The 72,089-nt window shown below is 36.4% G+C and overlaps 4 protein-coding genes and 1 pseudogene across 5 annotated transcripts; 2 read left to right on the plus strand and 3 right to left on the minus strand.

Moving 5' to 3' along the window:
• Positions 1-4,766: 4,766 nt before the first annotated feature.
• On the plus strand, positions 4,767-6,677 carry CAK1AT (CDK-activating kinase 1AT). The gene is made up of 2 exons (XM_079061245.1): positions 4,767-5,385; positions 5,691-6,677. The coding sequence occupies exons 1-2, from the start codon at positions 4,891-4,893 to the stop codon at positions 6,591-6,593; spliced, it is 1,398 nt and encodes a 465-aa protein (XP_078917371.1). The 5' UTR covers positions 4,767-4,890; the 3' UTR covers positions 6,594-6,677.
• An 875-nt stretch (positions 6,678-7,552) lies between these two features.
• LOC145125841 (Major facilitator superfamily protein) lies at positions 7,553-12,378 on the minus strand. 2 transcript variants are annotated; one of them, XM_079061243.1, is made up of 14 exons: positions 12,192-12,378; positions 11,737-11,884; positions 11,400-11,517; positions 11,217-11,284; positions 10,988-11,120; positions 10,689-10,788; positions 10,483-10,595; positions 10,312-10,405; positions 10,085-10,238; positions 9,394-9,537; positions 9,242-9,315; positions 8,435-8,523; positions 7,993-8,107; positions 7,553-7,906 (listed from the first exon to the last, which is right to left on the minus strand). In XM_079061243.1, the coding sequence occupies exons 2-14, from the start codon at positions 11,825-11,827 to the stop codon at positions 7,712-7,714; spliced, it is 1,488 nt and encodes a 495-aa protein (XP_078917369.1). In that variant the 5' UTR covers positions 11,828-11,884; positions 12,192-12,378; the 3' UTR covers positions 7,553-7,711. The 2 variants fall into 2 exon arrangements, with proteins under 2 accessions (XP_078917369.1, XP_078917370.1); XM_079061244.1 differs by having other exon boundaries at positions 12,173-12,378.
• Positions 12,379-21,725: 9,347 nt separating this feature from the next.
• On the plus strand, positions 21,726-27,005 carry LOC145126070 (protein tesmin/TSO1-like CXC 5). Its single transcript, XM_079061475.1, has 8 exons — positions 21,726-22,415; positions 23,149-23,256; positions 24,225-24,402; positions 24,681-25,028; positions 25,344-25,447; positions 25,833-25,927; positions 26,108-26,485; positions 26,623-27,005. Exons 1-8 carry the CDS (start codon positions 22,114-22,116, stop codon positions 26,841-26,843), a joined length of 1,734 nt encoding a protein of 577 aa, XP_078917601.1. The 5' UTR covers positions 21,726-22,113; the 3' UTR covers positions 26,844-27,005.
• Positions 27,006-27,502: 497 nt separating this feature from the next.
• On the minus strand, positions 27,503-32,254 carry LOC145124760 (peroxisomal fatty acid beta-oxidation multifunctional protein AIM1-like). Its single transcript, XM_079060220.1, has 18 exons — positions 32,024-32,254; positions 31,671-31,742; positions 31,412-31,474; positions 31,276-31,332; positions 31,128-31,195; positions 30,958-31,039; positions 30,792-30,847; positions 30,153-30,455; positions 29,937-30,023; positions 29,676-29,850; positions 29,447-29,568; positions 29,193-29,356; positions 28,837-29,091; positions 28,623-28,744; positions 28,434-28,555; positions 28,219-28,367; positions 27,998-28,136; positions 27,503-27,891 (listed from the first exon to the last, which is right to left on the minus strand). The coding sequence occupies exons 1-18, from the start codon at positions 32,115-32,117 to the stop codon at positions 27,853-27,855; spliced, it is 2,169 nt and encodes a 722-aa protein (XP_078916346.1). The 5' UTR covers positions 32,118-32,254; the 3' UTR covers positions 27,503-27,852.
• A 24,158-nt stretch (positions 32,255-56,412) lies between these two features.
• On the minus strand, positions 56,413-68,648 carry LOC145126866 (fructose-1,6-bisphosphatase, chloroplastic-like; annotated as a pseudogene).
• Between the last annotated feature and the right edge of the window lie 3,441 nt (positions 68,649-72,089).

Genomic DNA, 72,089 nt, shown 5'->3' on the forward strand with positions numbered 1-72,089 from the left:
GGTGCGCCGGTAAACGGTTCACCCATGGCCAAGACAGCTTTCCTTTTCGCCTGCATACGCCGAGCGTCAGCGATAATACCCTCTTTGCTATCCTCGCTACTCTCCATGGAAGAGGAGAGGGTACTTCCCAAAGGCATGACAGTAGAAATAGGGCGAACACGGAAGGGATTCGTCTCCGACGCCGACTCACCCGTAGGAGAAGTAGAAGGAGCAGCAGTCAAAGCAAGCTGGACCAACCGGCGAGGCGGAGGGAGCCGGTCAACTAGATCCACCTCGCGATACTCCAACTTGCCCCGGTAGCGTTTCCATAAAACCTCATCCATAGACAAAGGGGATTCAGCACCTGGGAAGGACAGAACGCGAATTATCAGTCACCTAAAAAGAAAAAAAGAGGGAGAAGGAAAGGAGGAAAGAAGAAAGCCAAACAGAACACTTACCGTCAACGTTGCAAAAGAACGCCGCCATTTTGCCACGAAGCCTCCAAGAGGGACTCATCCCTACACCGGAAAGGAGGGCTTCAGATTAGTCCTCAGGGGATACTTGGACACTCTTCAAGTAATCAGCAACGCCCTGATTGTGGGGGAAAAGCTTGGGGATGGTATCAGCAAAAGTATTTGCACAATATCGACCGCTCCCAACCAGTTCTTGATTCACCCATAGCCACTTATCCTACCAGTTCTTGGGGGTTCGTCCGTCGGGAACTAGAGCATGTCCTCCTCGCCGGACTGAAAAGGTGCATTTATCTCCAGTGACGCAAAATCTGAAGAAGTACACAAAAACGAAATAATCGGGAAGATAGCTATTGACCCTACAAATCATCTCGAATGCTACCACTTTGTTAACAGCATTTGGGGTCAGCATCTGCAAGCTACAACCATCCTTCTGGAGAACTTCTTCCTGAAAGTCCGTCAAAGGGAAGCGAATGCCAGCATCTAGGGTTTTCAAATAAACCCCGATTTTGCCAGAAAGGGGGATGAGATGCTAGAACCCGGAGAAGGAAATTCCACGCCCTCCACAGAAGATAAACCATATGAAATTTCAAGCTGGCGGTATTCAGCGACGGAGGGAAGGATACCAGGAAGACTCGCCATAGAGGAGGAGAAAAAAGAAAAACATAGAGAAAGGAAGACGAAGGAGGATAAGGGAAGAGTGAATGCAAAAAGGAAACCCTATAAGCGTTTTATAAAGGAACGGAAAGGGCGGGGCATTTAAAATGTCTGACACGATGACGTAACTGCCAACCATCATGCGCAGTCACGTCGCCATTAAGAGCGGAACAGCGGGTAAAGAAAAAGCAACACGTGTAAGCTAATTAAGCCCGGAACGCCGTAACTAGCGCTGCAACGCTACGGCTACCGGACTGGGGGACTTGATGACGTGCCTAAGACGGCACAACAGAATCGCGCCTAGCCAGAGCGCCGAGCGTTCCAGCCGGGCTAAGCCCAGCGGGCTCAGCGCCCGCCAGCGCCTCTGGGGACAGAATGCCCAGGCGAGGAGCTCGCGCCCGCCAAAGAACGCTCCCAGCTCCAAGACAAAAAAGACAATCAGGGGACAAACAGTGGATCAGGCCATTACCGCCAGAGCCAATAAGAGCGCTCTAACGATTGAGGATGCACGATCCTCCAATCAGCGCCTCTGATCTTGTCTCCCCAAAAAGCGATCCTGTCAAGTACGGACTGGGCAAGAGCGCTAGGTATAAAAGGATGCACTCTCGGACTCACAAGGTAAGCTCTTCTCTCTAAAGGAAGACACCAAAAACCCTAGATACCTTCTAACTTGACCGTCGGAGCGTTCTTCCGGGAGCACCCTCCCGGGAAACGGCTAACGGCCTCTCTTTCTTGTGATCTTGCAGAGGCAACGAGAAACCCGGTTCACCAGTGTTAATCCGGCGGAAGCACAGGTCGCATCATTAATTATTTTACCTATTGTTTCATTTTTTCATGTTTTGACTTCCTGAATAATAAGATTATTCGAACGTTCCACAGTCGCTCATACTTTGGGAGTAGGTATGAAAGAAGATTGTCATGAATTGGTTTGTAGATTGTCTAAAATGTATTAGACATAGCAAAGGTTTGCTGCAACGTTCATGAGTGCTTATGAACTGGATTTGAGCATTGGATTAGACCCGCGCTTGCTGGAATCACTTCATGGAATTTATCTCGAGTGATCGCAAGACAATAATATCATATGGTCTTAAAACCTAGATATATGGTTTATTATTTGCAAGTTGGTTATGCATTGATAATGCGTAAACGCATCAGTAACTTGATGTTATAAAACGCATTGTTGTGCATGATTTGATGAGTGAATGGTAAATGCATATAAGTCGAAGTTTATCTATTCCTTTTATCCTAAGAGGGTAAAAGCGATATTTGGGCCCCTCGATGATTTGGTTTGACTTATGTGTCGGGCCCGGTCAGGACTGAATTGATGTGTTCAATTAAGTTCTATGTCAGAAGAATCAGAGATCGAGAAACAAACTGCTGGACAATAAGTATGACTATGTTCGATGTAATTGTCCGCACGATATCTAGAACGGAGGACTATACGATCCCTTATCTAAAGGACAGGTTACTGATAAGATCAGAGTTCGACAGCGTCTTTGAGAGCTACGATTGCTAATCGGATTGTACTTACGCTATAGTTACTAGACTTATACAAGTGGGAGACTGTTGGATTAGTGTCTAAGCTCGTAACTATATTTGGTAAGTATTTGACCCGGTTGTGCATGGTCCTTTTGGGTTGCCTTCACCAAAGCAACTAGATAGGATGATTTATGAAAAGAGAGGTTATTGTGGTTTATTAATATATTATATGAATAATATATTAAAGGAGAAATCATATAGTTTAATTAATATTAGACAAGAATTAATTAAGAATTAATTATGTGGCTAAAAGACATTAATTAAATAAAGGGGACTAGAACTGTCAGTTGTGTGATAGTTGAATATTGGGCTGAGAAGCCTTATGGACTAAGGCATGGACGAAATTAAGATGGAGGCCATCTTGAATTCGTCCAAGGAGGCCTTATTCCAGAAGGTTCCTTGGACTGCTTAAGACCTAAGCTGTCCATTAGGGTTTTCACTGAAACCCTAGCAGCACAAGTATAAATAGACCCCTAGGGCATCAGAATTCGGTTACCAGAAACCCTAGAGAGTTCCATAGCCAAAATTAGTGCATCCCTCCTCTCTCTCTAATATCATCTTCTTCGTTGTGGTGTTTGTAAGCCATTAGAGGAGTGACATTTGTGACTCTAAGCTCCAAGAGAAGAAGATTCAAGTCATTGTTGAAGAGGTAATCATCTAAATCTGATCTTATATGATATTTTCGAAATATGTATGCTACATCTAGGGTTTATAAGTTTTGGATGAATTGCATGTACAATAGAGAAACCTAGATCCAAGCTTTAGGGTTTGCATGAACACATAGAATGTTCTTTTGTATAAAACCCATAAAAAATAACACATTAAAATAATAAAAAATATATTAAATACTTTATATATATATATATATATATATATATATATATATATATATATATATATATATATATATATATAACAGTAAAAAATACATTTATACATTTAAAACACATAAAAATACGTAAACATATACATATAAAAACTTAAAAAATACATAAATACATAAAAATAGATATAAATACGTAAAAAAATACGTTTATACATTATATACACGTTTTGACGAAATCTTCAAAAAAATTTCATTATTTTGGAAAAATTAACGATTTGGTCTAATGACCAGCTGAACAAGTCAAAAATTGCTAAAGTGTATAAAATAGTCGGTTTCTTGGATTTTTCTAATCAAAAAGTTAAAATATCTGAACTTTTATTTTTAAAAAATAAAATTTAGAATTTTATCAAAAAACTTCACAAAATATTACTATACTATATTCAGGGACGGTTCTATTTGGGTGCCCGTAGTGACATCGGCAACCCCTGCTTTTTCTGTACGCAGTGTAAATTTTTTGATATTGTTCGATTTTTTTTTTTTTTCTACTTACCGGCAACACCTACTACGGACCGGCAACACCTACTACCAAATCTTGCGTCCGTCCCTGACTATATTTATATTATTAGACATGGTCACTAATAATAGTATATTTTATATGTTTTAAGATTTTGTCATAACACTTTTTATAGTTTGCCAATTTTAGTCCATATTTTATATGTTTCAAGATTTTGTTTTAAGATTTTGCCAAAATACTTTTTATAGTTTGCCAATTTTAGTCCATATTTTATATCTTTCAAGATTTTGTCACAATACTTTGTATAGCTTGACAATTTAGTCCCTAACGTGTTGTAATTTGAGATTGACCCATATCTTTTAATATTTGCCACTTTAAGTCCCATTAATTTGTATGTTTCAACATTTTGACACAATATTTTATATAGTTTGACAATTTTAATCCCTGGTATTTTGTAATTAATGATTGACCACATATCTATTAATATTTGTCACTTTAAGTCCCTTTGACCATTTTAGCCTTCTTTTTTTCTCTTTTTTCATCTTACTATTTATATTTCATTAAGAATTTGCTACACATGTTTTAATATTTCTCATTTTCAGTCTCTTTGACCATTTTTTACCTTCATTTTGTCCATTTTCCATCAATCGATTTGTGTTTCTATTTTGGGCTTCATTTTTTCCTATCGTCATTCTTTAGGAATAAAACAAAACGCATCTAATTGCCACACCACGGGCACACCCACTAGTTATTATAAAGATTTTCCAAAGTATATATTACGTTAACCTTAAATAAAACTTCGAGATCCTCACGTGCAGATCACATATCCATCGTCTTCCTCGCACCGAAGGGAAATCGGGAGTACAAAATTTCAAAACCCTAAAAATGAACAATCTGAAAATATAATGGATCCAGCTCCGCCGTCAACCACCAAGAGCTGGAGCATACATACCCGCCGGGAGATCACCTCCAAGTATGAGATTCAAAACCGAATCGGATCTGGTGCCTACTCCGACGTCTACAAAGCTCGCCGTCTCTCCGACGATCTTACAGTCGCATTAAAGGAAGTTCACGATTACCAATCCGCTTTCCGAGAGATCGATGCGCTTCAAACTCTACAACATTCTCCGAATGTTGTCGAGTTGCACGAGTACTTCTGGAGCGAAGACGAAGATGCAGTGCTTGTTCTCGAATACCTTCCGACGGATTTGGCGTCGGTGATCCGCACCGCGAAGAAGGAATGGAATGGGTTGAGCGTCGGAGAGATCAAGCGATGGATTATTCAGATTCTATTGGCGGTTGATGCTTGTCATCGGAGTTCCATTATTCATCGTGATTTGAAGCCATCAAATTTGTTAATTTCCGCCACCGGTGTACTCAAGTTAGCTGATTTCGGCCAGGTGATTATCTTAAGTTCACTGTTTCATAATCCTATAACTGTTCCTGTAAAGAGAAAACAGATCTATAATTTCTTACAACATTGTATGAGAAATCCTTAGAGATTCTTCCATTCTCAAATAGGAAACACTCATCTTTTTCAGCTGATTGATTGAATAATATCATTGTAGTAGGCATGTGAATCACCTACAAATACCTTAAAACTGCAATGAGCATTACATTTTTCTAATTCAAAACAATAGATTCTTCTTTCTCCAAACTTTTCTGAATCCAAAACTCAAGAACATCTTGCATTAATTTCTTACAGGCAAGGATCCGTCTAGCACCCGGATTCCTTTCAGTTCACGACAACACACAGCCACAAGTCCAAGAATCGTCTCTCTTCCAACAACAAGAAACAATCACCCAAGAAACTCGTCCAAATCTCATGGAACCACCACCTCTAAGAACCATAGAAGAATACCCAAAAGACCCCATTGATGAACTCCAACTCGATAAAGAAACAAACTTCCCAGATGTAGACACATCATGTCTCGCCACATTCACCACTAGTGACATAGAAGACGACTTCCTCAAAAGCAACTACTCATACAACGAAACTGGAAATGACGAATCCGCCCTTCTAACATCATGTGTCGGGACCCGTTGGTTCAGGGCACCCGAGCTTCTATTCGGGTCAACAAATTACAGTGCAGAAATCGATTTATGGTCTCTCGGGTGTATAATCGCAGAGCTTTTCACTCTACAACCGATTTTTCCAGGCACTTCAGATATCGATCAATTAAGTCGAATTTTTACAGTTTTAGGCAACTTAAATGAAGAAATATGGCCCGGGTGTACACAATTACCTGATTATAAAATAATTTCATTTGGGAAAGTGGAAAACCCAAGTGGGTTAGCTTCATGTCTTGTGAATAGATCACAAGATGAGATTTCACTTGTGGAGAAGTTACTTTGTTTTGACCCGGCGGGTCGGGCTGCAGCCATGGAGCTGCTTCATGATAAGTATTTGAATGAAGAACCGGTTCCGGTTCCTTTGGGTGAATTGCGGGTTCCCGGGTCGAACCGTGGTGGAGATGATGATGGGTCGAGTGAATCTGGGGAATGGGGTGGGGGTGGACCCATGGGTTCGGATTCGGATTTTGATGATTTTGGTGGGTTTGATGTTACTAAAGGAAGTGGTGGAGACTATTCGATAAGGTTCGAGTGATTTTGTTATGTTTATGTGTTATTATTTTTTGTAAATGTAAGTTAAACATGAATGAGATAATAAAGTTAAACATGTTAATGTTTACTACTTTTGTTTGTAATTAAAATTTGATGTACATAAATTGGTTCCAATAGAAAAACTCAACCTCACATGTTCGGTTTTGGTTGTTGCTCTAACTCAAGTACTCAGATTGTATACGGTATCAAAAAGGAGTTTAGGAAAAGAATGTTTGAAATATATGTCACCAAAATAAAATAAGTTGATAAGTAGCTTTTTAGTGGTAGGGTAGGTATATTCTGTTTAAACATGTAAAATGACGAAAAAGGAAAGGAGTAGAAGGGCGGATTTGTATGTGCATCATTATCATGAAAAACGAAGAACCAGAACTAGGCTACTAAATCACAATAAACTATTAAGCAAGTTACATAAGATATTTTTTAAGGGAAAATGATTTAAAAGGGTAAGATATTTTTTGTTTTGTATACTTTAGTCACAAAATTTAGTGTTTTGTCTACATTTGCTCATTAAACTTGTTTTTTTTTCCATATCTTACCCCCTGTTTTTTTTTTTTTTTTTTTTTTCTTGAATTAGTTAAAAGGAGGAAGTTTTGAAGTAAAGATCATAGCTTTGGAAAATGACATGAACATGTACAAGATAAACTTTCCTTCAATCTTTGGTTCAAAACCCCATGGCTTCCTTTTCATCATTCTTCATCCTATTCAACTTCACATAAAGATCAGATAAGGTTGTATGATACCATTCATTTGGAAGTTTGGGATCAATGCATTCCCAAAACAAAAAAAACAGTTTCTCTTTGATCCTAGGTAAGGATTAACAAACAAAATGGTGCATGTTATCTTCTCTCCAAGATGTCCTAATTTGAGAAGGTAAAGCCACAATCACAACAATATTGAAAGCGCACCTAGTATATACTGCTAGCCACAAGCACAGACAATACCTTCAAGAAGAGTTCATATTATATCATATCATAAAATACAAACATACATAGTCTAGTCGTGTTATTTTACTTTACACACATCACATCATATTTGATCTCCTCTGCTATCAACTATTAGCATCACGGGTTTACATTTACTCTAACAACATAAACCAATCAATCAGATTTCACTATACTCTTGTGGCAAAAGCGCAATCTCAATTTCTTGAAGTGTTTTTCCTTTTGTTTCCATAACATTCCTTTTCACGAAGGCCACTCCCACCAAACAAAAAGTACCCAACATCGAGTATAGCAGTTGTGCACCCATCAACTCCAACAAACGTAGGAATAATAATCCCACCATAAAATTGAACACCTAGTAGACAAACATATTAGTTAAATTAAAAAAAAAAAAAAAAAAAGGAAGAGGATGAAGGGTGTAAAGTGTAATATTATTATTACCCAATGCACTGACATGCAAAAGGCCATTGCTTTTGCTCTTATACGGTTTGGGAAGATTTCTGACAGGAGGAGACCTGGAACGGGACCCGCTCCAATTGCAAATGAAAACACAAACCTACATACAGAAATAGCAATATACTTTCATTTATCTGTTTATCATAGCATTCTACTTCCATTTTTTTTTCCTATTACAATTTAGTTTTTAATTTTATCAGTTTCAATATTTTCTTATTAGAGAATCCACAATGGTTAACCTCTTGTAAACCTTATTTATTTTCCCCATCAAATTTTCACTAACTTTATTCAACTGAAACATATCTTTATAAATCTTCTCCGATGTATTAAGCTTTTTTTTTTTAAATAAATAAAACTTATCCTCACCTATTTGATACAACTATTTATGAAATTTTAAAAGGAAAAAAATAAAAATATTGGATCTTACAATAGCATGCCACTGACAGAGAGGTATAGAGCTCCAGATGTGGATGCAAACAGGCCTGCTGCAATTACTTGAAGGACTGTAGATATAGCCTAAAATAACAAAAACCATCAATACAAAAAAAAAAAAAAAAAAAAAAACATCATTTCAGAATCACATATTTCTGATACGAATTATTATCCAAGGGTGTTGGGGTAAAAATTTTGTGATTTTTGGGGGATTAGTTTTATATTGTTAGTTATTATTTATCAATTATAATTAGTTTCCTACAATTATAGTGGCTTGGTAATCAAGCTATTGAATTAGGGTTAGTTTAGGAATCCTTGAGTATATATAGATCATTAGGGTGAGGAGAATTAATCAAGTCTTTTGATTTTGGGAAAGCCGGTTTACGTGAATCGTGAGTAATAAAAAAATTATATTTGATTTGTATCAATTTCACGAAGAAATTACTACATTTAGTTAACAAAAAAAAACTTTGCAGGTCCTAAAAGCAATAACTATAGGAGAGAAATAGAATGTTGATGATATTGGCTTTATTATAGGATCCACCTTTCATTTCTTCCTATCAAAACATTATACTTTTAAAAATCCTATCCAGTTATAGCAATGTCATCCATATAAAAACAAATTTTCAATGCTATAATTTGGTAGATTTTTCTAAGTACAATGTCTCAATGAGAAAAAAAAAACAAAAGTAAAATGCTATAATAGATAGAAATACAAGTAGGATGCTAATTGTTAGTAATAGATAACATAAATATCAACTATCTCAATTATGCATAAAACAACTAGGCATGTGAAAATTACCATGCCAAAGAAGCTCCAAAGAAGGAGAACCTTCCTCCCAAGTTTATCCATGAGAAGCAAGGCAATGACAGATCCTGAATGAGTATAAATATCACAAGTTAGGAAAAAATGTTGATAATTAAATGGTGAAACAGAGTTGATAAATACAATACCCAAAAGGTTGACAATCCCCACAAAGGCATTAGCTAGGTTTGATGAAACTCCCGCACTTCTGAATACAGTTGAAGAGAAATAAAACACGGCATTTATTCCAGATAGCTGTTGTAAAGCAAACAGGGTTGACCCAATAAAAACAACTGCAAAAGGACCAAATAAATAACAAAGCTTTTTTTTTTTTTTTGCACCCAACCAAAACCCAGAAATCCACGGAAATCAACTCCAATTTGTTACACAGGACATGACATGACAGCTTTTACATCATTAGACTGGGATTGATGTGAATGAGACAAAAAATTGTACCAAAAAGGTTGAACAAGGCGAGACAAAGACTCGCACTCAAATCTCTCGTTTATGAAAAAAGACATAAATGCCCTCCTCATCCTCATCCTTGAAAATAGCCCTACAAAGCTTGTCCAGTTCTGTCCCATGTAACAAACGCGTTTGTGATACACAACATGAATGGAACTGAACAAGCTTTCTAGGGCTATTTTCAATGATGAGGATGAGGAGGGCATTTATGTCTTTTTTCACAAACGAGAGATTTGAGAGCCAGTCTTTGTCTCACATTGTTCAACTTTTTTGGTACAATTTTTAGTCCCATTCACATCAATCCCAGTCTAATGATGTAAAAGCTGACATGTCATGTCATGTGTAACAAAAGGGGCATTATAATCAACAAGTTACCTCTAAAATAGCGCCCATAAAACAGTTCTGAAATCCCAACAGTGTCATTCTCGTCCCCTCTGTCCGACTTCAAGAGCTCTGCCATTGCTGATCTGACATTTGCTGCTCCTACAAGTTTCTGGAACTCCACCTCTGCTTCAGCATTTCTTCCTCTCTATAAAGGATTGGAGTAAAATTACTCATATGCCCTTGTTTTATCAAAAATAGAAATGAAGACGAAAACAGACCTTGTAAAGCCAATGTGGACTTTCTGCACAGAATATCATAGCAAGAGCAAGTATTGTGGATGGAATTGTAGATAACCAAAAGCAGATACGCCACCTGGACATACATTCAAACAATGAATCTAAATCTAAAATGTTAATTACAGTTTCAGAGGTAAACAGTGCTTTTGTTACCAGCCTGAGATGCTCTTTACAGGAATCCCGATTAAAAGAGCTCCCATCAACCCTAAACATGTTGAAATTTGAATGAAGCTTCCATAAGTACCACGCACAGCAGGAGGTGAAACCTGCTAGAAATTATTATTTTAAAAAAAATGATAAGTGATAATGAATTTCCATATGCACAATTCATATCTGAACAAGAAGTAGGGTTTTTTGACCTCTGTGATATAGAGAGATGCAACAGGTGGACCAATACCCAATCCAATTCCAACAATAAACCTCCCAATTAGCATCCCTGTCAATGTGTTTGTTGTTGCACTGGAAAATATATATAAATTAGTATCTTTATAAAAATTCTACAGTACACACATAGATGAAACAAAACAAATAAGGTGGTCTATCTTTGACTTAATGGACTTAATGGGCTGGACAGATATATATAGAATTGTTTCTTTAATAACAGAAGGGTAAAATTGTCATTTACTCACATTCAGACAGTTGATTTAAAATATATTACCTACAAGAAGCACCGATGATCATAGGCAAAGCACACAACTGAAAAGCCCTTCGGCGCCCAAATCCATCAGCAATCCAACCACTGAACAGAGACCCAATAAAGGCACCACCAAGACACGTACTAACCACCAGACCTTCATTTACAATGCACCAAAACTCATAAGATATAATTTATGATGCAGATAACAGAAGAAGAAAAAGATGAATCTTTGGTGAAAATGAAAAGACACCTTCAGCTAAGCTATCCCCACTGAAACCAAGATCATGAGAAATGCTTTCAAGCGGTTCATTCACTACCCTACACATAAAATAACATGGTTTACATTGTTACAGAGTGGATTAAATGTAGTTTATAATTTTGCTTTTGAGGGGAAGGTCAATGGAAACAAGAGATGTATAGATTAAGAACAAACCCGAGATGGTAACCAAATAAGAATGAGACTAAGGATGCCACAAGTACATGAGGTAGAGAATGTCTTGGAGATGGATCTGTAGATTCTTGGAAATTATCAATATCATCCTGCAAAAGTTCTATTCAAGCAAACAAGATTTTTCAGAATATTATAAACCCCAAAAATGTTGCAAGAGTGAAGTATATTATAGAGTAAATTGACATAATAAAAAACATGAATTGTTTGTAACACCTATATTGACCAAACTTTTTGCATCTCTAAACTTCATCAACAGAAGAGCAAGCATAAATATCTAAGCTGAAAAAATATGATGAATAAATAATAATCAGATATTTACCAGAACCATCTTCTAGTTCAACTGAATTTGTATAGTCCTTAGACGGCGTGCGTTTATACATCGAGGCAGAACTGTGTGGATGCACCCGCATACCAGAACCTGTCCAGACTTGATTCCAGATTGCAGGATTTGGAGAACCCTAAGATCACTGTCGTCAAAAACATGTAAACAAAACGTCATTTACATATCTACCAGATAAAACAGAGCATCATATATAAAAAAATTAAGCTTCACAATATTTCAAAAGCTGTGGTCTAGGTCTTTACTGTGTAAAATGATCCTTTGTAAACATCAAGATACTTTACTTGTTGTTTCTAGACTGTCATCTACACACTAATTACTAAGCTCGATAACCTCAACACGCAGTAGATCTAACACACTAGAACATAAAACCTATAATCAAATACGTTATACGTGCAAATGTGGAGCAGTTTACCAAGATCGAAGCTGCTAACCTAACGATTTGTTCGGGTTCTTCGTATAATCGAAAGTAAACTGAAGTTTGAAAAAGTGATCAGGAATTCGACGAGCTCCTTCAGTAAATTTCGGAACAACAGATTGTATTATTGCTTCAGACGTACGCGTATGAAGGCGGTTACGAGTGGTTGTGGCTTTAATACGCCGAACACTTGTTGCTGCGCAACGTTGCATTGTTATCCACACCGTTCGATAGTTTTAAGAGGACCAAAAATAAAAATTAGTTTATTTACAAAATATGCACTATTAAAAAAAAAGTTTGGACCTAACTGAAATTGTGCCATATAGTTTCTTTGGATTGGTATTTGGTATTTTCAGTTTTTGGGACTATCAAGTTCGGTATCTTTGGGTAAAAACTGTAATCGAATCAGAATTTATATTTTTATTTTTATGTTTTTCTCTATCTTATCTTAGCTACTTCAAAAATAAAACAATTGGGATACTTGAAAACTTAAATTTTCAAAGACTTCTGTCTTTTTTTTTTCTTTTTTCTAACTAGACATGTATAAAAAATTTCAACTTTTATCACTTATAACCCTCTCATATAAACTTGGATTGTGCTGATTTTTTTTTGCTATGACTTCATCTTAGAATCAAGAACCTCTTGTTTTGTTGTACTTAAGTTTGAGTTTTATAGCATCAAACATAGGTTGTTGCACACAAAAAAATCAATATTAGAAATGATATTGGTACCAAAATGTCGCTATCGGCACTAGAACCAAACCAATATCATGTATTATATTTTGGTTCCGTACTCGGTTCCTACAAAATCTAATTTTCAATATTAATATTTTCAGATTCGATGTTACATGCCAAGCCCACCCCTCAATGATACCCCATATCACAAGTTCGCAAAACACCCCTCAATTTACTAGAAAAGATGCAAATATATAATAGAAACTATATTATAATATTAAGGTAGTGGGGAGTTATTAATAAATGTATGTATTTATAGATGGTTATAACATTAAAAACAATGAATATCATTTTCTGATTTGAATATTATCAATTGGTTTTAAGTATTTCTTTAATTACATTTAAACGATTAAAATTCTTATCTATTTAAATTTAGATGTTTATAAAATGGAACCGAAAACCAAGAAACCAATGAAACCAAAACTATCGATTTTGAGTTTTGATTTCAAAAACCAAAAAAATCAATTTTCAGTTTTTGTTTTGGGTTCATAAACCGGCCCATTAAACCGAACTCACCGAAACCCAAAAACATACCTATAATATATATTTTTGATTATCTAATATTTGATATATACTTTAAAAATTAAGAACTAAAATATAGAACATATCCCAGTAAGTAAATGTTAGGAGCGCTACTAAGCCAATCATGTTCAACATTAAAGAACAATGGGGTTCCATTTTCTAAACCCAATTGGTGATAGAATGGATTATTCATTGTCTTATATGCTAGCATCGAGTTTTTTATTTTACCAATGTGGGATTGGGTTTACACCCCAACAATCTTCCCCTCAAACCCAAGTTCCGCTCTTGGCATCACCTCAACGATTGTTCATCAGATCCAATCATTTTTCATATCGCCGATACTCTCGGGACACGCTCACCTGACCTGGGTCATCAGGAAGACTTTTGATACAAGGCTTCAGGATCAACTTCGTTGGACCGGGGATTGCGCCACCTGCACCGACAACATCATCCGGGCTACGACCGTAACTCTGATACCACTTGTTAGGATCGTTACTAGCCCAACCATGCTCAACATTGAAGAACAATGAGGTTCCATTTTCTAAAATCAATTGGTGATATAAGGGATTACCCATTGTCTTATATGCTAACATCTAGTTTCTTATTTTACCAATGTGAGATTAGGTTTGCTCCCCAACAATGAGGATTAAAGATTGGTGTTGTGATGGTGTTTTCATGTTTTGGTTGTAATGGATTGTTTATGTTTTACTTTGATGGTGTTCTTATATTTTTGTTGTAAAGTTCTAAATTTAGCAGTTTTTATATTTTCTTAAACTATTTAGTTGATTTTGATGTTTTTGATTGGTTTTAAATTGTTGGAACGATGGAAAAGAATCTAATGTATTTTGTTTATATTTGTTGGGAAATAGGTTAAAACTCAAAACCCATTAACATATGAGTTGAACCCGATAAACCGAACTCATTCATAAACGGAACCTAATGGGTTCTAAAAACTAAAAACCGAAATCAATGGGTTTGGTTTGGTTTTGTCCCAAAATCTACCCATGCCCACCCCTACTTTAAGTGTTATAAGTATTGTTCAATTAATTAGTGTTTTATAATTATGTTATTGTAGCATATTAAAATGTCAACTTTTAACGGGAAAAAAATTCATGATTCCTGTTGGGATCCTCGTTTCGCTTTGGAGACAAGGATGATGATGCATTTATACTTCCTAGTGGGGATGACGACGAGGACTCAAATAGGGATGAGGACTAAGATCTCTGATGTCCACACTCCTCTTTGTTATGGGGGTGTTATGATTATGGCTATAAACGAACTGAACATTCAGCGAACCGTTCAGCGGGAACCGATGACTAAGTCAGAAGTCGAGTAGAGATTAATTCTCTATGATTCGTAAAATATATTTGATATTGTGAACCTGTATCCCCATTCGGTGAAGAAAATTCGTTAATTGATGAACACTTCAATAAAACAAATAACTGATTTTCACCATCAAAGGTAACCTCTAATTAATAATGATTCAATTGTTCAAATATTTTTTCATGATCTTTAGTTTGACACGTCGACGTGATTGGGAAATGCGGGTTCATTTTGAATTTGAGAATCTACGGTTTCCATGTTCAATTTCATGAATCAACAAATGAGTTAACCCAACTTGTTAGATCTTTACGTACAAATAAATCTCTTTGGAAACTGGGTGAAAAAAAAAGCTCTAATCTTGGGTGTGGTTTCTAAGCGTGGTGAAGAATTGATTATACATTTAGGTTCTTAGGTTGTTAATTGATTAGGTATGATTTGTTGAAAAAATATTATGAATTTAAGTATGTTTGATATTGAATAGGATTAAAGTCACTTGTGGTTTATCATTATGCAAAGGTTTTTTTGTTGACAATGCTTTTCCAAATCTTAGTTCAGCCATAATTTATCAATTTTATTTTCCCCAAAGTTAAGAAAATTAAAATAGTAGATATTTTTAAAATGTCAATTAGCCTTTTAAATGTCTTTATTCATTCATATTATAATTATAATAATTTGTCATTCCAATGTAATTCATTTATGATTATGCTGTAATTCATTTGTGTTATTGTAATGCCTTGTTTCGAATTGTTCCCATGTTGGGGATAGTGATTAGGGATTGGGTATTAGCAAGCTTCAGACCCGTGGGTAATTGAGATTCAGACTCAGTTGGGGTTGGATAAGGTAATTCGAATGGTTCGGGTATTCGATTTGTGTTTTGGAATCAAAGGGCATTTCGGTAATTTGTTAGCTCGGGCTTTTATGGGAAGTGGATGTTCGGTCGGGAACCTTATGGAAAGTATGAGTTGATGATAGTGTACAGCGTCTCGATACCTTTTCATGGATATAAGGAAGGTCGAGATCGGAATTGTATCGAGAAAGTTATGGCATTCGTGATGGATTCTTGATACCTTTTCATTTTAGCCCTTGAAGTATCTCTTTTTGGCAAATGAGGAACTTCCGTACATTGGGCGTACATATGCGTACGCTTGGCATATGCTTGAGCATGCATCGCAGAGCTGAGGCTCGTACGCGGGGCGTACGAGGCCAGAGACCAAAAACCCTAATTTCATGACTTGCACCATATTTAAACAACCTTATATCATTTTGACCAAACCCTAATCATCATCCATAGACTCATTTCGTACTAAAACCCCAATTTTGCAAGGAGGTGTGAGATTTTAGCTTAAAGGTGTGTTTGGTGGCCTTTCTAGAGGGTGTGCAAGAAGAAGAAGGTGGTGTTCAAGTTTTGATTAAGGAGCTTTTGGATCCTGCATCTGGAGCCTCTTGGAGAACTTTTGAAGATAAAAAGGTTGCATCTTGTCTATCCTCATTGCTTGTTGAGTTAGGGTTTTCTAGAGTCCACTTTTGAGTCCATAAATCATCTCTTGTGAGTTTGGGAAACTCCACAGATTAGGAAGGCTAGATATAAGACTCTTGGACCTGTTTATTGTATACAAATGCAATCTTGATGTATTCTATGGCTTCATGCATGAGTTAAGACCTTTGGAAAGGTCTTAACGAGTTAGAGTGAGTTGTTGGGATCTTATATATCATGCAAAGGCATAAAGTTGCCAACTTTATGCCTTGTGATCATTAAATCGACCAAGATATGGAATTTGAGTGAAGATTTTGCATGCATTAAGCACTTGATGGATTATGTGCATGAGCGGTTTGTACGATGCACGTACAACCCATTTGCCCAGTACGCTAAGCGTATAGAAGAGGTACACTGGGCGTACGCTCTTAGGAAGATTTGGGCCTTGGCGGACTTTTGACCTTTGGGCCCTAATGGTTTTGGGCATGGACTTACTGGTGTTTGGGCCTGAAATTATCTTTGGGCCAATGTTGGTATGTTTGGGCCTATTGGGCCTTGTGGTGTCATTTCGGGTTTTGGGTTATCGTTGGGCTTGTATTGCTTGGGGTTTTTGTTGGTCCAATTGTGATTATATGTTTTAGATTAGGTAAAAGTTTTTAGGGTTTAGGGTAAAGCCCATGTAAGGGTTGGGCTTTAGATGACTTTTTGGTTTGTGGGCCTTTATGATGAGGAGTTTGGACCTTAGTCTTGGCCTAACCTAAGGTGAGGGGTAAATGGTCTTTTTACCCCATATATGGATTATTGGATTAGGTTTGGAACCCGAATGTTAAATTGGGTATTATTTGTTTGATAGCGCGGGGACTTTAGCGGATCTGCAGTCAGAGAGTATCCGTGAGATTCAGCTGTCCGAGGTGAGTATTGTCACCATATCCATGAGTCGAAGGCACCAATGTCGGCGCATTACTTGTTATGTGGAATGCTAGTTGTCTCTATGATACTTGAATGAAAGACCATGGGGGAGCCCATGGCAGTTGGATATTAGACCTTGGGGGGGGGGGGGATACCATGACATTCCAGGTAAAGACCATGGGGGAGCCCATGACACTTGAATATCAGACCTTAGGGGGAGCCCATGGCATTACAGGTAAAGACCATGAAGGAGCCCATGACACTTGGATATTAGACCATAGGGGGGAGCCCATGACATTCCAGGTAAAGACCATAGGGGAGCCCATGACAACTATATGTATGTCGCATGATATTCTGTGGTTGTATGTTATATGGTATTTTGGGGAACTCACTAAACTTTGTGCTTACGGTTTTCAGTTTATATTTCAGGTATTACGGTTTCCAATTGGAAGAGCTCGGGATGATTGCAGAGCACACAGCACATGTTTCTGTATTCTGTGAATCACTCTGATATAATGATGTTTTTGTTAATCTTGATTACCTTGGTTTTATGGGAAAGATTTGTAATAACGATTTATTAATCTAAAAACAAAAAAATTTATGGCGTGATTTTCGGGACGTTACAAGTTGGTATCAGAGCCTTAGTTTGAAGGATTCAGACATACTATCGGGTGTGTCTAAACTCAAACTGAGGATTTGTAAAGTTTTCAAAATAAAAGTATTTTCAAGAAAAGAATTTTCTAAAATAAGAGAAGGGTGTGGTGCATGCAATCAGCCGAGCTAAAGTAAGTTTTCCAAGAATACCCATACAAGTTATCTGTTATGATTTGATTTATGAATCTGTAAATTGCATGCTAGTTAGGGCTAAGAATCTGCACAGTTCTTGCATGGTAGAATGCTAGGAGTGCGGTTACATACAACTATCGATTTCTTTATGTATATACAAGATTTCATTTTATTGATTGGTTTTAAGTTCTATTTATATATGGATATGGTTTTTATATTTTATTGTAATTTTGTATAGATTGATCAAATAAAGGGGGGTGTTTGGAATTTTTTAGGTATCACTACTTGTTACACTCGTGAATTTTAGCAACCAAAAAGGAATATCGGTTTATGTTAAAAGAGTTCACTCCAAGTCAAAAGATTCAACATAAGAAAAAGAAAAATCCATGTTACAAGGAGAACCAAAATAAATATATATTTATAAATAGAACTAAATATGAATGTATGAAATTATGAATAGAACTAAATGTAGTTTTATTCATTTATTAATAAAATTGGATATATATATATATATATATATATATATATATATATATATATATATATATATATATGAGTAAATTACACGAATGGTCCCTATGGTTTGGGGTAATTTGCGCGTTTGGTCCCTAACTTTTTTTTTTATCTCGGAAGGTCCCTACTGTTTGTTTTTGTTACGCGTTTGGTCACTACTGTTTATTTTTGTTACTCGCTTGGTCCCTGTCTTACCTAAAAAGACTATTCTTTAAATAGGAAAAAATGATGGGGTAGGTAAAGTAAGATGATGATGGTGGGGTTGAGGGTGTGTTTATTTAAATAAGTTAAAAAATCAAGGGAAAAATAGTATTTTTAGGTAAGACAGAGACCAAACGCGTAACAAAAACAAACAGTAGGGACTTTCCGAGTTAAAAAAATAAGTTAGGGACCATTCATGTAATTTAATATATATATATATATATATATATATATATATATATATATATATATATATATCAAAATGTTAATTGTTTAATCATTCATGATTATGTTAATTAAATTTTTTTTGGAAAACGGCATATATATATATATATATATATATATATATATATATATATATATATATATATATATATTAAAAAGCACGCCTACATCAAGATGATGCAGATAGTATATTACAACGAGAATAAAACTATATTTAATTAGATGAAATAAAATTCTCAACAATATCATTTTTGTATACACTTTCATTAATTAATGAATACAACAGAAAATTACTTTTATTATCTATGAAAATATCTTTAAAAACAAAATCAATAAAACTATATTTATTTTGTTCATTTATGAAAATGAGTGTATAATTAATTAGTTTTATAAAAATGTTTTTTTCAATCTTTCGACAACAAATAATAAAAAATATTAATTGATTCCATATTTTTACATAACTATCAATAAGAATCCCTAAAATCAACCACCAAGGTTGATAAAAAATCAACCACCAAGGTTGTGGAAATAAGAACCTAATCTGAATTAATAATCTTTAGCCATAAAAGATTCTCAATCCAAAGAGATGGGGTATAAAATGGTGTATTTAGAACAAGAAAATGAAGATTTAACAACATCTCTCAAAGAATTCTAGGAATCTGAGATTGTAAAAAGTGGACCTACTGCCTCATTGAAGAAACTTCAAAGGAGATATCAAGATTTGGAACAAATACACAATTACATCATATTTGAGGGTTAGATTTAAATAAAATGGATTAATGTTTGCACAGTACTCTGTCTTCTTCCCTGATTGCAATCAAATTCGAAGGGTACCTGTGCCCCCAAAAAAATTCAAAGGGGATCGTTCGGGTGTTCAATCGAAGGAATAATACAAATAAACGAAATTTTGAGGGTGAAGATGTTTTACCGGAGCCGATAAACCTCTGGTACCGACTTTTTGTTTTATAATCCGCAACATCTTTCTTCTTTAACACCAAAAGCTTCAAAAGATTAAAACTGAGAACAATGAAAATTGAACAAATTAAAACCGAGAACAATGAAAATTGAAGCAATATTCGTCAGTACATCCTTTAAGCTAAATTCAGCGAAGAAATCTTAAATCGAAAAAGAAGGTACCTTGCCTTTTCCTATACACCACCGGCTGTAAAGGTGAATCAATGGCGAGCCAAAGGTGACGAATGAAAAAGCGGAAGAAGATGGAGGTTGCCGGAGAAGCCCCCATCCGCTCACTTCTTTCCACCATCGACGAGCAACAGACCCTTTTCCCTCACACCTTTCCCTTTCTTCCCCATCAACAATCGCTTCTGCCTACCTCCTCCCAAACCTTCTTCTGACCTCCTCCTCTTCTCACCTCACAGTCGGACAAGAGGGAATAAAATCTTTGCTTCTTCCCTTCGTTGCTTCAGTCTCGTCGACCTCGGAGAAGCTTCCTTAGCCTGCAATCGATCGACATCCATTAGACCTTGCAGCCTTGACGGCTGTATATAAGAAAATAAATTAGGTTAAGAGTGAAGGCTAGCATGATTATAGAGACTATTTGTGGAAGCTATATATCAAATTACTAAAATACCCTTGATTGTTTATTTAATTATTTAAATTTTTATTTAATTTTGATTGGCCCACATTTATGTATACGATAACACAATACTTAGTTTAAACAAATGAACCTAGCTATATATATATATATATATATATATATATATATATATATATATATATATATATATATATATATTCATAAATTTATTTTCATTTAAAAAAAAATCGTAGATTTCATATACTTATAAAGTTTGAAAATCTAAAATTCATTGTTTTCTTTAATAACGAGTTAAATGCCTAACTTAACATCATATCTTTATATCTTAGTTATTTACGAAATCTTTTATATTACAAAATATCAATTATTTATATATTTTAGATTTTTATACAAGTACTAAACTCAATAAATAAAATTCCGCATGTACATTACCCGATAGCCGCAAGGTCAACTTGTATCTTGTGAGATTTGATTAAACATTATATGTCTTTTAAGTCATTCCGTTATAAATGGCCGAAGTAAAAAAAAAAACATATTTCAAATTCCACAAAAGTACCTAGAAATGGATTGAGAAACGAACCAACACACATGGTTAATGGATAAATTTGACTGAGAATAAAAATCTAAAAGATCAAATGAAAAAATAAAAAGATGTAAATGGCTTTTTTTTTTTTTTTTTTTTAAACAAAGATTAAGTTTAATAGTATATTAAAAGCAAATATATAAATTTTTTAATACAATTAAAAAAGTTATGGATTTTTTTTGAAAAAATTAAAATATAAAGAAGTTTACCATAAACGGATAAACCTGTTAAAAGGATAAAAAATGTAACTTTTTTTTTAAATTTTTTTTTAAATAAAACAAAGTTTAAGTTTCATGTGAGAAAATCAAATATATAAATTAATTTTAAGTAGTTAACCATAAAAACTATATCAATGTAGTTATTTGACTAGATTCTGATTATTAACAAGGTAGATTCCATTGATCTTTAATAACATCTACACCAATAATATTATAGTAAAAAAAAAATTAAATTAGGTATTACAGTATTTATTATCTTTTGGTTGAGTTTTTTTTATACAAATTTCATTTAATTATTGTTTATAAGTTTCTTTCCCGTGGACCAAGCCCAGCAAGAAAGAGAAATATTTCCATTAGCATCTTTTCGATCAAACGGTCCAAATCACTTTTAGGTTCTGTTATTAATTACAGCCGTGGGATACAACTTTCAATCTTAACCATACGATCAAAATACCAAGACTTGATATACCGTCGATTATTTAAAAAAATTGAATTTCAAAAGCTCAAGAGAGGGAGGAACAAAGCAAAGAAAGCAAGTCTATATTTTTCGCTCCTGTATTTCTCTCTCCCCAATCTTTCTCGTCTCAATCACATCTAAAGATTGTTGTTTTCCATCGTAGAGTTGCTGGGTTTAACCGATTTTATTCGTGGGATGTGGTGCTGATTTGGGGTTAATCTTTTGATGATGTTTTAGTTGCGAATCTGAGCTGTTGGAGTGGGAGCGATAAGTTTATTGATTTTGTCATCGTATTGTTTCTGGGTTTCCGTTTTTTATTCGAATGGTTGTTGATTTTTGTTTGAATTTGGGGAATTTGGTGAATTTTTGTATATTTTCATAGTTCTGTAAAGGTTCTTGATAAAGAAAGTGAAATCTCAAATTGGAGAGATAATAATGGAGAAGGGTGAAGGCGGGGGGGATTCAAATTTCCCTCCGAAAACGAATCAATCGGAGGCGGCGGAGGTATCGACGGCAACACCGATGGATATCCCGGCTGCAAAAAAGCTCGCACGGCAGCTGGATTTTAACAGCATCGGTGGTAGTGTACCCCCGGCGGCGTCGTTGGCGAGGACTCAAGTGGTTTTGCCGGAGCACCCTCAACGGCCGGTTGTGGTGCATGTTCAACACCCAGCGCCACCGCCGCCGCCACCACAACCAAAACAGTCGCTGCTGCAACAACAACCTTTAAGGCCTTTGTGAGTATTCTTCAATATGCTAGATTATAAAGTATTAAATTCCAATTGATTTGTGTTTGATTTCATAACATTGATGGGTTTTTGTATTAATCAAAATCAGACATCTGCAGAACTTCACAATTCCAACTTTATTAGTGCTCCATGTTTTAGTTAGATATCACGTATTAATAATCTGAATCTGGATTTTGAAGCCTCTTTAATCCCTTTTTGTTTGGTTTCTTGTGATACCATGGCTATTCTATCACATGATAACAGAACTCCATACTTCATTAGAAAACAGTTATATGGCGATTCTGTTTTGCCTTGTACCTTTTGTTTGATTTCTTGTTATAAAAATACCAAATTATAAATCATGTATCATTAAATACATCATACATGACAGGTGTTTCGATGTGCATTTACAATCTGATAACGTGATGATCAATATTTAGAATCAAATAATCATCTGTAATAGAACATGTGGGATAAGTTAATCACACTTATGATTGTGTTGATGTGATTAGTAAAGAAGTAATGGATACAGTAAGGGTATACATTGGATGCGTATTTTGAATCTGATTATATGATAATATGATATCAAATAATTAGAATTAGATAATCAACTATAGTAAACCATGGTATAAGGAAATAATATTTGGTAGTGCTTCTTTTGATTTAAGAAATAATAATCACTTTTGATTGTGTTGAAAGTTCATTTATTAATGGTGGAAAACTATATATTTCTTTATGCCAGAAAACCAGAATCTCCAAAGGCTCGAGCAAGACAAAATGTTGAAGGAAAAGATGGTACTCCAAAGAAGCCAAAACAGTGTAATTGTAAGCACTCAAGGTGCTTGAAATTGTAAGTACCATTCTTCAATTCAATATTCATTTTATAAAAAAGTAATTTAACGTTAGAGTATAAGAGTACTAGACCAAGTAAAAGTAAAAAACAGAGCTGAAGCATGTATTTACTTTATATATTTAATGCAAGAATTATGAGAAAGCTTCTCTCGTGTAATGTTATTCCATTTTTGCTTATATAGCTTACGCACACGTGTGTGTATATAAATTTTAATTGTCTGACTTCTGTTCTGTTCTTGAATTATAGTTGTGTTTCTTTTCTTTTTTCCCATTAAGTGTTGTATCATATGTATGGATGTATATAGTTTACAAAATCTATGAGGAAATGACAACACATTTGGGGAAATGGAAGGAAAAAATAAACAAGAGCAAATTTGTAACAAGTTTGGACTTCATTAAGTAAAAAACAATCATATTTTTGACTAAGGGGTTGTTTCATTTTTTCCTATTAAGTTCTGTTTGGTAAGGTGGCTGAATGGGTGATGATATTTGATATCTGTTTGAATAGAGTGTTGTATACATAAGGTTTGTTTCTTTTCTAGACTGAATGAACTGTCTGAATGAGACTAAATGAACATTTGACCTTTTTCATTCTAAAAAACCAAATTTCACCAATTTTAACGTGAGAGAAGTTAGGATGAAAAAAAAGAAGGGCTAATAGGTTAAGGGTTAGTGTCTTAATACATTAAGCCAAGTTTTTTGGCTTAATCAGCTAAGTCATTTTGTCCAGATTAAGTCAAAAAGAAAGAACCATGTATATAGCTGGCAAGATTAAGTGCTTTGTTGATCAAGTAAAAAAGAAACACCCCCTAAATGGACTTAAGGAGGACATGACTTGATCTTGTAAACTATTCATGTTTTTTTGTTTTTAAAACTTCACAGAGAAAGAAAGGGAAATGAGTGTTTCCTCATGAAGTCTTAACCTTTTTACAAATCAGCCTGATTTTGTGTGATTTTGGTGGGCAGATATTGTGAATGCTTTGCAATGGGAATATATTGTGATGGGTGCAACTGTGTCAACTGTCATAACAATGTTGAAAATGAGCCTGCAAGAAGAGATGCTGTTGAAACCACTTTGGAACGAAATCCAGATGCATTTAGACCTAAAATTGCAAGTAGTCCTCATGGAAACCGTAATAGAAGGGTGAGTCATCTTCAATTCCATTGCTTTTTTTTTTTTTTTATTACGTTTTTCAAAAGTTGTGATAGTTTTAGTAACATTTTTCATACACCACCATTTGTTGCACCAAAATGGTGTAAAGGAATACTACAACACCAAATTTGGTGTTTTACTTTCACTTTACATCATTTCGTTGTTAAATTTTCATGCGTACAGTTTGGTTCTTCAAGTTTGAGTTTATACATTTCTAGTAAAATGTTTGTTCTAATAATATAGTATCTATCAATCACAAATTTATGCAGGAAGAGGCGGGAGGAAAACATAATAAAGGATGCAATTGCAAGAAATCAGGATGCTTGAAGAAATACTGTGAGTGCTTTCAAGCAAACATTCTTTGCTCTGAGAACTGTAGATGCATGGATTGCAAGAATTTTGAAGGAAGTGAAGAAAGGCAAGCTCTTTTTCATGGAGACTCTGTTAATAACATGGTCTATCTTCAACAGGCGGCAAATGCCGCCATCACCGGAGCTATCGGGACCTCCGGTTACGGTTCACCGCCAGTGTCCCGGAAAAGAAAGGGGCCGGAAGTTTTATATGGTGGACATGCAGCAAAAGATTCAGTGTTTCATAGGGTTGCACACTTTCATGAGGTAATTTAATGATATTCTTGTTTTAGGTGGTGTTTGTTAAATGGGAGGTAGTTTTGACTTTTGACTTTTGACTTTTGAGGATGAGAAGGGTATTTACGTCTTTTGCAAAGACGGAAGTTTTATATGGTGGACAAAATATTTCAAATTTTGTTCCAATCACATGTGCCTTTAGTCCAATGCAAGCCAAATGCAGTACAACCTGTTCTGTTTTGTCCTGTTTTATTCTGTCTGACAAATGGGGTCTTTATAGATGGTTGAAAATAGTTGACTTTGGGTTCATATTATTTGACTTTTTTTTTATTGATATGCAACCAGACAAATCATGTCAAAGATTCCACTCCTTCATCTTCATGTCCTTCTGCTCCTGGTGCTCGTGTAGCTAACAATGCACCTGTGGGCCCTTCCAAATATACATACAGGTGTGTACTTTCTTTCACCAATGTTGCATAAGATAATGGAAACAAGTAACTTTTGTTACATTATATGGTAAAAATTGTAACTTTTTTACATGGAATGGTTGAAGAAAGTATCTTTGCATGAATTAGTGAAACAAGGGAAGTATCTTGTTGCATTTCACCCTTTTTATAGACTACAATGTGCTAAGTATAATTACAAAACTCTATTACTTTTTGAATAAATCGATTTAGGAGGTTGTATGCATAGCGACTTTCGACCCTTTTAAATCTTTTTTTGTCTATATCTTATAAGTTTACCCATTTGACCAATAAAATCTATAACCCAAATTGATTATTTAATATTTATATCCTTTTTTTTGGAAAGCTAATTAGTTCATCTTGGTTGAAGGTCTCTATTAGCAGATCTTATTCGATCAGATGATATGAAGGAGCTATGTGCTGTATTGGTGGTGTATGCAAGTGAAGCTGCTCGTGTGCTTTCAGGTATATTTCAAGAATTAGAATCAGATCATAATACAAAAATATTTGAGTATAATTAGGTCATTTGGATGACATTGCTATAATTAGGTAGACTTTTCATAGTAGATTGTTGTAACATAAAGAAATGAAAGTATGATTATAATTTAATAACAAAAAAAGTATGTTGCAATTTGTTATACTCAGATGAGACAAATGCAAAGGAAAAGACAAGAAACATTAACAGAGAAAGCTCCCTAACATCATCAATAACAGATCTACAACAAAGCCCAAAGGAAGGTGATGCTCAGAAAGCCATGGCTGATGAATCTTCAAGTGAGAGGCCAATGTCTCCAGGAACCCTAGCCTTGATGTGTGATGAACATGATTCAGTGTTCATGAATTCTGATTCTGATGGATTTCTGGATCATGATCATGCGGATAATAATAATAATAATCAAAAAAATCATGGTCGATTGCCAAATGGACAAATCATTACTCAAACTTATGTTGAGCAAGAAAAGACAGTGTTGACAACCTTTAGAGATTGTCTTAATAAACTCATCACTTTAGGTGAACTAAAAGGCAAGTTTCTTCCTTTTTATATTTCAAATTTGCAATGCTTAAGGGTATATAAGTCATTTTACTCTACCCTTTGATGATGAGATAAGTTTTTGGTTGTGTGTTTTGATTCTGATTCTAACTTTGTTTTGACATTGCAGAAACACAATGTTCTTCATTGGCAAGAAGCGATTATGGAGGTCAAAGTCAAATGGAAGCAGTTGAAAGCTCAACAACAAATGCTCATTGGAATCCTTCCATTAATGGTTTCTCAAGGCCAACACAACTTCCTCAACATAATGATAACCAAAATAATATGAAACCCCCATTTCATCTTGAAAATGGAGATTTGAAACTAAAACATGAAAAAGATATGCAATAAGAAGGATGCTTGTGGCATTTTTGTATTATTATTATTATTATTATTATTATTATTATTATTAGGCCATTCATTTTTTATTAGATGCAACAGCTAGTTATGCTTTGTGTGTCATTGTTGAAATAACCGGTTGCTTTATTGATTTATTTTAGTCTTTTAGAGTTTTGAGTATTTTGTGCTTTCTTGTTTTTATCATTTAGAATTCGAGTTCAATTCTTGTTTGGCTATTGGGCATTTTGTCAAAGGTCAAAATGGTGATATTTACACCTAACCCCTATTTAATCAACCATATTTCATTTTACATCCTAATTATAGTTAAACTTTAAATATTTGTTATTCATTAACAAATATTAAATACTATTTTTTAATGTTTGATATTAAATATTTAATTCTTATTTACTGTAAAATATTTTTGGTATTTTTACAAATATATACATAAGAATTTATCATCATTCATATTTTTGAAAAAAAAAAACCCGAAATGTTATATTTTTAGTTTTTGGTGTGCAATATTTCATAAAAAGAAATTGACATTCGTGTGTATAGATTAATTAATTATAGAGAAATAGCTTTTCAAAAGGGTCAATAATCAAAGAGATTTTAAGTTAATAAGTCTTTGTTTGATAAAGTTAGTGTAAAGCTGATGTGGCAAAACAAAAAACTATATATGAGGTCGATGATATATTAAACACAAGTCTTCAACAATCCTTGGAGAATCTGATATATTAAACACAAGGAAAGCAACTTTAATTGGTTTTTATTCTTGTTGCCTCAAAATACACTAAACACAACCTTTATTATCTAAACCTATTTAACCCTTATTCAAAATTAATATACTCCACATCATATAACACTAACCCAACTTTCCATCTCTGTCTTTATATCAATCTTCAACAAAATCGATGCCAACAAACAACCATTTTGTTATTAAGGTGTTGAAAAAAAGACCACTTTCATGCCATACTTAGCTTCATATAACTCAATCCATGAACATATGGTTGTATACCCTTGCTTACATACGTGCTCTAGAACCCGTATTTATAGGTGCACTCTGCAAAAGAACACCCATATATAGCTTATGTCCCATTAAGTCCATTAAGTAAAAAAGATTGTGATTCATGAATCAAAGAAGATTGAGGATAAAAAAGTAAACTCACCAATGGGACACCATTCATGGCTCTTTCTTCCAAGAATCTTGATGGTTTATAAAAGTTGCCATATTTTTCAGACCATTTTTTCAGACTTGTATATATGTGTTTACTCCCAACAACATCTGCCCAAAAAACAATGCCACCACTGCAACACATTGTGAAAATGTAAATGCAAAATACATTTTTATCTAAAATCGAAAATAGCTATTTTTCAATTATAAACATACCGATATGAAGGAAAACTCATCCCAAGAACAGATGCAATGTCAAGATCGGATGCTTTCACAACAATTTTTTCCTCTAAAACACGACATGCTTCATTCACCACAGGAAACAGCACCATCTCTACTATTTCTTCATCAGTCATGGCTACAGTCTACACAGATAAACCACAAAATGACAAAATTGCCCTTAGTATGTCCCAAGGGTACAAATGGGTTACCTTTCCTTGTGGCTTAAGATTGGCTACCCTTCTTGACTCTTCTATAACTGGTAACACCATATTATCAGGTTTTGGTTTACTACCTTTTTCATACACATAATACCCTTTTCCATTGTTTTTACCTGAAAAAGCCATGTCATTTAAACACATGATTGAAAGACAACACGAAAATGAAAACTAGTAAATTACCATTTCGCCCATTTTTGATAAGAAGGTCAACTACAGGAGAGATGAAAGTTCGATCAGGAAAAGCAGTGGCGAATTCTTTAGCTACAGCAACTGCTAAATCATATCCTGTCAAGTCTTCAAGCCTAGAATTTTTTTAACAATCACCGGTTTGGAAAATTACCGTTTTGCCCTTTTCTAAACTATTTGAATTTATGATTAAGAAACAGAAACTTACTGGAATGGCCCCATTGGAAGCCCAAAATTCTTGATCAATCTGTCGATTCTAAATAAATCTACTCCTAAAAGAAGCAAAATGTGTGCACTTTGTTTGTATGGAAAAAAGGTTCGATTAACAGCAAAACCAGTACAATTTGAAACAACAACAGGAACTTTTTTTATAATTTTTGAAATTGTCATAAGATCAAGAATCACTTGGGGAGAAGTCTTTTCTGTTTGAATGATCTCCAGTAGTGGCATTACATGTGCAGGACTGTTATCAGTAAGATAAATATTAGTTGCAACTTTTTTTTATTATTATTAAATTTTAAATCTTGATCTGTTAATCTTCAAAATGTATAAAAAAAAACATACCTGAAGAAATGTGCACCCACAATTCGATCTTGACATGTAAGTGTTTGACCAATTAAATTGAGGTCAATGGTAGATGTGTTGGTTGCTAAAATGCAATGAGGTGGACATATTTTCTCAATTTCATTAAATATTTTTTTCTTTAATTCAACATTCTCAATAACTGCCTGCCATTCAAAGTAACAAATCAAACAATTAAACACAACAATCTTTATATTTTATAGTAATCTTTATACATAAATAGAAAAAGAACATACCTCTATCACCATATCCACATCCTTGAAATCTGAGTAGTCCATTACCCCTTTAATCATCAACAAGGCTTTGTCAGCTTTTGACTGAGTCAACTTTTTCTTTGCAACCAAAACTCGGACATTTGCTACAAGAAAATTAATACCAATAAGTTTTTGAATCACAATATTTATAAAACAGAGTTCATTAGAGTCATAAAGACTCCAAAAAAAGTTCATTTGAGAAAATGAGTACCTTCTATCATTTTTATCCCTTTTAGAAGAAACTCGGGGTTGACTTCTTTGAGAATAACATAAATATTATTAATAATAAAAGCTGTAGCTATTCCAGAGCCCATTAAACCTCCACCTATGATAGCAACTTTCTTCACAGCTCTTGGCTTGAGCCCAATATCAGTAACATTAGGCACCTATAAGTGATTAAAACTAAGTTGAAAATGTAGAAAATATTCAGAAGTTTAAAAATGTTGGTATTAGTTTATATCAAATATGTTACCTTTGAGGTTGCACGTTGTGCAAAGAACACATGAACAAGACCTTTTGATGTGTCTGAAACAACAAGCTTGTTGAAGACTTTGGCCTCCTGAGGGATAAAATTTTGTATATTTGAGAAATATTAATAATGACAAGATAAAAGAATCTTTTGGAACAACACTAATGTTATTAACATTTGAAATGATTATTTTGAGAACAAAAATTGTCATACTTATACCTTCAAAACACCATGATATCCTCCATGAATAATACCTTCCATAATTACATCAATACATGCTATGTGTTGAGGCATATTAGGCCATGTTATTTTGGCTTGTTCTCTTGCAATTGTAAGTATCTTATGTGCTTCAGATAAGGAACCGATTTTGTCTACAAGGTGAAGGGAGCGGGCCCACGGTTTAAGGTTGTTTGCAATGTCTAATGCCCATTGCCTTGAGACTTTAAGCAACTCTTGAGGTGACACAATAGCATCAATGAGCCCTAGCTTATGCCCTTCTTGAGAGACTATTGATTTAGATGTCTGCAAAATAACGTTTAAAAGATATTTGAGAAAAATGATGACACTTGGAGAAACGGAAGGAAAGAATAGACAAGGGCGAATTTGTAAATAGGTAGGACTTAAGGGGGACTTTCTCTATTTAGTTGTTCTTTCTAGATTAAGTAAAAGTGTCTTATATGGATAAAGTGATTGAGTGGGTAATGATATATGTCTGGATAGTGTCAGGGGTTGTTTCTTTTTGGACGAAATAAACTGTCTGAATATGAGTAAATGACAATTTTACCCTTCTAGTTAGAAACATAAATAATAATACGAGTTTTTCCATGTTTACACTTGTTGCAAGGGAGAGGAACTCACCAACATCATATCAAGTGCCTTTGGCAACCCCAAAAGTCTAGGAAGTCGTTGGGTACCTTAAAAAGTATTTTGTTTTTTTTATTAAGAACAACCATTAAACAAAAACATATTTATTAAACTTAAATGAAAAAAAGTTTTAAAAGTAGACAAATTACTAAACTTATACCTCCAGCCCCTGGGATAATTCCTAGAGACAATTCGGGTAAACCAAGTTGGGCATTTGGAGTTGCAATTCGTGCATGGCATCCCTGTTCAAAACAACAAGATGAAAATGATTTTAAAGAACTTAAATTTAAATAAAAATAAAAAAATTCTTTGATTCCCAAAATCACAAACCATGGCAACTTCTAACCCTGCCCCAAGTGCAAGTCCTTCAATGGCAACAACTATAGGTTTCTTTGCATCTAAGTTTACAGAAGAACATAAGTTAATAAAAAAACGGATCTTTGATAACATTTATGAACGAGGAGTTGTATGATAAGACCTTCTATTCTGTTGACCACAAGGTCAACGGATAAATCAGGTAGAAGAGATAACTTTCCTGCAAGTCCAAACAATGCTTGATTTTCAAAAAAACATGTTTGAATTTTGCAAATAGAATACAAATAATGAAGGTGTACCAGTTTGTTGAACTTTTCTGAACACATTGATGTCAAATCCACCAGAAAACTTCCTATTCTTGCCTATATAATATAAGAGAAACCAGACATACATGAAAAGATAAGAAGAAGATATCATATCAGTTTTGACTTCTACTATTGAATTGTAATCTCGTTAAAGCAAAACATCAAACAGTTTGTAGGCATTCCAATTCATAGAAAATTACATCAAAACAACAGTCAAATTTAATCAAAGGAAAAGGCTTGTTCAACGAATTACCAGTCAAAACGATAGCTTTTACATCATCTCTGCTCATAGCTTGTTCAATTTTCTCCTTCAACCAAGCAATAACTACACAGGACAACCGATAAACGCAGCAAACAATTAATCATTGAAATCACATGTAAGGTGGAAAGACAAAACTAACAAAACCCCAGTTTACCAAAGGCATCAAAGAACATACAACTCACAAACAAACAAATAATCAATAGTTTTAATGGGAGTTAGTTAAAGAGCAGTGATGCAATAAGAAAGATTAAACCCACGAAGATAACAATAAACTGATCATTTTGCTCGTGATTTGAATGGGGGCAAAAGAAAAACGAAAGAAACGGTATTGAATTAAAGCTCACTTGAGACGGCAAAGGCATTGACAGGTGGATTGGAGATGGTGATCACAGCAACACCATCAGAACCCACCACCATTTTCACTTCAAGCTCTGCCATCTTTGTTAAGATTCCTCGAGCAGTGGGTCAAAGGGAAGTCAATGGAGGAGAAGACTACGATCAAAACTCAAAACTCAACAGTAATTTATAATGGAAGAATGCAGTGACTCAGTGAGTGGAAGTTGGAAGGCCAATTTGGTCGATATTTGCTTTTTAGAGGTAAGAGCAACCTCTATAGATTAATAACGTTATATTTTATTAATTTAATAAAATATTATTATATCGATAAATTAATAAATTATTAATTTAAGAGTTGGCTTATATTCGTAAAAAAAAATATTGCAAGTGACAACAACTCTTCACAAATTGTATTCCAATATTAGAATTTAGTGCTTCAACTCTTAAATATAATCGAGAGATTTAAAGATAAACTCAATATAGATTTTTGAAATTCATAAAAAAAACAAGTATAACTATAGAATCCTTTTTACAAGAAAATTCTAGAATTTTAGAATATTTTAATAATTATTAATTTATAGTTTCGCTGGTCCTAATATATTTACATTGGGATTTCAAAAAATTATTAATTTATTATTTTATCGATTGAGTCTAATTTTGTACAGCTCCCAAGTTGGAACCCGACAAATTATTAAATTTATCGAGGTTATTAATTTATCGAGTATTAAATTATAGAGGTTCTATTGTAGTTACAAAATGCCTTGTTATTTATTTAAAAATAACTTAATTATATGGAAATAATCATGATGTCCAAGTGGTTTTTTTTCTTTTATTTAAAAAAAAAATATATTTTTTAAATATAATATAGAGCAACATATACTCTGTTTTTAGTTTTTATATTTTTTTGTTTTACCTATTTTTTGTTTTATTTTATTTTTTAAAAAATGTTTTTAAATAAAATTTAGAGCAATATATTCGAAGTTTCTTATGTTTTTTTGTTTTGTTTTTATTTTTTGATTTATTTTGTACTTTTTGATTTTTTTGAACTAAATATCGGTTCTAGTTTTATGTTTAACAATTATAAAATTTCAAATCATAAATATATTAAGCATCATACTATTTTTGTAATATATCATTTTGGATCATAAAAATTTCGATAATATCATTTTGAAATTTGGATCATATCATTTTGAATAATAGTATTTTGGATTATATATTTTTTAATCATATAATTTTGGTTCATATTATATTCAATTAAATAAAGTTTTCGTTTAGAACAATATTTAGATTATTATATTTTTTTAGTCATTTAATTTTGAATCATAAAAATATAATAAATAAGGATAATAAAATATTTGGATCAAAATATTTTTAGATCATAACAAATTAAGAATCTTAAACATATTTAATCATAACCTTTTTAAATCATAAATATTTTGAATAATATTTTGTTCAGTATTAGTATCTTTTTTAAACTTGTAATCTTTTAAAATAAAGTTTGGTATCTAAACAACCTTATTTTCAAAATTTTCTTTTCAAATATATATATATATATATATATATATATATATATATATATATATATATATATATATATATATATATATATATATATAATAGAACGTAGTTGTGTCAGGTCCGTAACAACCCTCGGGTCCGTATCAACCCCGAATCCATAATGACTCCATATAACATGTAACTATGTTGGATCCGTAACAACCCCGAGTCCAAAATGACTCCATATAATAGCATGTAGCTGTGTCGGGTCCGTAACAACCCCTGGGTCTATTTCACCCCATATACATAAGCATACATGCATATGAGCATAAGTCGCAAGGCAACAAGCACATACAAGCATATCAACAAGTGTCACAAAGACAACTATCATCCTACAAACATAATCCAGTAGGTCGGTATTGGTGCCTTCGACCCACGAGTACAGTGAAGAGACTCACATGAACTACTCAACAGAAGCCCAACAACTACCTCAGTATCAAAACAGCCAACCCGAGCTTTCTAAATCCAAAACGAAACCAACCCTTAAACAAATACTCAATTCTACCCAAGTTTGACCAAAAGTCAAACAGATCAAAAAGTCAACGGGCAAAGTTAAGGTCAAAATTTCCAATAGCAGCCCTCCATGTCGTTGCCTTCCCTGGCCACGTTGTGGGCACTAAATGCCAAAACAGTCGTTGCCCCAGTTACCACGTCGTGGCAGCCAAAGGCCACGCCGTAGGGACTGGTCTGAACAGCTCAAACGAGCTTAATCCATTTTCTTTCGATTTTAAGAGCTTCAAACCTTAGATCTGATTCCTTCCAAGGTTTTAATGGAAAAAGTTTCTAGCTTTATCCATTATGAAGGTCCAAACCACCAAGATCTAGAATTTAAGTCTCAAAGGGACCCAAAATGCATCTTTCCCAACTTAATCCATTAAATCTAAGTCTTCCACTTCCATATATGAATCAACAAGATGTATAGAGGGATAAAGTTTCTAACTTTATCCATAACAATGCCCCAATCATTCGAGATCTAAACTTTAATACACCAAAATGGCATAAATGACCAAGATAACTTGCATGGTTAAAAGGGAAGGCAAAAGATCATAACTTTCCTAGTCCATGGGGTTCAAGAAACATAAAAAATTGATCAAAAGATGTTGGAGTCCCCTCAACTCCAAGATCACCCACAAAATGGACCAAAAGTGTCAAAAACCCCAAATGACAATATCTAAAGAACTAGATAGCAAGAATGGAACTTTATACTTACAATAGTTTAGAAATGTAGTGCATTTGATGGATTTAAGCTTAAAAACTATCCTTGCACCCATAGGAACCTTCTTGATCTTTAAACTTTATCAAAATAATATAAAAAGCATCCAAAAGAGGAGGGATGAGAGAGGAGAAGTTCAAATCTTGAAGGTAGAGGCTAGGGTTTCTCTTAAGGGGTTCTAGAGATGATGGAGGCTGATAAAATGCCCACAAATGAAGAACACTAAGCTTAAATATGTTGAAAATCCTAAAAATCATGGGCTTGGGCCTGACTGATCGCCATGTCGTGGGCTCTGAACCCCACGCCGTGGCCACAAATTTTCACCCAAATCCACCTCAAATTCAAACAACCATAACTTCTTCGTTTCAACTACGTTTTCGGCGATCTTTATATCCACGGAAAGGTATTGAAGACCCCCATACTTCTATCTAGTTATTTTTGGCTTCACACATGTCGAACTAAAAACCATAATCCATGCAAGAAGCCTAACATATAACTTTTCCCATTTTACCCTTTGGCTCCAAAACACAACCCAAGGTCTTAGATCATATAACCAATATTATCAACATCCAATGGGTTCTAAACCCTATTCCATTGAAGCCCAAGGCCTTTACTCGATCCATTTATTGCCATAACCCACAAATAAGAAACTTTTCGAAACAGGATGTTACAAATCTCCCCTACTTGAACTGGATTTCGTCCTCAAAATCCGTCTTGGTTAGAATCTTTGAAAGTAACACCAACGTCTTCCATAAGCTTCCTCTAACCATTCCGAAATCAAGGAATCTATACAGAGAAGTCGAGAGATCACTCGAAGACCCACAACTGTCAACAAACCACCCAATAACTTGAAAATATTAAACCGCAACCACTATCCTCCTCTCCATAACTGTAAGGCCCAACTCCAAGTGAAAACCACTCAAACCGAGAAACTTCTCAAAAAATGGAACTACAACTAACTCCATCAATAAACCCCCAAAACCGAGAACCCATCAGTCTAAACTCCAGAACCCATACTCTAATACTGATGATCATCCATCTTCGTACCTACCCCTAGTCCCTGACTAGGAACACCACCAAATCATGCAGATGGAATACCCAAAACACACTGATCGAGAATTTCAACCAACCCCTGTTGGGTCTAATAGTGTTGCGTCCTTGGGCTCGGTCCTTAGCCCGGTTTTGTTATCCGGTTTGGGCCTGTCCAACCGTGTTTGTTTTACTAGGGTTTAGTATTTAAGGTGCATGCATGCATCCTTTATTGGTAGCGCTTTAACTATTATTCTGATTATTGTACTACAAACCCTAGCTCGCCTCTACAGTGGAAGTTCTTAATCGAGCTCTGCTGAGGCGTGACTACATTTGAATCATTAAGCGTTACTTGATTCTATATCGTGTTGATTGTGTTTGTTTGCTTTTATTGTTCAACCTGTTGAAGATCTAATCGATCTAAGAGTTTTTCAACTCATCAATTGGTATCAGAGCAGGAAACTGTGTAATTCATACACATCTCTTCTGTTGAAGAAGATCTTAGGGTTTTCCGTTTTGATTGATATTGTTAGAGCCGTCATTTACCATTGACGTAGTTCTTTACATATTCGATCTTACCCTAACGTTATTTACAAGTCTGATCTTAAGCAGGTTTTTGAACAAACATCGTCATGTCTATGGATGATTCTCAGTCTAACCCAATCAATATCTCCAACAGCATAGGATCGACGACTAGGATTCCTATATTGTACACTCAGGATTATGAGGTTTGGACTCATCACTTTGAAGATTACGTGATTGGCTCAGAAGACAATGGATACTTGATCTGGGAGGCGATTACTGTAGGTCCATTCGCTCACTCAAAATCTTCAAGAGTTGTTAAAACTCAAAAGGAGTACAATCAACTCATCAGTGATGTGAAAGACATTCCCCAAGATGAGAAGGAAAAGTTTCAGTGCAACATCAAAGCTTTGAGAATGATCCGGTTTGCTTTACAATCGGACACATTTCGGTTAGTAAGCTCATGCACAACGGCAAAGGAAATATGGAACAGATTGAAGGAATTGTATTCTACGGATGAAGATCTTGAGCACTCAATCCAAACATTATTGCTCTCAGAATTTGGTGATTTCAAGCAGAAGCCCGAAGAGAAGCTTATTCAAGCCTTCGATCGCTTTAATCATCTCCTTAGTAAGATGATTAAGCATGGAATTGAAAGGAAAGTCATTGAACAGAAGGTGACATTCATGAATGGTCTTAGACCTGAATGGATGGCTGTGGTGTCGACTGTGAAGGCACATGAACAATTCAAGACTTATTCTCTAGCCAAACTGGTGGGAATATTGAAGTCACATGAGAGTGTCGTGACTAAAGAAACGAACGTTGTTTCTAGTATGGGTTCCTTGGCCCTAATCTCCAAAGGAAAGAATGCAGCTGACGAAGAAGAAGATTTGGATCTTTATGAATATGATCTAACAAGTGAAGAGTATGCCTTGATGGTGTCAAATCCCAAGAAGTTCATCAAAAGAAGGTTCCCAACAAACAAGAACCGAAATTGGCAAGGTAGCTACAGTGCCGAGAAAGCAAAGGAGGAACCGAAGAGTGTTTCTCAGACCGAAGAACCAAAGAAGGAAGTAAAACTTGGAGGTGACTCGGGCATTAATTGTCACTACTGCAGAGGCAAAAATCACTTCGCCAAAGATTGTATGCTGAGAAAGATGTCAGAAAAGAATGAAGATGAGGACGAGGAAGCAAACCTCACACGACGATTGGAAGAAATCAAGAAGAAGAAAGCTGGATCTAATAACACTATGAATGCTCTTATTGTGCAGTGAAATATTATTGACGATGAGTTCGGAGGTGTTGAAGTTTGGTCCACTGATTCAGAAGATGAAGAAGTGAGGAAGCCTACTCATGGCAGGGCTTTTTTGGTGAAAGAAGAGGACGTTGCAGGAAAGTGTCTAATGGTGACTTCTGGAGTGTCACAAAAGCGAGGCTATGCCACTGATGGGGAACTGGATGAAGCGAAGGAGTGTGAAGACAGGTGTTTTGCAGCGAAACCTGTCAGTGAGCAGATCAACGAATGCGATGAGTTGATCAAGAAGGTACAATATATTCTTGTTTCCTTACAAATTCCCATCTCAAACTATGAATAAGAACTAAATGGATTAAAATCTAAATTTTCTAGTTTAAGTGGTAGTTTAACTCAAACTCGCATCATAAACTCTAACCTAACTGATCAAACCAGTAGGGTATCATCAAAGAGTGAGGAGAGGCGTATGTGGATTGAGCAGAAGAAGAAGGAGTTGATTAGGTCTAGGGATGAAACAATTTATTTGCAAAGAGATAATTTAAAGCTTTTGAAACAACGAAATGTTTTTTGTTTAATTGCTAAACGATTATATACCAACATTACTCAATTGCATCTTGATTGTGAAATAGGAAAGAAGATACATCGTATGATTTTACCCTTCCTTGAGTTAAAGGAGGACGAAATCGATGCCGATGCATATAATTGTGAAAACATTATTTTTTCTGATGATATTTCTCTTGCTTACAAAATTGGTCTTGACAAAATTGAGTCCTTCATTAAGTCAAAAGACCATAAGGACATGCTCAAAAATTTGCTGGATGAAAATGACAAATTAAAAATCAAAGCCGAAACTATACAGAAATTTGACTCTTTGAATGCCAAGTTGAGTTCAGAAAATAAAATTGATATTGAAAACACTTCTGAATTCAATGAGGATGATGATATGAGTGTAATATCTGTAGAAGATGAGGTGGACTGTTCTGAATTTGTCAAGAGCGAACCCGAAACCAACAAAAATCTTATTTCTGAAAATTCTGTTGAGTTTGCTCATTTATCCAAAGACAAAATCAAAGTCGTTAAGGAAAAGGCTATTGTATATCAAAAGGTCCAGACAACTCCAAATCAAGTTTATGCAGTTCATGGAGTTACTCAGCAACAAACAGCCAAACTGACAACATTAGTAGCAAAAGATAATGCTGATGGCTGTGATGAGTTCTTCTGGTCAGCACCGATTGATAACGCTGATGAAACGGTCGGTCTATCCACGAAAACATCATGGAGAGTAAAAGGAAGGTATGTGGCAGAACCACTTAATGATCCTACAAGCTTTGATGTGCCCAGCACAAGTGGTACCAAAACTCCTTCAGGCGAACCGATCATGATGTCAAGCGAAACCTCTTCGCTAAAGAGTGAAACTCATGCTCAGAGACTGAAGAAAAAGGCCAACATCCACAAAAATCCTAAACAGGTGTTAGAACGAAAGCATCAACGAAATATGAGATACAAGAAGAATCTCACTGAAAGGAAACAATTTTGGCGTTCTCAAAACCCTAATTACGTTCGCTATGAAAAACCCTCTAAGTCAAAGGAAGAAGCAAAAGCAAACTCAGCTTCTTGTGCTCAACATAATGAAAACAGCCGAAAGAAGAGTTTCGGTCCCAGACTCAAAACAACCGAAAACAGAGTATCGGTCCACAAAGGCACAACAACCAAAAGAGAAGTTTCGGTCCTCAGACGGACAACAACCGAAAAAGAAGTGTTGGTCCTCAAGATGAGAGAAACCAAAAGGGTGGTTTCGGTCCTAGACCAACAAATGAGAGAAACCAAAAGGGTGGTTTCGGTCCTAGACCAACAAATGAGAGGAACAGAAGGGAAAGTAGGTTCGACTCTCAACCAAGTAAGAGCAATGACCGAATGCTTAACTCTGCTCCTAACTCTCATCTTTCTCATTCTCTTTCTCACTCACAAAATGATCGAAAGGGAAAAGGAAAGCTCTTTCCTGAAGACGCAAAGACGACGTCGTTTAAACCCGATTTTGAGAACCGAAAGTCTGCCAACGTCAAATTCTCAAATTCTAAAACTGAACTTAAAGTACTCAAATCAGATAAAATCAAAGTTTTCACCATAAAAAGAAAAGATGAAACAACCTTAATAAAAAGGACCTTTTTAGTTGATGTTTCTCTTACAATTCCCTGTTCTGTAAACGGCTCACAAGGACCCAAGAAACTTTGGGTTCCTAAATCTGCTTAATTTTTGAAGGTAATTCGTGACGAGCAGTTTGACGATGAATGGTACATAGACAGTGGCTGCTCGCGTCACATGATAGGAAGAAGGGAAGAGCTGAGAGAGTTTCGGTCCCTTACAAATGGTGGAAGTGTCAAGTATGGTAATAATTCTTTTGGCACGATTAAAGGTTATGGTATGATCACCAATGGAGAGTTCTCGATAAGAAAAGTGGCGTACGTTGAAGGTTTACAACACAACCTTATCAGTGTTTCTCAACTGGTAGTCGGTACCGGGTTAAAAGTTTCGTTCGATGACGATGGCTCAGAGATTGTTGAAAAGAAGACGAACAATATTCTGCTGAAATCAAAGCGAAAAGGAGAGATGTACCCTCTAAATCTCAATCCCATACGAGGGAAACCAGCATTCTGCTTACTAACGAAGGCTCAGTCAAACGAAAGCTGGCTTAGGCACCGAAGACTCTCCCATCTCAAATTTAAAGACATAAACAAACTGGTGCTTGGGGATCATGTTCGAGGTCTTCCTGTTCTAAAGTTCGATAAAGAACACATGTGTGCTGCATGTAAAATGGGAAAGCAAAGTCGACAGAGTCATCCTTCTCGAGTCAATACGAAAATTATTGAACCACTTGAATTACTTCACATTGATTTATGTGGTCCATCTTCAATCGAAAGTATTGGCGGTAACAAGTATATACTTGTCATAGTGGATGACTTCTCTCGGTTTACTTGGGTGTTCTTTTTGAAGCAAAAATCAGTGGCCACTCCAAAGCTTAAACTCTTTATCAAGCAGATAGAAGTCCAACTACGAAAGATAGTTCGAAATATAAGGAGCGACAATGGGTTGGAGTTCAAGAACAAAGACTTTGAAGATTTTCTTGCAGAGAAGGGAACAACTCACAACTTCTCGGCTCCATATACTCCACAACAGAATGGAATTGTCGAAAGGCGAAACCGATCTTTGTGTGAAGCAGCCCGAACCATGCTGAGCTTCGCTTCTCTACCTCTATATTTTTGGGCTGATGCCATTGCTGCTGCATGTTTTACACAGAACAGCTATTATCTCAACAAACGTTTCTACATCACTCCTTATGAGATCTTGAACAACCGAAAGCCTAACGTAAAGTTTTTTCACGTGTTCGGTTCAAGATGCTTCATCTTCAATTCAAAGGAGCACCGAAACAAGTTTGATGTCAAAGCAGACGATGGAATCTTTCTTGGTTATTCCTTAACCTCCAAAGCATATCGGGTTCTCAACAAGCGTTCAAAGAAAATAGAGGAGACCTATTATGTTACCTTCGATGATAACTACGTCAAGAAACTGAAGACAACCGAAGGATCCGTGGAGGAAATATTTCCAAAATCTGGTCAAGTTACGGTACCAATTTCAAACCTCTTTGAGCAACACATGCTGGTATTTGATGAACCAGAAAAGTCTATTCTCTCTGAATCTAAAGCTGCAGACAACAAGGTAGATAACTTTAAGAAGATAATCGATGATGCTGTGAAGAAAATGGCAGAAGAAGAACCAATAACAACCGAAAAACCAGATACAAGCGAACCTCCAACATATAGTTCTCATATTCAGGGGGAGGGTTCGTCCTTTCCACATAACCAAAATTCACCATTCCAGGGGGAGAGCTCATCATCATTCATTACAACCGAAAATTGAGTCCAGGGGGAGAATTCTGAGCCTGAGACTGAGGAAGTATCTTCATTCGATGGGGAGAATGCGAATACAAACGATGACGATACTCAGTCAGAATTTGAAGAAGAAGTGAATGCTGAACTGGATCCCTCATATGATCCTAGTTACCCTCCTCTCACCAAATGGACCAAAGATCATCCACAAAAACAAATTATTGGTGATTCGACAGAAAAGGTTCTCACACGATCACAACTGAAAGCGAAACAAACTGCACTGTTATCTAAAGTAGAATTCTGCATGTTTAATTCGTTCGTCTCCAAAGTCGAACCAAAGACGTTCAAGACTGCACTCGATCACTCTGATTGGGTACAGGCGATGCAAGACGAACTCAATGAGTTCGAGCGAAATAAAGTGTGGAGACTGATTCCAACACCAAAGGATGCTTCTGTGGTAACAAGATGGATAAGGAAGGAAATGTGATACGCAACAAGGCAAGATTGGTTGTGAAAGGTTACTGTCAAGAAGAAGGCATAGATTACGAAGAGACCTTCGCTCCAGTAGCAAGGCTAGAATCGGTTTGTATCTTTCTTGCCTATGCTGCACACAAGAACTTTGAAGTATTCCAAATGGATGTGAAGTGTGCCTTCCTAAATGGAGAACTGGAAGAGACGGTGTACGTGGAGCAACCACCGGGTTTCATGAACGAGAAGTATCCTAATTACTGCTACATTCTGGACAAGGCAGTCTACGGTCTCAAGCAAGCGCCAAGGGCATGGTATGAAACTCTAACTAGATTTCTCAAAATGTCTAAGTTTAAACAAGGTTCGGTTGACCCAACCTTCTTTCGTAAGAAAGAGGGTGACCACCTTATGATCGTTCAGATTTACGTTGATGATATCATATTCGGTTCCACAAATCCTAGCTTAACAGCTGAATTTAGGAAGTTGATGGAGACTAAATTTGAAATGAGCTCAATGGGTCCTATTAACTTTTTCCTTGGCTTGAATATAAGACAGGGACCCGAAGGCATTTTCATTAATCAAGAGGCTTACACGAAGACCTTGCTCGCCAAGTTTGGAATGATGGGAGATTCGAAAGTAAAGGTTCCCATGGCATTTGTCACAAAGTTAACACCTTCTCTGGACAAACCAGCTGCTGACATGACTCTTTATCTTCAGATGATAGGATCTCTAATGTATCTAACAACAAGTCGACCAGACATAATGTTCTATGTTTGTTATTATGCCAGGTTTCAAGAAAATCCACGTGAACCTCACCTGCTAGCTGTGAAGAACATCTTTCGGTACCTAAAGCGAACCTCTTCTCTTGGCTTGTGGTATCCTGCCAAATCAGGGTTCTTTGTCCAAGCATTCTCAGATGCTGATCTTGGGGGATGTGGACTGGACCGAAAGAGTACCACTGGAGGATGCCAATTTCTGGACGACAAACTTGTTAGCTGGCAATCCAAGAAACAAACTTGTGTGTCTCTCTCCACTGCCGAAGCAGAATATATAGCCGCTGCATCATGCACATCTCAGGTCATTTGGATACAAAGTCAACTTCGAGACTACGGCCTGAACATGAAGAAAATCCCACTATACTGTGACTCAGAGAGTGCAATTAGGATTTGTCATAACCCAGTGCAACACTCAAAGACGAAACACATAGCACTGAGGTATCACTTTATCAAAGATCATGTGGAAGATGGTAATGTTGAAATTCATTTCGTAAGGACCACTGATCAATTGGCTGACATCTTTACTAAGGCCTTGCCAAAAGCAAGTTTTAATAAAATCCTACAAGGTTTAGGAATGATGGAAGCTGAATCTGCACCGAAATCTCGTTTGTCTCAATAAAAGTTGGAATCGAAATAGAGCGAACGCTTGGTCCATTTCGGGTTCGGTTCTTCCGGGAACCGAAATGAACCGAATGCTCGGTCTATTTCGGGTTCGGTCTCACCGGGCTCGGTTCGCTTCTCATCTCCAAAAGATGGTTTCGGTTGTACAATATGTATACTCTTTTCTCGCAATTTATTTTATGTTTTTCTTTTTATTTTTATAAAATTCAAAAATATTTTTCTTTCTGTTTTAATTCTTTTTCAGAAAACCTTATAAAATTCAAAAATATTTTTTTTTCTTTTTCTTTTCTATTTTATTTCCTTTCAGAAACTTCAAAACTCAAAAATATTTTCTTTCATTTTAGTGTAATTTGTATATAAGGACCATTCTTAATGATGGAGCTGGGGCATGTATAATTCTTTATCTATGTACTAGCTAAGTGTCCATAGAAGCATGCTGCTGCATGTTGACTCAAGCCTCAAAAGATTTTGAGTGAAGCCTTAATGACTTGATATATACAAATCATGTCTTCCCAATCAGGCTGTCATATTCACTCTAATCATGAGCTACCTTACTCTTCTCAAATGGAGTTAAGAGTTTTTCTGCTTAGTCTATCTTTTGTAGCAGAGGTACATTCGGCTCTTTTACCACCTCTTATTCATTCTCCATCATACTTTATCTCATAAATGTAACCCTTGAGACTCTAAGCATTTCCACTGAGGTTTACGGTTGCACAACTTCTGTGTTAATGATCTTAGTTTCGTGCCACTACGTGCTAAGTGAAACCCAAAAATTCAAAACCTTTAAAGCATTGACGGTGAACAATTATATGTTCTAGCTTTCACCTTTGAATTAACGAAAAACATTTTGTGGAAGTACCTTGAAATCTTATTTTATTATGAGAGATCCTTATGAAAATGTCTTGAACCACGACTTTTCTTCCCAAAAGGATCTAGTTTTTTTTTTGAGATTTCTAATTCATCATTATCAACAAGTCACTGAATATGTACCAAACCTACTTGTTTAACAGGCCACATCGGTCTCACAAGTACTTCGTTCTATTTTTGGTCTTATATCAAGTATCGGAAACCAGAATTGAAGCGAAAGCCACCCTTAATAGCCTTATGTATAAAAAATGCCTTTCAATGCTTCTCAACAAGTACTTGATCGTAATTCAACGGGAATCCAAACAAGCACTTTGAAGTCTCTCTTGACTTTGAAGGAAGAGATTCATGCCCGGGATCCACTGCTTTATGTCTTAAATGACATCACAAATTCCCACAAAAAGTTTGATGTATTTCTTTATCATTGACACTACCTTGCACGAAAATCTTGAATTTTCCAAAAGTCTTGTTTGGTTATTTATAAGCTATTCATAAAATATATAGCTTCAGTTCCTAACGATGTAATGTAGTTATTTCCAAACGAAGGGATGGGTCAATATTAAGCCTTTGATAATTATGGTAATAAAGATTGGTTTGAAGATTCAAGCGGTGACTCAGCAGGAAGTGTAATCGATTGGTGATTTGGAAAGAGGATAAGTATGGAAGGCGCGAGAATTTGAATCGTTACCTAATCATGCGTCATCAGCTGTTTTATCGGAGTTGCTAGTTGTCAAATCACGCCTTTTTAGGCGTCGCTTCCCAAATTAATGGAATCATTGCTTGCGATTTTTCTCTCTCTTCAAAATCGTATATAAGAGATTGATTTCTGTGGCATTCTTCTCTACCACACTTCATCTCTCTCAAGCAAAAGAAGGCGATTTAATTTCCAATGTTCATCTTCTTCTTCATCAAGCCTCAACAATGGCAGAATCTTCCTCTGTTCAAGAAACCACTGGACGCTCCACTCTTCTCGCAATCAAGGCAAACCAGAACTTGTTGATCGATCTTACACCGTTCCTCTACGATACTTACATGTATCAAGTGGTGGAATGCCTAAAATATTCCCCACTCGTCAAGGCTCTCTCAACGGTGGAATTCGTACCAATGGCATGCCTCTCCCAACTTTATTCCACTACTACGTACGACAAAGGTGTAGAGAAGATTTACTTCGACATTCTCAACCAAAAACCTTCAATCTCCAAGAGTCGATTGTGCTCGTTACTAGGGCTCACTTATGATGAATCCATGGTGCATCCTGATTCCATCTCCACAGGTCAGCTTTTCTCTATGTTCTACAACATGGGGTACATTGAAACCCTAAATACTGTGACCAAGTTCAAGAAATCATGCCTTCCTCCTCAATGGAATGGCCTCTTCACCCTTCTTTTCAAAGGGCTTTCTGAACGCAGTGCAGGATCTGATGGTGCTAGCAAGTATTTCATGACTCTGCTTTATGGATTGTACAATGGTGTCAACCTTGATTATGGTTTGGTTCTATGGCTTCAACTCGTCCAAAGTTTGTCATCTGCTTCTCGCCACACAAAAATTTCTTGTGCCCGGTTTTGGACCATTATCACTCAATGAATTATGGAGCGTTATCATGTTCCTATCATGGCAGACTCACTACTCTCCTCCATTGCTACATTTCATACCACTAACATCATTGTCACTCATCCGTCGAAGTTTCACTTCGTTGGCTCAATTCCTGAGGCTATGTATGCTTGTGTGTCCCCTGCGGGCAAAATTATTCAGGAGTACAAGAAGCTCCCCTCTTCTGGTCCAAGGGAACTTTCTCCTGAAATGATAAAATCTATTGAGGAAGCAGAAAAACCTGCTAAGAGGGGCAAGAAGCAAGAAGCAAAAAAGGGGGATAAAGGAGGTCAAGTATCAAAGGTTCAGACTCCAAGGAAGCGAAAGTATGAGAAGGCAGCACCTTCCCAGCCCAAGCAGAAGAAGACCAAGAAACCTGCTCGGAAGCTTATTCTTCAATCATCAAGCGACTCAGACTCCGAGTACGTGCCTGCTGGTCATAAACACCTCATTCCCAGTGAATCTGAGAGCGAAAGCTCAGATGATGAAGGTTCGGTTCGTGGAGGTACTCCACCTCGTTCGCCTACACCAGAGGTACATGTTCGCTCCAAAGCACCTTCTCCTCCACTTGTTTCCATTCCTATTTCCTTACCTCCCATTTTCCCTATCATCACATCACAACCTTCCTCTACCATTCCCATTCCTACACCTATTTTCTCTGAAGCTACAACTACAACCACCACTGGAGTTCCAACCAACGTATCTGATACGGGGGTTCGTTCTTCAACACCCGAAACCCCTGTTACCACCAAACCTCTATCACCTACCCAATCCACAGAAACCAATACCGTTCTTGGTGGTGAGGACTTGGAGTTTGATTCTACTTACTTCAGTCCATATCGTGTCCAAAGCGATGATGATGAAGACGCTCCTCTCACCAAGCGACATCTCAAGGTTGTGACTGATAAGATTGATCAGTTACTTTCTTCGTCCTCTGCTGGTGCTTATTCAGAAGCTTCCCTCAAAGCTTTGTTCTCTTCCGTAGTTAAAGACCATGCTACCTCCATCTCCGATGCTGCAAAGGCTATTGATGCCTCTACCTCCCAATGCCAGAAGGCTTCGTTTGCTGTTGAAGCCTCCACAAAAGACTGCAAGGACGCGACCGCAAAAGTCGAAAAACTAAGTTCAGAGGTTCAACTCTTTTTGGATTCTTTGCAAGCAGCCGCTCAGAAAAATGCACAAACAGTGAACGCATCTGTTGACACTCTCACACGTTCACTGGATGCAGAGAAGACACAACTTGAAGTGGTTCGAAAAGCTATTGAAGCTGCTAACGAAGAGCTTCATACTAAAGTTGATGATCGCTTTGATGGGTTTTAAGCATAAGAACAATCCTATGTGCTCATACAAACCCTAATGCTTGGATCTAGGTTTCTCTATTGTACATGCATTGAATCCAAGACTTGCAAACCCTAATCTAGCATACATAATTCAAAAATTAACTTATTACATCAGATCTAGATGTTTACCTTTCTTCTTCTCTTGAGCTTAGAGTCACAATTGTAACTCCTCTAATGGATCACAAACACCTCAAGCAAGAAGGCAACTTTGAGAGAGGAGGGAGGATGCTAATTTTCGGCCCTAGGGTTTCTCTTGGAAGCAAGTTGCCGAAAATTGGAGCCTTGGGGTCTTATTTATAGTGCAGGCTGCTAGGGTTTCAGTCTAAACCCTAATGGATACCTTAGCCACAAAGTAGCCCAAGGAACCTTCTGGAATAAGGCCCTTCGACGAAAATATGATGATCCTTCATCATAATTTCGTTCCCCCTTAGTCCATTAGGTTTCCCAGCCCAAAACTCAACTATCACACATTTGACAGTTTATGCCCCTTTATTTAATTAATCTCTTTTAGTCACCAAATAAATTCCTAATTAATTTATGACTAATACTAATTAAATAAATATGATTTCTCCTTTAATATATTATTCTTATAATATATTAATAAACCATAATATCCTCTCTCTCATATCAAATTACCTTGTCAAGTTGCTTTGGTGAAGGCAACCTAAAAGGACCATGCATAACCGGGTAAAGTACATACCAAATATAGTTACGGGCTTAGACACTAATCCAACACGCTTAACTCAGCTTGAGGCCGAGCTTGCAGTCGAAAACAAAATAATGGATGAGCTGGACAAGCGAACTTCCCAACTCAAAATTCAGAATTTAAAGCTCCGAACCGCAACCAAAGAGCTTGATGATTTAAAGTCTGAACGAGAGGTGATTCGAAGCTAAGTGGGTGATGTCCATTCAATTTTGTTGCATCTCCTGGACGCCCATGACTCCATTTTGACTATCTCCATTCGACACCACTTATCTGAGAAGCTACGACCTGCTTTGGATATCTTAAGTAGGATTGAGGGTGTTCCGGAGACTAGTGTTCTTCCGAAACAAGGGGGAGAAAAGGTTCCACAAGGCAAGGCTGGCAAGGCTCAACCTCAACCCCCTCTAGAACCAAAAGCTACTGCTGGACCGAAGGATAATGTAGCTTCGGTCAGTAAGAGGGAAAAGAAAAAGAATAAGATTGGAGAAGAAGATGAAGATGAAGATGATGATATTGAAGACATCTTGAAAGGGAATCCTTCTAAACCTCATCAGAAAATCAAGCCTTCTGATTAAGAGATTCGGGAGAAGATGAATCTTTTGGAGAAAGAGTTGAAAGAAAAAGAACTCTTAGAGAAAAAGAAGTCCATGTTTCCGGAATGGACCATTGATTCGCTAAAGAGGGAAGTCATTGATGAACCGAGCACTCATTGGCTTGAACCTGTTATGTCGTTCGGTCTTGAGAACTCGAAGGATGCTCAATTCGATATGCCAATCACCCGAAAGGCATTTATCTTCCATTGCTTTGACTCAACGGCTGTCGTTCCCTCTCCAGACCCGAAGGTAGATCGGGATTTATTGGAGTTTTATCTGGAGTTTGCTCAGCCACAATACTTGACCTGGAGCATAAAGAAGATTACAACGATCAAGGTATTGAAGCCCTCTTCGGCTGGGAAATTTGTTAATGTTAAATTCAAAGTAACCCGAGGCTTGGATAGCTCGGTCCATACTATTTCCCTGGTTGATCTACCGAACTTGAACCCGCACGACTGGATACTCCTCAACAATATTTTGCTGTCCAATCCTCAGGAGTATCAGCCGATCATTGATCACGTCAAGAGAATGCTTGTTTGTTACATTCACGAAGTAGCAAAGATGGATCAAGAAATCGCATCTGCCATTCACAAGCGAACTACGATAAAACCGATTGGAAGAACTGGCAATATGAATGCGATGATCAAGGGCAAAATCGATCCTAAGTTTCATACAATGATGTTCATTAGGGGCGAAGGTCAAAAGTGCCTGTTCGCTCTTATTGACAAGCACTTGTTCTCTACTGCTTGCTTGGAGCACATTTTGGAGATCATACACATGTGTAATCAGAACAGTGAAGCTGACAAGAAGTTGTTCACCGATATGCTTCGTTGGTACATTCAGTTTCGGCAGACACTTCTTGCGATCATCCCTCGGCTATTCAAGGTTGTGAAGCAGGTCAAGGTCACTCAACCGAAGTAGGCTCTCGCCTTATTTGACGCAAAGGGGGAGATTGTTGGGTCTAATAGTGTTGCGTCCTTGGGCTCGGTCCTTAGCCCAGTTTTGTTATCCGGTTTGGGCCTGTCCAACCGTGTTTGTTTTACTAGGGTTTAGTATTTAAGGTGCATGCATGCATCCTTTATTGGTAGCGCTTTAATTATTATTCTGATTATTGTACTACAAACCCTAGCTCGCCTCTACAGTGGAAGTTCTTAATCGAGCTCTGCTGAGGCGTGACTACATTTGAATCATTAAGCATTACTTGATTCTATATCGTGTTGATTGTGTTTGTTTGCTTTTATTGTTCAACCTGTTGAAGATCTAATCGATCTAAGAGTTTTTCAACTCATCAACCCCAAATCCGAAAGTTGTGCCCAAAAACCTTAAATATACACTTGACTTCCTGACAAGTCATCACCAACTCGCTGCTCCCACGAGCATAATGGTGGTCAAACCAAGAATCTCATTTTGCATCCAAATCCCTCATCAGCTCAGGTGTATATTGACCTGAAAATCACTCAAGACATCTACAACGAACTTCTTGACTCGAGATTTTAGAACAAATGCCTAACACTGGTAACCAAACTCCTAATAAACAACCCACAAGAAAAAGGGGTCCATAATTGCAAACATTCATCAAACGACTTCCGATGCACAACTAATGTATCAACCAAAACAAACTGTAACTATCCACATGATCCACACCAGCTTGTCACTAAGTCTCCCAACTCCCGAAAATGCACTAACACTCAACCACGCCAAAGACTAACGATCCGAGACCTAAGAGTCTTAATCAAATGACTACCGGGTCCCAACCATATGAATCATACAACCACTGGTTCACGATACATCGTGACACCTTCTAACCATTAAAATGATAAGATCACGGTATTACGCGGATCTTGTCGTCATTCCATCACAGGCCTGAAGACTCACGACCAGCACCTCAGGGACTAAAGATACACAACCATCAACCCACCGACTTGCAGAAACCCAATAAACATCCCTCTCAACACTAACTGTCACACCCCCGGACCAGAACGACGGAAACGTCCGGAGGCGGGTGACTTCATTGTGCAGTATCATAACAATTGAATATAAATGGAACATAGCGAATCCAAACATCATACATCAATATAACCAACTTACATTGTCTTTACATATTGTTCATGTTCTTGAAATACACAAAAGAGACAGCATTGAGAAAATTCCAAACTACATCAAAATAATCTTGAATCCGCATTCCATTAACCTGCTTATTGATTTCCTGAGAATACAAGTCGTTTGAAAAGCGTCAACATAAAATATGTTGGGGAGTTCATAAGCATTTTGTATAAAAATCTGTGGTAGTTGGAAAACCAGAAAATCCCATATTTTCTTATCAAATGGTTGTAAGTCTTGTTTCTAATTAAGTATAGTTGCATGTGTGTTTAAGTTTATCGTTTTTCGAATCGTATAAAATCATTTTCCACAGAAAATACTATATTTTCCGATGTATAAGATGGTGGTCTTAAAACCCTAAGACTGGTGTGATAAAAGTTTCGTTTATAGTACCCAAAACAATAGTTGCCTATAATCGAAAGGTGTAACTTGAGTAAATTTATAAAAACATACTGTAATATTCTTAGTAAGTCGTTATAACCATACTAATATGGCGGAGTGGCCGTTCTGACGTTCTTCAGGCGTCGGTTTTGTTTAAGACATTTGTCACCTTAGACTGGCCGATCTAACTGTAGCGAACAACGAAGGTGCGTGGTGTCAACCCCGTATAGATCTATACACAAATTCCCGCTCCCCCTCCAGGAGACTCTGGTTATAACTCTTACAGGACTTTAAGCGTACACTATTATATATATATATATATATATATATATATATATATATATATATATATATATATAGGTACTGTGAAGATTCGTCTGACTAGAATACTAACAGATTTTTGAGCAAATCGTTGTAATCCATTATTTATTACGTAAATAACAATGGTGTACTTCTTGACTAGATATTTCGTTTTCGTTTATAGAAAATATTCCTTTGTAAATCAGGCTTGTCAAAATGACCCAATATTCTTGATGTTGGCAAAATGGTCCTTCATTTTATAATTTATCAAATAAGACTCATATTTGTCAAAAGGTGGCTCAAGGCTATGTGATTTGTTGAAAGTGGTCCATTTCCTCCAAAATACTTGTTTAAGCAATTTTTGACGTAAATACTTAGGATTTTTGTCATAGAAATTTGTAACTTGTATTTTTGTAACCTTATAGTTCTTGTTTCTTTTACATAATTTGTGAAATAAGCTTCAAACTCTTGAGACTTGCTCAAGTTTTCGAGTTCTAGGAGTCTTCATAATTTTAGTACATATAACTTAGCATACAAGCATAATAAGCAATTAAATCAAGGTTTAAAACAAGGTTTTGACTTGTATTCTCCCCCAAAAACAATAAAAACTCGAAAAACTAGGGGTATGAAGCTCACCTTGAGTTGGTTGATGAGTTGGGTGGAGTGATGGGGTGAAGATCTCAAGCCTAAGCTCTTGGATGAGTTGAGGAACTTCCTTGGAAGGAATGTTGTCCTAAGGGTTTTTTTATCACATATTATTATGAGTAAAATAATATGGCTTTATCTTGCAAATGATGTAAAATACTAGATTAATGGAATATCTTACCTAAAAATCTTAAGGAGAACTGGAAGAGTTAAGCCTTAACAAAATCCTTGCTCTTGCTCTCGAGGGAAGTATTTGAGAGAATATGAGGGACGTGGGAGAAATGGAGAAGTTTAAAACTCTCCCACTGCCGTTGCTTTAAGGGGATAAAGGAAAAAGAGGGGGGGGGGGGTAGGTGCATGGAAATCTATTGGTTCAAACATTGTTATTTGGTGGGTATTGCATGGGTTACTGTGAATTACATGGGAAATGGGAGATTACATCAAATCATAAAGTCAAACCCTCTTATCCCTTTATGGTTTAAATTAATCCCTTTATGATTTTCAATAATTATTTCGTGTAAATATGCTTTCATTATTCAAATTTGGCATAAAATAGGGGTTTAAGGGGTCTAATTTATGAAAAACATGAGTTTGGTGGGATTCCCGACGTCAAAATACCTTAAAGTGAAGAAAAGGTCCGAAATGGAAAAAAATCTGGAGTGTAGTCCGGAATCTGCGAGGGTCCAAAGAGTATTAGAGAGTTCCGGAGTCATTTGGCAAAATCTGGAGTATTTCCTCAGTTCCGAAGTCAGATGCGAAGTCAGCAGGTCCGGACCGGAGGTGCGAAGTCGACTAGAAATTCTGAAGCAGGTCAATGCGATATCTTCCGGAGCCAAACCTTCCGGAGTTGCGAGAATGTCCGAAGCAGGGGGGTTCCGAGATGCGAATCTTCCCGGTTCCTTAGAAGGTATTCCGGACTAAGAGGGTTCCGAACCAAGAAGAGAGGCTCCGAGAATGAATAGTGTATTTCGGAATGGGCTTGTTCTTTTGAGTTTTCTCCTTTCGTTTTGAGTTGTTTTCGACTAAGGGAGATACATAGAGAGATTTGGGAGAGATTTGAGATACTTAGAGAGATTTGGGATACATAGAGAGATTTGGGATACATAGAGAGATTTGGGAGAGATTTGAGATACACAGAGAGATTTGGGAGAGATTTGAGATACATAGAGAGATTTGGGAGAGATTTGAGATACATAGAGAGATTTGGGAGAGATTTGAGATACATAGAGAGATTTGAGATACATAGAGAGATTTGGGAGAGATAGATAGATGTAAATGCTTTGTATTATAGCAATACATGGTTCATTAGGAACCTTAATGTAAACTTTAATGTGTTAGCACAAGTCTTACAATAGTCGATGTTTACATGAAGACATAATTACCTAGTTAAACATACTAGTTGTGACATCAACCAAACACGACATGAGCCATACCCTTCTATAACGCATTATTCCTTTCACAGTACAAGATGCTACCAATGCAAAATTAGATGAAAACATGATCACACACAACCAGAGAATGAGATAGGCGGTTGCACTCTTGTTCCAATTCAAGAGTTATAAAACCAATAAGAACCATGGCAATAACCCGAGCCAAGTATTCTCATGCTATCATACTCAGTCCATATACACTCCTCATGGAAATACCTAATGAGCTCACCGCAATACACACCCTCAAGGGAACCCATAACCAACCCTAGATCTACTGCATTCATTCATCCTCACAACCTTACCCAAAGGGTGAAGTACCAGTAGATCTAACGGGACGACAAACCTCAACCATTAACAGAAACATCTCCATGAATGAATGATACAAGATCCCACACCTCGATTGAAACTGAACAGATCCGACCAACCTCCAAAATTATCCTGATTAGTTGTCAAAACCTGGGTCGAATCAATCCAAATACCGACCCTGACATGCCTAAAATTGGATTCTATGTTGATCTAAAGTTACGCCTGAAAAACTAACAAGACCGCACCGACATCCGAACTCCCAATAACCAAGGACATTTGTCGAGCCCGAGCCCGCTATGAACAATACTTCCATAACCAACAATTGAGGGTACATCCGACCCAATAACAAGTGAATTTAAATACTATTAATGTTTTACTTTATTTTCATTGGATATTAACTTGAACATTATATACCAATTTAGTTATTTATTGTTAATATCGATAATAATAAGAAAAGTAATAAAATAACTATAACAAGTGAATTTAAATCAACATCATGTGTCTTCCATATTTTTACTTTATTTTGGTTGGCTATCAACTTGAACATTATATAACAATTTAGTTATTTATCGTTAATATCGATAATAATAAGAAAAGTAATAATATAACTGTAACAAGTGAATTTAAATCAACATCATGTGCCTTCCATATTTTTATTTTTTTTAAAGATAAAAAATATTTTCAATCTCTTGTTTATTGCTTTCTTATCAACATGAACTTATATTCCCATAATCAATCCAAATTCAAACGACACACTCGTATTTTATAACATTGCTTGTTTGCTAACCCTCTTGGCCTATTTTTCACAAAACTCTTGACATACTCTTGTTGACGTATCAAAAATAATAATGCCAATGTGCCCAGTTAAAACATGCTTTCGAGAAGATCCAAAATGATACGAATTAATCATCTAGAAATACTTAGGACTGAAGATTCAATGGCCGCGTATTTATAATTTATCTCAATATTTTAGAGAGTGAAGAATATAAAATGGTTAACATCCCCATAAGTCATATGTATGGATTTAGATAACAAAAACAAGAATGGAAGAGAAAAAAATGTGAGTAACAAAACATGAATAGTTTGTTCTTAAAGGCAAAACTTTTCAATTATCCAAGTACTAATTTGTATAAAAGACTTTTAGGCTTATAATGATGAGATAAATTGAAGAGTTTTAGGAGTTTCATATTACAAAATACTAATGTCATATTAATAAATCAATTAACATTCATTACTAAAAAGGCATTAGAAAGGATATGGGAGTAAAAAATGAATTAGTTGAAAGTTACCAGTTTAAGTATTAAATAAATTAATAGTGTGTTTAATTAGTAGAAAGTTGAAGAGTTGGAGTTTAAAATTAATATAATCCGTGAGTTACACAAGATTAAAATAATATGGTAAAAAAAGTTGTATATTATATATAAACCTATGGATTTTAGATATAATTTTAATATGAAACTAATTATAACACAGTCATCACAATGCATATTATCTAACAATAATAATATTTTTCATTACAAAACTCCAACATAAAACATAATCATATGTTCAACATGCCAATATAACCAACATCAACAACCCATTTAATAATATCTATAAATTTATTACAGTCAAAATAAAACATATTGATAATAATATAAATGTCACATGTAAATATCTTATTATTGTGTGCTTAATATATTTTAAAATGAATAAGTCATAAACCCATAGAATAGAACAAAATAACTACAAATTTCATGTTTTAGATTTGCATGTTTAATATATCTTAAAATAAGCAAATCATAAACAATATAGAATGACATATTAGAAATGTGTGATTGAGGTTGAACTCAATATCTTTATTTGTTTAGAATCTCAGAGGTGAGATAGACACCCAGACAAGTGATCCTACTCTAGAACCACAACCAAACAAGGAACAGGTAAAAGAGCCTAGATCAAGAGTCATCAGTCTATCCTACATGACTACGAACAGTCCCTAGGCATCCCCCTACTAACAGATTAACAAAATTAGTGGGCCGACATTGGTGCCTTCGACCCACGGGTACAGTGAGGCGAAACTCACCTCAATATGTACGTAGGTCACCATAGTAGCAACAAGGAACTCTACCAGCTTCAACTCACTTCCAATCACCTACAAAAAGATACTTGAGTCAATCCCCGATCACAAGTCATAGTCACTTGTAATGGTGGCTACTTCACATGAAATGACGATTAAGGTTCCACATAAAATAACGATCAGGGTTAAGTAAGGACACTTAACCCATTAAGGACTTAACCACCTGAGGGTAGGACTGATTAAGGTTTGACCTAGTCATTCTCGGGTATAATAATAATCCAAGCAATAACCTAAATACGCTCCCCGATCATTGTCCAAAATAGGGCTTCCAGATTCTAGGGTTTCCCACATAAAATCATAACTAGGGTTGGTGTTCCACACTTAACCCCTTAAGGACTTAGTTCATTAAGTCCAAATTTCATTAAGTTAATCGTAGGGAATTATCGAGTACAACTTAAAGTCCAATTAACAGTTTAACGCAGGTCCCGACAAAACTCCAAAACCCTAGTTAGGATTTCCAACCCAAACACGTGCCACTCGGTCTAAGGCTAGATGCTTAGGTCATTTAGTGTTTAGTAAGTCAGACACCAGCCATTGCCACCTCGGGCAGTGGTGGTCGGTGGCAGTCCATGGAGGCAAACACCCACTCACGGAGGCCGTGGTGGTTCTCGAGTGATCAATCCAACAACCAAACACACATAAAATATCCTACATCATACATGCACACACTAGCACCAAAAAGAACACGCTAGTGCCTAATACAACCACTAAGATGGTGGCAGCCACCACCTCACGGTGGTGGTGGTGGTGGATTTTCTTCGGTTTTTCCGGCCAAGCAACATCAATACGACAACATACAACTGAAACACGCACACACACATGCAAAATTACACACAAATACAACCACCCTCGTAGTGGCACGCGACAGTCGGAGAAACAATAGCAAAAAGGGACAGCCGCTCGCAGCGGCGACGACGGGACGTAATGTAGCAACAGAAGAAAATAGAAAAGGTGGGAGGGGTTGCGCCTTTACTGGAGAAAGGCAATAGCGGCCACGAGTTTCCATTCTTCCCATTTCCCGACTGTCACGACTTCGGCCTCGTCTTCGTCGGCAACAGGAGCAGCGGTGGTCGCTCGGTGGTTCAAATCAACGACATTGGTGATGGCGGCGGCTGGAGATGTGGAGGGATAAGGTGGTAGTTGCTAACATTATTAGGGTTAGGGTTTGTAGTAGTATAAAAGACGAGAGGCAAGGGAGGGGGTGTCGGGTTTTAGTCCTGCCTCCATCTTTCAAACTTAAGTCCTTTTTTTCACTTTTAGGCCCCTGCCACAAACATTTTCAGATTAAGCCCAAAAATTACCCCCCCCCCCCCCAACTTCCACAATTCTATTCATAACTAGTCCAAAAGTTACACTTTAACCCCCGATTTATAGAATTTATAACATTTAACTCCTTGCGCTAACCCTTTGATAAATTATTTCGGATTTAGGGCTAAAAGAAAAATAAAAAAATACATCTCGGGGTTTTAGGGTTTATTATTTATTAATTTATTAATTTTATTTTATTTAAACGGGATGTTACATGAAGCTACTTATACATACATACATACATGTAGGGAAAAATATAGTAACTCAAAAATGGGTAAGAATTGCGAGAACATATCTCGACTGTTACATTTGAAAATCGTGTGGCTAAAATAAATCCATTGATTTTTTTTGTTAAATTCAATAATGGTTTTTTTTGGTAATTATCTCAAATTTTTCGAAAGTTTCAAAAGGTAGGGCAAAATTTAGGGGTTAAATCAGGCAATTGAACAAAGATCAACAATGTACACGCTTCGTTATGCGCATACTCATGTCTTCCACTCTTAGCACCAGATCTTGACATTTGCCACCAATTCATTGGTTGTAGCCTTTTTTTATTCTCGCTCACTTCATTTTTTTGTCATATTTTTTTCCTTGAAAAGAAATTTTGAACAAACTAAAGTTTTTAGAATTTAGTTCTCTATAAAATTAGCATAGTCATAAAAAAATTAAAAAAAAAGTATTTTTTTTAATTTTTATTTTTATAAAAACAAAAAAATATATATAAGAAATTATGGAATACTTCTACTCATTATAATAGTGACTTTGTAAAAAAAATATATTTTTAAATAAGTTTCTTTAGTGTTTATATTTTATTTTTAAGAAATATTACTTTTTATAAAATATAATGAATTTTTTTATCCAAATTCAAAAAAGTAAATGATAGAGTTCTTCGTAATACTATTTTAATGAGTTTGTAAAATAAAATTTTAAAAAACATTGTTGTTAAGGGTACTCATGTTTTGTTTAAATAATTCTAAGTTTTTATAAAAAAAAAGACAAATCTTCAAAAATGGTCATTGTGGTGTGTAAAAAAACCGAGTTAAGTTCTTAACATGTAGTGGTGTTGATTATGATGACATGTGCGGAATTAGAAAAGATCTAGTGAATCATCATGTAAACTCAAGAACAGAAGGAGTAAATAAATTTGTGTAAGCTCATATTAGATCTAGAAAGGATATACAAATGGGTTTGTACACAATTTCTCTCTCTAGTCTAACACTCAAAATGGTTCCTTACATAATGGGAGTCACTCACTTCCTATTTATAGGAAAGACTCAACCCATTTACACATACAAGAGGGTAAAACCTAAGACTCCACATCCAAGCATGACTTTGCACCCTAACATTCTCCCCCTCAAAGTTAGGATTGGATGTCCCGACATCAGTCTCCAACGAGCTAGCGCGATCAAGATCAAACTCCCCCTCGAAGTAATCACCGGTCTTCAAATCCGCAAATGAATATCCGAAAAAGTCGCTTCGAATACCCATCATTCTCCCCCATTTTATAATCAAAAAGTGATTATAAAACCCATTAAGGGTGAGAAGCGCTCGAGGATTAATCTTCACAATACTCCCCCTTGATGTGTACCAAAAATGAATCACCAAAAATCTTGCACATAAAAACAATCATGAAAAAGCCTCAAAAAATTTCCAATTTGTGAAAATTTTTGACTTTTTGGGTGAAAGTTGCAAGATTTTCCAAAATCCGGGTAGAAATTGTCATTTTCTGAATTCTGCAGGGACCCATTGCGCCTAAAACAGCCAAATATGCGAAACTCTATCCCATTTGTGAAACTGGGCATAAAGCGTAAATTCGCACACACTGCAGGGACCAGAAATGAACATTCTTCAATTTCCAGAAAATTAGTCCAATTTCGAAGTTGGGTATTTGCTGCCAACTTTTCGAAACTTGAGGGACTCATTTCGAAACTTCTGCATTCTTCACATCCAAACTGTCGAAAATTACCCCAAATGTCAAAAGTGGGTGAAATGTGGTAAACTGTCGAAACTTTATGGACTACTTTCGAAACTTTTATGTTTTCTTCTTCCCCAATTCATGAACACGTGAACCACGTAACGAAATCACAAAGCACCATTTTAACGAAAATTTCTTTCCTTCCTGTTCGTTAGATTCAATCACCAAATCCACGCCTCCATTTTAACGAAACTTTTTGTTTGAAATGTCGAAAATTACAAACTTTCGTTAGTTCCAGCCAAGCAGTCGACACCAAAAACTTTCGTTAGTCAACACCCAGTAGAAACTTTCGAAATTTTCATCACTTCCCGATTCGTTATCAATAACTTCGCTTTGTGATACAGGGACCCCAAAATCCAACAGATCCCAAACTAACGAATCATAAACTCAAACTTTTGAAATTTCAGACCCAATATCATCTTTCGATTTCAGTTAACAACCCAAATTATGTTTTCCATTCGTTATCAAACAATCTAGTCTTCAACCCGTTGCTAACGAATCCTTTAAGAACATCAAGTATCGATTCCAAAATCATCGACTTCCCAATCAAGTTTTCCAATCGATTTTTCGTTTCTCAGTCAACAATCGATATACACATCAAAATCCATAAACATCGACATTTCGTTATCAAAATAGTAACAACAAACCAAACTCAATCTTTCGTTATTCATTCCAAAATCAATAGCAACCCACTCCCAGTTCGTTCTTCAATCATCGACTTCAAAATCAAAATCTCCCAAGTCGATCTCAATATTCCAGTCTTCGCTTTTCACAATCAGTCATCGACATCAATACATCAACTCCAAATATCGACTTCGCTTTTTAACAAATCAACTTTCGAAATCAAAAATCAAATTGCTTCATCTTGTTCGTTATCAAGCCATTGTTAACCAACATCGATTTCTTGACTCCATTCGCTCATCAATCAACTCCAACCTACTCCAAACCTTCGAAATTACTAAACAGCTCTTTGATTTCATTTATCAGCCCAAAACACAGATATCAAACTATTGACTCTTCCAAATCTGATTTTGACTTTTTCAAGTTTGACTTCTGTTTTGAATCGATTCCAAGAGAACAATCACAAATCGATCCTAACGTGAACAACTATTATCATTCAAAACTCAATTGTCTACTTGAACTCAATACCATTGATAACAACTTCAATTTTGACTTAGACTTAAATTAAGATTCAAGGATAATCCAAGCAATATGAACTTTCAATATCGAAATCGACATCAGTCAAATTAGTTCGACTCAAAAATGCCAATCAAACATGTGAGACTCAAATCAAACGATTGAGAAGAGACTAGAATCGATTTTGAATTTCAACTGAGATTTGAAGAATAAAGTAAAAAGTTGAGTATCGGGAAGACAATAACGATCTGAAAAAAAAATCGTGAACAGTAACAGATCATACCAATTGGACTGAACTAATTCAATGAACAGTGATTTTATCACAACTGGATTTCGAATTATTGGGCTGAAACCATGACGAACAGTAAATGAATTTAGAAAATGATTTTAAATTTTGATGTTTTGATCTTAAAAAAAATAATTGGATCAATCAACGGGGTTGAAACGGATTTGATCCAATGAGGCAAATCGATCAAAAATGAAAAACGCAACGTATGAATCGAAATTAAGAACGTTTTGGAATCCATTTGAGAATTTGAGATACCTTTTTGACGAATTGAGATCCATTTGCAACGAACGAATCAAATTTAGAAGATATTTGTTCTTTTGTTGGAACAAGAAAATCTCCAATTTGAACATTGTACCACCCATTGTGCGAGATGTACAACTCGTTCTTCGTGTTCTTCATCAAACCAAGAACATCTTCAAAAGAACCACCAACACTTTTGGGTTTTGACTTCAAATTCAATGCAACCTTTGGAGATTGTTGCTTTGGAACCCAAATTTGCTTCACGGAATTCGGATTCACAACAACATTCAACGAGTTTTGTGAATAAACCCGCTTGTTCTTCCGTTTAATCTTCTTCTCCTTTTTCTTTCTCATGTTTTTGCATCTTGAAGACTTGATTTCATGAACAAACCCACTTTCCACAACTTCAACTTTGTGAGTTTGAATCAAATCTTTTGGAGTTTGATACTTGTGATTTTCTTGGATCATCGGCTTCCGATAAGGAATCATTCCTTCAAACGAATCACAAGAACACAAAATATCATCGGTTTGAACTCCAATCGAGCAAAAAACTTTTTCATCTTGAGAATCAACTTGAACTCCTTTTTCTTGAACATCATGATCATCATCAGGAACACCTTCCCGAGCTTCACGACAATCTGCATAATATTCAAGTTTATTGCTTCCATATTTGCATTCAACACGAGGAATTCCTTTTATGACTTCTCATTCTTTCTTATTTCTTCGTCTCTTTTGATATGTTGTAATCAAACGATCAAACAAATCTTTGGTTTGATACATTGGACAACTAATTAATTCTCCAACTTCATTTTTTTTCTCCATTTACAACGATATCCCTTTCACTTTTCAATCCAACAGTCAAGCTATAAAGAAGATATTCAAAAGTACATTCACTTTGAAAATCTTCACTCTGTATCATCCATTTCTCCATAATTGCTTCTTTTCTTTCGAATCAAATGATATGAACTTGGGTTTTCTAGAGAGAGAAAGTGATTTTGAATGGGTTTTCTAGAGAGATAAAGCAAAAATCACTTGAATTCTAGTGAAGAAAATCGAATTTTGAATAGAATCAAAGATGAATTCGATTTGTTGAATCCAAAAACTCTCTAAAACACAAAGATCAAAGATCAAAAAATGAATCACCAAATCATGAAAGCCATCAAGGATCAATTCTTGATCCAATCAAGAACACCCGCTCTGATACCAATTGTAGTGGTGTTGATTATGATGGCATGTGCGGAATTAGAAAAGATTTAGTGAATCATCATGTAAAATCAAGAACACAAGGAGTAAATAAATCTGTGTAAGCTCATATTAGATCTAGAAAGGATATACAAATGGGTTTGTACACAATTTCTCTCTCTAGTCTAACACTCCAAATGGTTCCTTACATAATGGGAGTCACTCACTTCCTATTTATAGGAAAGACTCAACCCATTTACACATACAAGAGGGTAAAACCTAAAACTCCACATCCAAGCATGACTTTGCACCCTAACATAACCTTTTAGGTTATCAATTTTGGTCCTTATGGTTTAAAAACTTTTAATGGTTGGTCCTTTTGGCTAACTCCGTTAATTTTTTCTGTTAAGTCAAAACATGTGAGAGTAAAAGCGTCTTTTCCATACAACAAAGACCATTCTTGAAGTTTTGTATTTATGATATTTATTAACTGATTTGGTGAGTGTTTGACTAATTAAAAAGTCAAAATTATAAGAAAGAAACAAATTGGTGAGTGTTTGACTAATTCAACAGTCAAAATAAACGTATGTATGATTGTTTTTCAATTTACAAACCTCAATCGGTTGTATGTTAAGTACTTGTTGATGCCCATCGAACCCCTTTATGTCGGCCTGTTCAACCAAGTAACTCACCAGAACACACTATTACAAGAGCATAAGCTTCCCGTTCTTGCTCTTTTTGTCCCGAGGGTACCCATAAATTCGTTTGTATAAAAGTGCCTGATGGAAATCACCAACCAAGCTACCAATATACCTAGTAGAGTAAGGCTTTATGGTAGGACCAGGGTCCTTTTGGTCATCCATGTATTTCTTGAGCATATCATCCCATACTTGGTAGTTTCCTTCGTTAAACGAGTAAATCTTACCCGGTTTCGGGATTTAGATCTTTTCTTGAGTCAGAACAAACTCATCATACATTGGGTCTAAAGTGAATGCATAAATGTTGGTGCCTATGGAGAGCATGAAGATGATGGAGCTTGAGTACATGCACTACCGACTGCCAGAAGGTTGTTTACGGGCTGGCATACGATTCACAATGCACCTCTGTTCCAAGGTGTCCAGCTGCATATATATATATATATATATATATATATATATATATATATATATATATACAATCTTATAATGTTTTATACAAACTTTTTAGAGACTTGAGGAATTTTGATCAATATTTGTTTTTGATTAGAATTTGGTTGACCTGAAAAGTCAAGTTGATCGGAAATTTACAGTGGAGGGAGACACTCGTCGTTTGGACTGTAGATTCTAAAAATAGAACCGATAGAAACAACAACATCAATGTTGGATGATCCATCAAGAGGATCAAACACCATAATTATAACGTCCCAAAAGTACCAATAAAAATTTCATTTTTAAACCAATCAGAGAAAAATGTATCTTTCCAACATTAGAGTAAAATAATAATAATCAATGCAAAAAAGTCATCAGGGGATTTTGTGCAGTCAAATCAGACCCTTCCCTTTGGAACTGGAAGTACCTAAAAATGTTTAAACCACAAACGGTAAGCACAAAGCTTAGTGAGTTCCCCAAAATACCACATACCCATACTGTGACATCCCCAAATTTCACGGCCAGAAAAGACCGATTTAATTTATGATTTTAAAATAAAATCAAAGTAATCCTTTGATTAAAAGAGTTGCGGAATTTGTTCCAAAACAAAATATGATAAAAAAATTTATCAAAGCATTTCTTAAAGAAATCTATTTTCATTATATAACAAAATCTTGGGATGTCATGTTCCGATACAGGCCAAAAGCATAAACGGCACATTATAAGCCTTACAACAGTTATTTACAACTACTTGCCTATAATCCAAAATATCTTGATAAGTCATCCAACTTACGCTCTGGTGCCACTACCTGTAATACAAAGAAAAACTGAGTGGGTCAGGCTTGGGAGTCTGGTGAGCATATAGGGTTTTCAACCCACAATAAATAATTATATTAATTTCATCAACCAACAATAACCTGATTTGTAACGCCCGTGTTTCTAGGCTAGACATTAATGATGGTGTAACAGTCTAGGTTAACCTTTGTAACTCGTTTTGAAATAATAAGAATGTATTATTTGAGTATTATGTGTTTATTGCTTAATTGTGTGATTTAAATGAATTAAGGATAAAAATAAGCGATAATGTAAAATATTAGATAAGCCCGGTATCTATTAAGGAAGTTTTAGTGGTCGTGACAAGGTTTCCGAATATATAAAGAATGCCGAAATCCGACTTATAACGAAGAAGTTATGACCGGTCGAAGTTTCGCGACAGAACCGGTACGACACTATGTGACGTAAATAGTGAATTTACGATAGAGCAATATTTAGCCTTAGTGATCTAAACGATAGTCGTATAACAAGTTAAACCGAGAGCGTGCATAAAAAGAACGTTTAAATCTGACTTCGTATGAGGAAGTTATGATTTTTCGAAGTTTCGACTTAGCGGTATGCAACCCAAAGTTCGAATATGAGATCGAGTGATTTCTAGCCGAAACAATCTAAACGAGAATCGAAGATCTCATCAATGGTAATGCAACGGTAAAAAGACAGACGAAAACGGACGTTAGATAAAGGAGTTATGAATTTCTAACGGAGTTTTCCTGTCCCGGCCTACTAAAAATTATATAATAAAAGTTAAATTCAAAATTACCCGACGGAGTCTAAACGAGAATTGTAGAGCATAATGTCACCTACGCGTGGATATAAAGAACGTCGAAAACGGAGCTCGTATGCGAAAGATATGAATTTCTGAAGTTCGGGGCACGAACTTCAACCCATGTGTCAGAGCTCACGACGTGAGCACAGTGTTCATGACGTGAGCTGGTGATGGACATCCTCCAGGGCAAGTGGCCATGACGAACGCAGTGACCTATCGAGCTCACGATGTGAGCACTTGTGGCTCACGACGTGAGCATAGAATTTCTGTCTCCTATAAATAGAAAGCGAGGCCAGCCGTTTAGGGTTGCCAATTTCTTTCCTCTCACTCCATATTACCTCGATTTACGTGCAAGTTATACCCCCAAAGCTCCGGTATCATCCCGAGACCCGAAGCGAGTCCTGAAGCACCAAAGATCACGAGAAGAAAAGAGTTTCGAGCCGAAGCTCTGCCCGCGAGAAGCCCGGTGTGTGAAGAGATCACAGTTTCACCGAAGAATACTGCTTTAAGAGCCGTAGTGTTGTCCGAGCATCGTCTTATCAAGTGAGTGCATATTCTCTTTCATATACATGATTTTAATACAAGTATTGATGAATGTATTAGATATATGATATGAGTAAGTGTGTAGTTGCCTTCTATAATACACATATATGAATTATACTCTATGAAATACGTGCTATGTGATTATATACTATTTGTTATGTGGTATAAGTATTGAATGAATATGTTATATAGGTTTTTAAGTTGTATATAAAAAAGTATATTTTATCTACAAATATGTTGGGTAGAACATGAGTAGATAGTGATGTGTGATGAAATAAAAATGATGAGAGGCCTCGATGTTGTTGTTGATCTAGTCATCTAGCGGAGTATGGATGACGACCACAGACTCTTCTAGACTGTCCAGTGGAACGCTGGCAGGTTCATAACCTGTAGGTGTTGTGAACGATGTGTTCACCGGTGTACTCTATCCCGTCATGGTTGCCTTTAGGACATCTATTGTCGAGGAAACCCCTTTGCAGTAATGTCCATCCCGATGAAAAGTCCTTAGACTAGGTCCCTTGTGATAGTTGTTGTTTTAGGGACGTAAAGTGAGGATAATGGGAATGGGTAATCGGGTTATTGTTGGTTGGTGAAATTAAATATAATTAATTATTGTGGGTTGAAAGCCCTATATGCTCACCATGCTCCCAAGCCTGACCCACTCAGTTTTATTTGCATTACAGGTAGTGGCGCGAGAGCATAAGTTGGACAACTTGTGAATATATTTTGTTTATAGGCTAGTAGTTGTATATAACTGTTGTAAGGCTTATAATGTGCCATTTATGCTTTTGGTCTGTATCGGAACATGACATCCCGAGTTTTGTTATATATGAAAATACATTTCTTTAAGAAATGCTTTGTTAAATTTTATTTTATCATATTTTGTTTTGGGAACAAATTCCGCAACTCTTTTAATTCAAAGGATTACTCTGAAATTATTTTAAAAGCATAAATTGAATCGGTCTTTTCTGGCCGCGAATTTGGGGATGTCACACGATTACCCTTTCCCGTTATCCTCACTTTACGTCCCTAAAACAACTGTCACAAGGGACCTAGCCTAAGGATCATCATCGGGATGGACACTACTGGAAAGGGGGTTCCTTAGCAATAAATGTCCTAAAGGCAACCATGAGGGGGATAGAGTACACCGGTGAGCACATCGTTCACAAACACCTACAGGTTGCGAACCTGCCAGCGTTCCACTGGACTGTCTAGAAAGAGTCCGTGGTCGTCATCCATACTCCTCTAGATGACTAGATCAACAACAACATCGAGGCCTCTCATCATTTTATATCATCACACTTCAACTATCTACCCATGTTATACCCAACAATTTTTGTAGATAATATATATATATATATATATATATATATATATATATATATATATATATATATATATATATATACACACACACACACACAGCTTAAAACCTGTATAAGACATTCATTCAATAACTCATTTCAAATAAATAAATAATATATAAACACGTAGCACATATTTTATAGCGAATAATTCATATCTATGTGTTAGAAGAAAATGACTATACACTCACTTGATAAGACGATGATCGGAAAGCACTACGGCTCTTAGAGTAATATTCTTCGATGAAACCGAGATGTTTTTCTCAAAAACCGGGCTTCTCGCGGGCAAGGTTTCTGCTCGAAAACTCTTTTCCTCGGGATCTTCGGGGCTTCGGGACTTGCTTCGGGTGTCGGGATGATACCGGGACTTCGGGGCAGTATGGGGGGGCTTAAAGATGAGAAAAGTAGGAGAGAGGTTTAGAAATTAGCAACCAAAACCGGTTGCCCTTGCTTTCTATTTATAGGGTGAAATTTTTGGATTCACGTCGTGAACCACATGTGTTCACGTCGTGAACTTGGTCATGATCAGTTCGTAGTCACGACGTTAGTCTGTTAGGCTCTGGGAGTCGTCAATCACTAGTTCACGTCGTGAATCTCCTGTTCACGTCGTGAGGTCTGACAGATGTTGAAGTTTGTTCCCCGAACTTCAGAAATTCATATCTTTCGCATACGAGCTCTGTTTTCGATGTTCTTTATATCCACGCGTAGGTGAGATTATGCTCTACGACTTTCGTTTAGACTCTGTCGGCTAATTTTGAATTTATTTTTATTATTATATTTTTAGTAGGCCGGGACAGGAAAAGTCCGTTATAAATTCATAACTTCTTCATCCGACGTCCGTTTTCGTCTGTCTTTTTACCGTTGCACTACTATTAACGAGATCTTCGATTCTCGTTTAGATTGTCTCGGCTAGAAATCACTCGATCTCATATTCGAACTTTGGGCTGCATACTGCTAAGTCGAAACTTCGAAAAATCATAACTTCCTCATACGAAGTCATATTTAGACGTTCTTTTCATGCATGCTCTCGGTTTAACGTATTCTACGACTTTCGTTTAGATCGCTAATGCTAAAAATTGCTCTATCGTAAATTCACTATTTACGTCACATAGTGTCGTACCGGTTCTGTCGCGAAACTTCGACAGGTCATAACTTCTTCGTTATAACTCGGATTTCGGCATTCTTTATATATCCGGAATCCTTGTCACGACCACTACAACTTCCTTCATGTATATTGGGTTTATCTAATATTTTATTTTAACGCTTATTTTTATCCTTAATTCATTTAAGTCACACAATTAAGCATAAAACACATAATACTCAAATAATACATTTTTATTATTTCAAAACGAGTTTTAAAGGTTAACCTAGACTATTACATCATCATTAATGCCTAGCCTAGAAACACGGGCGTTACAATTCTCTCCCCCTTAGGATGATTCCGTCCCCAGAATCACACATCAGCAACAAATGCGGATAACGACTCATCATGTCATTCTCCATTTCTCAGGTGAGATTTGGCCCATTCGTATGTTTCCAACGAACAAGCTCTAATTCGACCATCTTGCGTCGCAACTTCTTAGTCTTACGATCAACGATTGCCTCTGGTTCTTCAATTAACCTCTTGTTTTCATCAAACCTTAATTCATAAATTGGAATTATGTCGGGAACTTCTCCCGTGAACTTCCTCAAATAACACACACGAAAAGTGTTATGAATACCATTCAGTTCTTCTGGTAGTTCTAGCTTGTAAGCTTGGTTCCCAATCCTTTGAAGAACTTTAAACGGTCCGATAAACATTGGACTTAACTTTCCCCTTTTACCAAACCTTATAAGTCCCTTCCACGGTGAGACTTTAAGCAAAACTGAATCTCCAACTTCAAATGTCATCGGTCATCTTTTCTTGTCAGCATAGCTCTTTTGACGATCCTGAGCAACTAACATTCTCTCCCTAATTATTTTAAGCTTTTCAGCAGTTTGATGGACTATCTCTGGTCCCATAAACTGCTTTTCCCCAGCCTCAAGCCAACAAGACGGTGTATGACACTTCTGTCCGTACAAAGCTTGATAAGGTGCCATCTTAATGCTCGAGTGGAAACTATTATTGTAGGAAAATTCTACAAAAGGTAAATGTTCATCCCAGTTACCTTGGAACTCCAGGGTACATGCTCTCAGCATATCTTCAAGTGTTTGTATCGTTCGTTCGCTCTGACCATCAGTCTGTGGATGGTAAGCTGTACTCAAACACATCTTCGTACCCAATTCCTCTTGTAGACTTCTCCAAAACCTTGAGGTGAAACGGCTGTCAAAATCCGATACAATCATTAATGGAACACCGTGAAGCCTCACAATATCCTTCACGTAAGAATTCGCAAGCTTATCCATAGACCATTTCTCATTGGCTGCTATGAAGTGCGCTCTCTTAGTGAAGCGATCCACGACCACCCAAATCATGTCGTGACCCTTCTTTGTTCTGGGCAGTTTAGTGACAAAATCCATAGCGATGTCTTCCCATTTACCCATAGGTACAGGTAAAGGTTCTAAACTCCCATATGGTTTCTGATGTTGTGCCTTAACTCTAGCACATGTCACACACTCGGCCACATACTTTGCGATATCAAGCTTCATCATCGGCCACCAGTAGTAGGGTTTTAGCTCCCTATATATTTTTATGCTACCAGGATGAATCGAGTACATGGTTTTGTGAGCTTCTTCCATCAGAAGATCTCTTATTTCTCCTGTTTTAGGTACCCAAATCCGATCTTGGAATACCTTCAGTCCGTGACTGTTTATACCGAACAGTAACGTTTTTCCCAAACGTTCTTCCTTTCGGTCATTCTTCTCAGAAGCTTCTTCTTGAGCTTTCTTTATACTCTCCACAATTGTCGAGACAACTTCTATTTTCAACGCTCTTGGCCTTTTTCTTTCAATATTGACTTTCCGACTGAGAGCATCAGCGACAACATTTGATTTACCGGGGTGGTAAAGTATCTCACAGTCGTAGTCCTTAAGTAACTCTAGCCAGCGTCTTTGCCTCATATTCAATTCTTTCTGATTAAAGAGATATTAGAGACTCTTATGATCAGTGAAAAGTTTGCACTTCTTGCCATAGAGGTAATGCCTCCATATCTTTAGAGCAAATACTACCGCTGCTAACTCCAAATCATAAGTGGGGTAGTTCTTTTCATGCTCTTTCAGCTATCGAGACGCATATGCTATCACCTTTTCTCTTTGGGTCAAAACACAACCCAACCCAACCCCAGACGCATCGCTATAGACAACGAAGTCCTCAACTCCATTGGGTAGAGAAAGAATCGGTGCTTCACATAACTTCTTCTTTAGCAACTCGAATGCTTCTTTGTGCTTATCACTCCAAGTATAAGTAGCTCCTTTGTGGGTCAAAGCTGTCAATGGAGTAGCGATCGAAGAAAAGCCTTGGATAAACCTTCAGTAATATCCGGCTAATCGCAGAAAGCTTCGGATCTCCGTGGGACTTTTCGGTTGTTCCCACTTCATCACAACTTCAATATTCGCTGGATCAACCATTATACCTTCTTGGTTGACCACGTGACCCAAGAATTGGACTTTTCGAATCCAAAAATCACATGTGGAGAACTTGGCATATAGCTTCTCCTTTTTCAAGACTTCCAACACTTCTCGCAAGTGTCTGCCATGCTCCTCTTGGCTTTTCGAGTAAATCAGAATGTCATCTATGAACACTATCACATATTTATCAAGGAACGGTTTACAAACGCTGTTCATTAAATCCATGAATGCTGCTGGAGCATTGGTTAGTCCAAACGACATAACCAAAAACTCGTAGTGTCCATATCGTGTTCTGAATGCAGTCTTCTCGATATCCTGCTCTCTCACCTTCAGCTGATGATATCCTGACCTTAGGTCAATCTTTGAAAAATAGCTTGAACCTTGTAGTTGATCGAACAGGTCATCAATCCTTGGCAATGAATATCTATTCTTTATCGTTGCCTTATTCAACTCTCTGTAATCAATGCACATCCTCATACTCCCGTCCTTTTTCTTTACGAATAACACCGGAGCTCCCCAGGGTAATGAACTAGGTCTAATGAAACCTTTGTTTAATAACTCCTAAAGTTGCATCATCAGCTCCTTCATCTCCGTTGGCGCTAGTCGGTAAGGTGCTTTTGCTATTGGCATCGTTCCTGGTAACAAGTCGATACAGAATTCTACTTGTCGATCAGGCGGTAATCTAGGAAAATCTTCGGGAAATACTTCTGGATAATCACACACAATAGGAATGCTCTGCATCTCCTTTTTCTCCTTCTTTGCATCAATCACAAATGCCAAATATGATGTACATCCTTTGACCAAACACGTTCTGGCTTTCATTAGAGAAATAATCCCAGAATTTACTTTGTGTTTGTCCCCATACACCATAAATGATTCCTTCCCTGGCGGGTTTACTTTTACTATCTTCTTCCTGCACAATATTTCGGCATCATTGGCGCTAAGCCAATCCATTCCCAGCACGATGTCGAAACCATTTAGCTCAATAGGCAATAATTCCTCGTGGAACTTATTCCCATTCTAGTCGATGAAGATGTTTTTCATAAGATGGCTAACAGGTACAAACTTTCCACTAGCAACTTTAACTAATAGAGCATTATCCAGTCTATGGATAGGCAAAGCTAGTTTTCTACCAAATTCATGGGAAATAAAGGAGTAGTTGGCTCCAGAATCAAATAAAATTTGGGTAGGCAATTTGTTTACGAGAAAGGTACCTGAAGCGACATCAGCTTCATCTTTCGCAGCTTCAAGTGTCATCTGAAAGGCTCTCGCCTTCGGTTTTGGTGGAATGTTGGGTTTTGCTGCCTCCTTCTTTTTCGGGCAGTCCCTTGAGATGTGCCCCTCCTCACCACACCTATAGAAGATTTTCTTGATGAGGGTGCATTCGTTGGCATAGTGCCCAGTCTTTCCACATTTAAAACATGTGACTTCTCCGTCACATTTCCCATGATTCTTCTTCTTGCATTTGTCGCACCATTTCGCTTCGCCTCCTCTACCTCTCGAACTAGACTTCGAGAATTTAATTTTTTTGTTGTTGGACCTCGAAGGTCCATCAAACTTCCTTTTTTCATCAACATCTGTCCTCTCCGGGCCCTTCTCCCTGATCTGGGTCTCAACATTCTTAGCAGCCCAGATGGCGGCTTTCAAAGTGGTTGCTTGCTTAACCATTGGACCAAAGTCCGCTGATAATCCGTGGGCAAACTTGTTGACCTTAGAGAGTTAAGTTGGAACTAAATATGGAATAAGCTTCATCTTTTCCGAAAAACTATCAGCGTATTCAGTAACGCTCATTCTTCCCTTCTTCAAATTCTGAAACTCATTATTGATTTCTAGAAGGTCCTACTCAGAGCAGTATTGCAATTTCAGTTGCACCACAAAGTCTTCCCAAGACATCTTGCTAGCTTCTCCCTTGGGCATCGAGTCAGCTAACAGCTTCCACCAACTCAATACTCCAGATTTTAACAGAGGAATCGCAAGAGCGGTCTTCTGTCTGTTGCTGCATTTGCAACTCTCGAACATTGTCTCCATTTCGGAGATCCAGTTTATAACTTCCACCGACGTCGGGCTTCCGGA

Source organism: Lactuca virosa, chromosome 7, assembly GCF_052849685.1.
Source record: "Lactuca virosa cultivar CGN04683 chromosome 7, Lactuca_virosa_CGN04683_v6, whole genome shotgun sequence".
Lineage (NCBI taxonomy): Eukaryota > Viridiplantae > Streptophyta > Magnoliopsida > Asterales > Asteraceae > Lactuca > Lactuca virosa.

Bases quoted from the DNA above. Each gene is read 5' to 3' on its own strand.
- CAK1AT (XM_079061245.1), top strand. From the start codon at position 4,891: ATGGATCCAGCTCCGCCGTCAACCACCAAGAGCTGGAGCATACATACC. The intron at 5,386-5,690 runs GTGATTATCTTA...AATTTCTTACAG, and splicing joins AGTTAGCTGATTTCGGCCAG to GCAAGGATCCGTCTAGCACC.
- LOC145124760 (XM_079060220.1), bottom strand. From the start codon at position 32,117: ATGGCAGAGCTTGAAGTGAAAATGGTGGTGGGTTCTGATGGTGTTGCT. The intron at 31,196-31,275 runs GTCTTATCATAC...CTGTAAACTTAG, and splicing joins TGTGGTCAACAGAATAGAAG to ATGCAAAGAAACCTATAGTT. The intron at 30,024-30,152 runs GTATAAGTATGA...TTTATCCCTCAG, and splicing joins GATATCATGGTGTTTTGAAG to GAGGCCAAAGTCTTCAACAA.
- LOC145126070 (XM_079061475.1), top strand. From the start codon at position 22,114: ATGGAGAAGGGTGAAGGCGGGGGGGATTCAAATTTCCCTCCGAAAACG. The intron at 23,257-24,224 runs GTAAGTACCATT...TTTGGTGGGCAG, and splicing joins CACTCAAGGTGCTTGAAATT to ATATTGTGAATGCTTTGCAA. The intron at 25,928-26,107 runs GTATATTTCAAG...TGTTATACTCAG, and splicing joins AGCTGCTCGTGTGCTTTCAG to ATGAGACAAATGCAAAGGAA.
- LOC145125841 (XM_079061243.1), bottom strand. From the start codon at position 11,827: ATGCGGGTGCATCCACACAGTTCTGCCTCGATGTATAAACGCACGCCG. The intron at 11,121-11,216 runs GTGTCTTTTCAT...TTGTAAATGAAG, and splicing joins TGGGGATAGCTTAGCTGAAG to GTCTGGTGGTTAGTACGTGT. The intron at 8,108-8,434 runs GTAAGATCCAAT...TTCTGTATGTAG, and splicing joins TCTGTCAGTGGCATGCTATT to GTTTGTGTTTTCATTTGCAA.